Source organism: Cervus canadensis, chromosome 1, assembly GCF_019320065.1.
Source record: "Cervus canadensis isolate Bull #8, Minnesota chromosome 1, ASM1932006v1, whole genome shotgun sequence".
In the NCBI taxonomy this organism is placed as follows: domain Eukaryota; kingdom Metazoa; phylum Chordata; class Mammalia; order Artiodactyla; family Cervidae; genus Cervus; species Cervus canadensis.
The window spans coordinates 36408977-36480274 of record NC_057386.1 but is presented as its reverse complement, the minus strand read 5'-3'; the positions used below and the strand labels follow the sequence as shown (position 1 = coordinate 36480274).

General features: G+C 41.4%; 7 protein-coding genes and 1 non-coding gene across 8 annotated transcripts; 3 read left to right on the top strand and 5 right to left on the bottom strand.

Annotated features, from left to right (window-relative positions):
* Positions 1 to 8598: 8598 nt before the first annotated feature.
* On the bottom strand, positions 8599 to 17097 carry LOC122427101 (olfactory receptor 1G1-like). The gene is given in 3 exon segments (XM_043446711.1): positions 8599 to 8984; positions 9102 to 9272; positions 17025 to 17097. Coding segments are annotated over 3 exon segments (630 nt in total).
* A 4307-nt stretch (positions 17098 to 21404) lies between these two features.
* LOC122448032 (olfactory receptor 1A1) lies at positions 21405 to 22343 on the bottom strand. The gene has a single exon (XM_043478949.1). It carries the CDS (start codon positions 22341 to 22343, stop codon positions 21405 to 21407), a length of 939 nt encoding a protein of 312 aa, XP_043334884.1.
* Positions 22344 to 28897: 6554 nt separating this feature from the next.
* On the bottom strand, positions 28898 to 29836 carry LOC122447976 (olfactory receptor 1A1-like). Its single transcript, XM_043478822.1, has one exon. The coding sequence runs from the start codon at positions 29834 to 29836 to the stop codon at positions 28898 to 28900; it is 939 nt and encodes a 312-aa protein (XP_043334757.1).
* A 6185-nt stretch (positions 29837 to 36021) lies between these two features.
* Positions 36022 to 36960, bottom strand: LOC122447911 (olfactory receptor 1A1-like). Its single transcript, XM_043478708.1, has one exon. It carries the CDS (start codon positions 36958 to 36960, stop codon positions 36022 to 36024), a length of 939 nt encoding a protein of 312 aa, XP_043334643.1.
* Positions 36961 to 46075: 9115 nt separating this feature from the next.
* LOC122447861 (olfactory receptor 1A1-like) lies at positions 46076 to 47005 on the bottom strand. The gene has a single exon (XM_043478614.1). The coding sequence runs from the start codon at positions 47003 to 47005 to the stop codon at positions 46076 to 46078; it is 930 nt and encodes a 309-aa protein (XP_043334549.1).
* Positions 47006 to 62803: 15798 nt separating this feature from the next.
* Positions 62804 to 62910, top strand: LOC122425177. The gene has a single exon (XR_006264734.1). It is a non-coding gene; the product is annotated as a U6 spliceosomal RNA (small nuclear RNA).
* A 2299-nt stretch (positions 62911 to 65209) lies between these two features.
* LOC122447820 (olfactory receptor 1P1-like) lies at positions 65210 to 66166 on the top strand. The gene has a single exon (XM_043478491.1). It carries the CDS (start codon positions 65216 to 65218, stop codon positions 66164 to 66166), a length of 951 nt encoding a protein of 316 aa, XP_043334426.1. The 5' UTR covers positions 65210 to 65215.
* A 2551-nt stretch (positions 66167 to 68717) lies between these two features.
* On the top strand, positions 68718 to 70461 carry LOC122447346 (neugrin-like). Its single transcript, XM_043477916.1, has 2 exons — positions 68718 to 68918; positions 69292 to 70461. Exons 1-2 carry the CDS (start codon positions 68755 to 68757, stop codon positions 69989 to 69991), a joined length of 864 nt encoding a protein of 287 aa, XP_043333851.1. The 5' UTR covers positions 68718 to 68754; the 3' UTR covers positions 69992 to 70461.
* The last annotated feature ends 837 nt before the right edge of the window (positions 70462 to 71298 follow it).

The following is a 71298-nucleotide window of genomic DNA, read 5'->3' as shown; positions in this document are numbered from 1 at the left end:
CAAAACAACAAAAAAAACCATATCGGCTTCCCAGGTGGCACTAGTGGTAAATCTGCCTGCCAGTGCAAGAGACGCAAGTGACTAGGGTTCGATCCCTGGGTTAGGAAGATACCCTGGAGTAAGGAATGGCAACCCACTCCAGTATTCTTGCTTGTAAAATTCCATGGACACAGGAGCCTGGCAGGCTACAGTCCATGGGTTTGCAAAGAGTCAGACACGACTGAGCACATACACACATACACACACACACAGAAACCATATCAAGAGTTGACAGAAGCAATTCTCCAACCCAAATGGGGATGATCATTAAACGAGTCATTTTGTTAACTATTTTCTCAAATTTCTGATTATCTCCTATGTCTTCCTGTTAAAAAACTATACTCTCAAGATAAAGAGGCATCAGTGGCTCCAGTCTCCACAATTCTGGACCTGGTTCTGCCCCCTACATAGATAGGAGCTGCCTCACCCTACCTGTGTCTGCAGGGAATGGTCCTGATGGAGACTCTTTGTGACTGGCACCTTAGTGATATCTACAAGGGGAGACACAGAGTGAGGGAGTGTATTAATGCAGGTTTCCTGTATGCAAGGATAGGATTTGTTCAAGTCAGGACCCAGGTAGTAAAAGATGATCTGGGCTCTCTTCCAGAAGACTTAAGCTAACAAGGAGGGTTGGTGTGGGTGTAAATTTCTCATCACAGAGGCATTCGAACATGATCCCACGGGCTGAGTGATTGTTTCAGAGCTGATTCAAGCTTCTGTTGGAAGTGGGTGATGGTTAAACTCTCTTTCAACATTAAGAATCCAAACTCGAAGACTAATCTTGTGGTAGTAACATTTGAGTGAAAATGGGCCCAACTCTCATCACAGGCTCCAGAGACTTTTGTGTATGTACAGCTTCCTTCATCTGTTGTTACTATAAAATTCATCTATGGTTCTATACCAAAAATGAGCTCATTTATTTCTCCTAGTGATTAAAGGAAGGTTTTAGCTTGAGATCTGTCCCCAAGGTCACCAAGTGATACCGTGGCAGAGATGAAACTTTGACCAGGAGAGTTCCAAGCTAGGTGTATGCACTTTATGTTAGTCTGGAGCTGGAAAGACATAGAAAACCTGGAAACTTGAGGCTAGCAAAACGAAAGCTGCCCACCCCCTTAGAAAAACAGAATTGACTACTCCAAGACCCACAGACTAGCCTAAGAAGGAAAAACTGACTCCCTGAGTGATCCCTAACCCTGAGCATACCTGGCCGCTACCTGTTTCTGCCATGGAGACCAAGGTTTTCCACCTCCTTAGACCTCATCAGAAAACTGCTTACTTTCACAGCCTATTGTTGGAAGTTCAGGACCCTATGGGGGCATCTGCCTGATGGGAGGGAGGGTGGGAGGCAAGTATGAGCGCTGGGAAAAGTCAGAGGACACCCAGAGAAATTAGTATCTTTGCTTTTGCCCTCAAGGGTAAGTGTCTCCCACACTTTAGCATACACTGGAATCACCAGTGATGCTTTAAAACAAAAAGCTTGTTTTCTCATCTCTTTGTTTCTCCTTCCTTGAAATACTGGTTCTTTTCTGAGAACTAAGTCCTTTTTAAGCAATAAGCTGGTGATTCTGATCATTCACGTAGCGGAACCACTGCTCTGCCTCTGTATAAGTCAGTGGTTTCTGAACACTGGTGTGGTCAGATAGCCTTAGAGACACAAACTCCGCTGGAGTGTGGCTGGGTGGAGAGGGGAGAATATGAGGTGGTATGGGAAAATATTCCATGCTTGATGTTGGAATACTAGTCTTTTGAATCTCTTGTGTCACCCCCTAGCTGCATGACCTTGAGGAGGGCATACATCTTCCCAGAGCCACCTCATCTCGTCCATAAAGACTTTCTTGCAAGTTTGAGAAGCAGGTGCAGCAAGTCATGTGACAGCATTTTATAGCATGCTATAAGAATTAGATGACATTTTATATTATCTTTAAATACTAAGGAATTGGATTGTATGAGTGTTCTTTCAATATTTGTGATTGTGTTTTTGAGACAGAGAAACTGGGGAAGAGAGAAGATAGGGAAAGGAGAAAAAAGACAACTTGAGCTTGTGATGGTCATACCTTACTCTCTGTTAATGTGGCTCTCAGAGTCACTTGGTTCTGCTGCCTCCAGTTTCCTCCTATATAGGATAAAAGTTCAGTCAGGACACAGAGGACCCTAAGACATTGCTTTGTCAATAGGACTTAGTGATTTGTCCTACTGGCTAAAGATGGGAAGAAGGTATTAGTGCCTGGATCTTCTGTCCCTGTGAGAGAGGAGACAGAATGGAAGGCTGTGGGTGTCCTGATGAGGATGAGGAATCTGAGAAATGATGTTTCAGTCTCATATTCATAAAGAAAAAGGAGTGTTCTAGGGGCACGCCTACTATCAGTTTTGACAAGGCCTTGGGGAAGCAATCCCATGACAGTTTGTTGAGATGAACCTGGATAATTGCTCCAGTGTTAATATCTATAAGAAAAGGTCTTGGGAAATGAATTTTATTTACAAGGAATAAACGAGCTCCATATGGGGAAGTCTTCCTTTTAGGAAACCTTCTTAAAAGGGTTCCTTGAAGTTTAAGAGTACACCAGAGTTAAAGAAGACATCAAGCGTGTGCTCCTGCCTGGCTTTGAGTCCCCAGGGGAATGGAAAGTCTCGAGTATGAAATTTGGATTGGGGTGAGCCCATATTTCCTGGTGGCTCAGCTAGTAAAGAATTCGCCTGCAATGTAGGCAGCCTGGATTCGATCCTTGGGTTGGGAAGATCCCTTGGAGGCAGGCATGGCAACCCATTCCAGTATTCTTGCCTGGGAAATCCCATGGACAGAGGAGCCTGGCGGGCTTCAGTCCATAGCATCACAAATAGTCAGACGTGACTGAGCACACACTCACAAGCCCACATTGCTAGTGACTCCAAATACTAAGTAAAAGTAACTGAAAAAAAAACCATGTTTAGAGGAAAATAAAGTCACCCTAGCCTTCACATTATTTCTCTGAATAATTTTTTCAAACACAGTATCAAGCATAAGACCAAAGAGAAGCAGATACACAAGGAAATGAGGTATCAAAAATAAGAACCAGCAGATGAAAGACATAAAAGGACTCCAGGTAGTATAATAGTCAGACATAGTAAACACTGACGTTTGCAAAGTTTATGAAATGAAACCAAATCTGAAAATTTTGGCAGGAATATTTACAAACTGGAAAAAAAAAAAATGAGTAACCAGTCCTCACATAACAAACACATTTTCCACACTCTGTAATTCCCCTCATATTATCTTATCATTGTTCCTGCAAGAGTAATCACTCCTAGCAGTATAATTTAATTTTACCCATTTTTATACTTTATAGCAATGAATGTATGTTGTTTATACTCTTTTGTCTGTCATATATCTGATTTTAGTAGACAGTTCTAGACAGTTTCCCCAAGTTCTTGAGCTGGTTTTCCTCCCCTTTCACAGCACGTGAGAGTTCCAGTTGTTCCTAATTATTTTACATTTTCCCATCCTTTTCATTTAAGCTGTTTTGGTCTGTGTGTAGTGTTACTATGTTTTAAATTTGCATTTCCTTGATGACTACTGAAGCTATATGTATATTTTGTTGTGTCAATTCTCTTTCCAGGCCTTTAGCCCATTTTTCTATTGATATTTTCAGGTTGATTTGTAATTATATGTTGCAACTATGAATTCATGAGATGTTGTAGTAAGAATACAACTGGTTTTTACTCAATTAATGATGGAGAGAGAAGATTTTAATGTCAGTATGGGTCAATTTATCATTTTATCATTATTCCCTTTTGTATCTTTTCTAAGAAATCTTTGCTTAGTCTTTGATAATGGTCTCCTATATTTTATTTCTGAACTATTTATTGCTTTCCCTTTAACCTTTAGATCTATTATTAATCTAGTGTTGATTATGATATTGGGTGAGGTAGAGATCAAGAAGATATGTTTCCCCCCACAAATATTGATATCTAACTGATCCAGTCCCATTTATTGAAATGACCATCTTTTTCCCGCTGTATTTCCCATTAGTCAGATGACTGCACCTCCGTGAATCTGTTTCTGGACTCTATTCTGTTTCATTTCTCAGTTGTTGATCCTTGCGTCAATACTCCACTCATTAATTACTGTATCTTTTAATGGCATTGTTACATGGTTTAAATTCTTTAGTTTTCTTTAGTATTTCTTTGCCTATTTTTGACCCTCAATTTCCATTTCCATTTTGGCTGGTTAATTTCTCGAAAAAAAAAAAAAAGACTGGCTAGGATTTTGAATTGTATTGCATTGAAACTAGATTAACTTGGAAGAGAATGAGTTTCTTTGCAATATCGAGTCCTCTAAGTCTTCTACATGGTGTATTTCTCCACTTTTTTGTTATTTATCTAAATAACACTTTGCATTCTTCTGAGTAAATATCTCCCAAATCTTTTGCTAGATTTATTTTTGTGTATTCATTGCCTTTTATTAAATTTAAATTGTATATATTTAAAGTGTATAACATGATGTTTTGATATACATGTATATACTGAAATGATTACTACAATCAAGCTAATTAAGATATCCATCTCCAGCATTTTCTTTCATGATGAGAGCACTTGAGGTCTACTCTCTTAGCAAAGTTCCAGTGTATAATACAGTATTATTAACTATGCTATAATTAAACCTCTAGACCTCACTAATCCTACATAACTGCAACTTTGGGCTCTTTGAAAACATCTCCCCTTACCCTCATCTCCCCACCCTGGTAGCAATGATTCTGCTTTCTACTTCTATGAATTTAACTTTTTTAGAGTCTAAATGTAAGTGAGATCATGCAGTATTTTTATTTCTGTGTCTGGCTTATTTCATCTAACATAATATCCTTCAGGTTGATCCATGTTTTATCACAATGGCAGGAGCTCCTTTTTTAAAGCCAATACTTTGGCCATCTGATGTGAAGAGCTGACTCATTTGAAAAGACCCTGATGCTGGGAAAGATTGAGGGCAGGAGGAAAAGGGGACGACAGAGGATGAGATGGTTGGATGGCATCACCAACTCAATGGACATGGGTTTGGGTGGACTCCGGGAGTTGGTGATGGACGAGGAGGCCTGGCATGCTGCGGTTCATGGGGTTGCAAAGAGTCGGACACGACTGAGCAACTGAACTGAACTGAATATTCCTTTGTGTTTTTATTCCACAATATCTTAATCCATTCATGCATCAACAGACACAGGTTGTTTTCATAGCTTACTGAACCAGATTCGTTTGCCTGATTTACGGCAAGCCAAATCCTGTGATTCCATGGTTTGCAGCAGAGAAAGGGTTTATACATGAGGCAGCCAAGTGAGAAGAACAAATCTCAAATCCGTATCCCCTAAGGCTAAAGGCTTGGGGTATTTACGTGATAAAGCTGAGGCATGGGGAGCATGGGAAAAGGTAATAGGAGAAGAGAAAAAAGTAAGGTAATCATTGTTCTGTGCAAACATGACTAAGCTACATGCTTCTCCATGGGACACAAATTCAGAAAATGGCCCTGAACTTTTGTGGCATCAAAAGGAACCATATGCTTCATTTATAAGTGTCTACTTATTAAATATATTGGTGGGTAAGAAGTAACAATACAGAAGATTTGCTGTAATCATAGATGATAGAAATAATTTTCCATTTCAATAACTCTACCAGTAATTTTATTTTGCTATAAGAGAAAGGGATAACAGAGGATGAGATGATTGGATAGCATCACCAACTCAATGGGTGTGAGTTTAAGCAAACTCAGGGAGATGGTGACGGACAGGGAAGCCTGGAGCGCTGCAGTGTGTGGGGTCACAAAGAATCTGATATGACTTAGCGACTGAACAACAACAATATTTATTAAGCTAGTAAAATGAATAACGATAGTGAAGCAGTATTGGTGAGATCTTGCAGAAACAGTTTTATTTGATAGCAGTTTGACAGTGTAGAATATGAGCTTTAAAACAAGCGATAAGTATATGTGGATGTATTTATTTTTAGGACTCTAGGCTAGGAGAATAAACCACACAATAAAGTAATGTTTGTTGAAATGATCTTTTTTTCATATTCAAAGATGTGAGTTAATCTTCAAACAGCACAATAAAACAATCTTTGACAAAACTATGGCGTAAGGCTGTATTGACACACCTCAAAAAGTATAATTATGACAAACATGAAAACTGTGTTGTTACACAAAAATTCATATACAAAACATCAGTGTGAAAGAGTAACACATAATTTAAGTTAAAAGGTAGAATTAAAAATACTGGTGATTGTTAAACAGTGAAAGACGCACAACTGTCAATGAATTGGGAGGGAATATGGGATGTTGCAAACCTGTGTATTTAAGTAGGTAAAATTGCACCTTAAATTCAAGCACCCTGAGTGGGTAGCCATTCTCTTCTCCAGGGGATCTTCCCGACCCAGGGACTGAACCTAGTTCTCCTGCATTGCAGGCAAATTCTTAACCCTCTGAACCACCAGGACAAACATGATTTCACAGGTAGACAGAAATCTTCCCTGCATGTGAATCCCAGTAAGTGAGAAATCCTGCATTTAAATCCCAGAATGTTCTCCAAAAGAATGATTTAAGACAGGATGCCTTCTAGGTTCACAGTGCAGGCCATAGGCAATCCTTAGCAGCAGTGCTTGAGAGTGAATTCACATAATCTGATGCTTGCTCACCTTTCATTTTAACAAGAACTGTTACTGCAATAGCTAACATTTATTGAAAATATACTATATTCTATTTTTTTTATATATTCTAGGAAGTACATGCTTACGTTTATATCTAATTCGTTACAAACTATGCTTTACAGACATAACCACATTCAAACTTCCTGACAACACAATGAGGTAAGTTATGCTTGCTCTGAAAGGTTAAAGAATTTCCAAGGGTCACACAGCTTACAGGTGGCAAAACCAAGATTTGAACTTGCTAGTGCTGTTACCACTTTGCCATACTATATTTTATTGACAGAAGATAGTGTGTGAACTCTCAGGTGAATAGGGAGTAGGTGAGCTGTCATCGGGGGCTTCCCAGGTGGTGCTAGAACCTGCCTGCCAATGCAGGAGAAGTAAGGGACACAGGTTCAATCCTTGGGTCAGGAAGATTCCCTGGAGAAGGGAATGGCTACCCACTTCAGTATTCTTGCCTGGAGAATCCCATGGACAGAGGAGCCAGTCAGGCTACAGTCCGTAGGGTCACAAGGAGTCGGACATGACTGAAGTGATTTAGCATGCATGCACAAGCTATCAACAACTGATTTCCACTGGAAAAGATATTATCAACAGAAATCACAATCTATGTTATCGAAGCTTACAACCAGGTACCTAAAGAGAATGAAAAATATCACCCTGTCATAACTTTTCATTTTCCTATAGCATCTAATTGGTCTTGGGGCACCTTATTGTATGTCTGTTTGCTCCAATGTTTACTGACTTAGCTTTTTGGTAACCATCAGTAATAATCAGCATAATGCAGATATTGGCTTGAGTTGATCTTGGGAGAAATACAGAACACTGTGGGCTCTCTGTGGGTCTTATAAGTTATGAACTGGTGATGGTAGACCTAATGCTTGGGTAAATCGTTTGAACTTTATTCTGCAGGCAGCATAAAACCATTTGAGTTTTCCGATAGGGTTGTGATGATATAATCACATTCTATGAAGATTCATCTGACTGTAGTGTACAGAATGGATGGAATGAGGAGAAACTGGGGCCTAGAGAATATCTAGGAGGGGTTTCAATCATTCAGGTGAGAAATTTGAAATAGTCATAAAATCATTCTTTCCTGATCCCTAACGTTATGATTGCAACCATGCCAGTGGGATTTAACACGTCTTAATGGTGCCAGACATTATGCCAAGTGATGCAGGGTGAAATTGACTTGCAAAATTTTTCCCAAAGATAAAAATGAAGTTGTCAAGTGAAATTTAAGGTGTTAGGAGGGATGGGGATTTGGATGCCTGGTAAAATATCATAGTAGGTCTAGCTGAAGATTCCATCCGATCAAACCCTTCCCAGTCCCAGTGTCTGTTCTTTCAGCCTAGGGGTGTCACAGACATGGAGAGTCTCAGAGTTAAAATGCTATTGGTATGGGTCCAAGTCACCAAGGTCCCAGTGATGGCAGGAAAAAGTTATTTTTTCCTGGAGTTTATTCTTGGCTACATGCAGTAGCACAACCAAATATTCCCTTATTTTGGCATGGTTTCGTGTGGTTTCAGAAGATTCAAGCACATCCTTTACGATATTATACAACTGGGTGGCTATAATTCTAGAACATTATGATTGTAAGAACTTAAGCTGATGATATTGCCCTGATAATGGGTTTGTCCTAATGTGTCCTGTAACTTAGGCATGAATATTTCAAGTTCAGATCACAGGTCTTAGAAGTGAGATTCCCAACTTTTTCTCCCTTTGTCATTCTTCCCTGCTTAATTGTGGTGAATGTAATTGGGTAGGGACCCCTATATTAGATGTGAAGTCATTCCCACTGAGGGGAATGACTTTTCCTAGCCCACATTAGCTTTTTCAGGAAAGACTTGATGTCTCTGTTCCTCCAACTATAGATAAAGGGATTTAGCATCGGGTTTACCACCGTGTAAGCACTGATGCAACTGCACCCTTCTGTGCCAAGTGGTTAGAAAGGGGGCTGAAGTAAACACAAAAGGAACTCCCAAAGTGTAGACAGACCACAGAGAGGTGAGAGCTGCAAGTGGAAAAGGCTTTCTACTTCCCCTGAGCTGAGGGGATCTTCAGCATTATCGAGAAAATGTATGCATAAGAGATAACCAGGCAAAGCACACAAACCAGACCCATAAGACCCCTTACAGTGAAGATCACCAGTTCATTGATGAAGGGGTCTGTGCAGGAAAGACTCAGAAGGGGGTTGATGTCACAGAAGAAGTGTGTAATCTCTTGGTCTGCACAGAAGGACAGTCTGCTCATCAGGAGTGTGTGTAGGAGGGTGATGAAGGGGTCTGTGCAGGACAGACTCAGAAGGGGGTTGATGTCACAGAAGAAGTGTGCAATCTCTTGGTCTGCACAGAAGGACAGTCTGCTCATCAAGAGTGTGTGTAGGAGGGAGTGGAGGGCGTTCATGACCCAGGATGCAGACACTAGGAGGACACAGAGGCCAGGTCTCATGACCATGATGTAAGGGAGTGGGTAGCATATGGCCATGTAGCGGTCATAGGCCATGACAGCCAAGAGGAATGCCTCCACCATCCCAAACATCAAGAAAAAATACAGTTGTGATAGACACCCTGTGTAGGAGATGACCTGATTTTTGGGCCCATATATTTGCCAGCATCTTGGAGACTGTGGTAGAAATGAAGCAGGTATCAGTGAGGGAGAGGTTGGCCAGGAAGAAGAACATGGGAGTATGGAGTTGAGCATCAGCAATGATGGCCAGAATGATGAGGAGGTTGCCCATCACTGTGACCAAGTACATGGACAGGAATAGACCAAAGAGGGGCCACTGCTTCTCTGGCTGTTGGGAGAGTCCCAGAAGGAAAAATTCTGAGACACTGGTCAGGTTTTCCCATTCCATGTGTCTGTAAGCAGAAAGTAGAGTTAATTGAATGAGATTGGTAAGCCCTGGATTGTGAACTCTGAAAACTATGAGGTATTCCAGTGTTGATATTCTAAGGTGGGGTTGAATCATTTAAAATCTCCAATATTTAATTGCTTGTTGGTCAATCACCAAGTTGTATCTGACTCTGTGCTACCCCATGGACTGTAGCCCACCAGGCCTCCCTGTCCCTCACCATCTCCCGGAGTTTGCCCAAGTTCATGTCCATTGAATTGGTGATGCCACCTGCAGAAATGTCAGTTTCATCTGGTTCAGCTGACTGTTTGCAAATGCTTGCGCTTGGTGCCATGGAAAACTGAAGATTTGTTTGCAATGGGAGAAGAGGTTTTTGAAAAAACTTTATTATATAAGTGTTAATCCAATATGGGTTTTCCTGGTGGCTCAGACGGTAAAGAATCTGCCCACAGTGCAGGAGACCCTAGTTCGATCCATGGGTCGAGAAGATCCTTTGGAGAAGGGCATGGCAATCCAATCCTGTATTCTTGCCTGGAGAATTCCATGGACAGAGGAACCTGGCGGGCTACAGTCCATGGGTTTGCAAAGTTGGACATGACTGAACCACTAACACTTTCACTTTTCAATCCAGTACATATATCTGGGGGAGTAGGCTGGACATGTTTGTTTGCTTAACTCTTATGGTATTCATGTGGACATTATGATAATCCATCCTGAGGTTTCACGAGTCAGAAAAGTATTTTTAACATATTTTCCCAATGCTTCAAAAGAATAGCTGCTGGAGAAGGAGCTTGGGATTTGGTAAAAAAACACGTCTAATACTGAAAGTGACACAACAACAACAACACTGAAATCATTATCACTGCTGTCTACACAGCTCATCTGACCAGAGACCTGGGTGTCATTACTGACCCATTTTCCTTCCTCCCTGTCTGCATTCAAGTACCATCAAATCGTGGTAATTTTATTTTCTCAACATAGCTGAAATTTGCCTATTTATCTCTATTTACACACTTCCCTCAGGCTTGGCAATTGTTCTCCTTGCCTCCAGGCACACCCACCTGCCATCTGTTCTCACAACAGAGAGAATGGGCTTTCCACACATCATATCTAATTTTATTGCTCAAGCTGAGAAATCCTTCAGGGGCTCCTCTTTACTTTCAGGAAAGACTCTAAACTTCTTAACATGGCCTGAAGACCCTTGACCCTACTGGGATTTATTATAGATGTTTCCCGTTCTCATGAACCTCCCTCCTGCACTCCACACCTTGTGTACCAGTTATACTTTGAATCATTTAAAAGATCCAGATACAGTCTCACTTTGAACTTTTGCCCATCTTATTTTCTTGGGCTGGAATAGTCTTCTCACTCTCATTCAGCAGACATGCCAAACTTCAGATCTTGGCTTAAATGTCAATTCTGCTAGGAAGCTATCCTCCCTTGGGTTGGTGTAGTTGCTAAGTTGTGTCTGACTCTTTCGATCCCATGGACTGTAGCCTGCCAGGCTCCTCTGTCCATGGAATTTTCCAGGCAAAAATACTGGAGTGGGTTGCCATTTCTTTCTCCAGGGGCTCTTCTCAACCCAGGGATCAAGCTTGCATCTCCTGCATTGCAGGCAGATTCTTTACCGATTGAGCCACCAGGGAATCTTCCCTCCCTGAAATGAAGTGACGTGAAGTCGCTCAGTTGTGTCCGACTCTTTGCGACCCCGTGGACTGTGGCCTACCAGGCTCCCCCATCCATGGGATTCTCCAGGCAAGAATACTGGAGTGGGTTGCCATTTCCTTCTCCAGGGGATCTTCCCGACCCAGGGATCGGACCTGGCTCTCCCGCATTGCGGGCAGATGCTTTAACCTCTGAGCCACCAGGGAAGCCCCTTCCCCTCACACAAAAACCTCAGGTTCACATCTCTCCCGTGTCACTCTGGATTGTGACCATCTATTTACCTCTCTCTGTCTTTCATTCTACGTGAGCACCATTGAGAGCAGGCAGAGATGTCTATCCTGTTCCTCTCTGGACTCTAACATTAGTCCTGAGTCTAGTACAACATAGGTACTTAGTAAGTATCCATCATGTGAATACATAAACCCCAAAGAGTAGAAAGAATGAAAAGGGAGATTTTAGAGAGGTAATATCAGTCATAGGGAACAGTCTGAACCTTTCTGTTACTGGTTTCATCCTTAACTTTGACTAAATAAAGTCCTGGCCATAGGAATATGTAGGAAACATTATGGTTACAGAGACATAAAGATGTCAAACAAAGCAAAGGCACTCTTGGTGAATTTAACTTGAGTGCCTTCTGGACTCAGGTTCAAATTTGAGAACGAAAATGAAATTTAAAGAGTCCAGGTTTCCCATTGATAAGGAAAGAAATATCCGGGGAGGACTTCCTTGGTGGTCCAGTGGTTAGAAATCACTTGCTGGTACAGGGGACATGGGTTCCAACCTTAGTGTGGGAAGCAGCTAAGCCCACACAACACAGCTACTGAGCCCGCACACCCTGGAGCCCATACTCCCCAGCAAGAGAAGCCCCTGTAATGAGAAGTCCACGCAGCGCAACTAGAGAAAGCCCATGTGCAGCAAAGAAGACTCAGAGCAGTCAAAAATAAATAATAAAAAATTTAAAAAATATATATAAAAAAGAGAAGCATCCCGGGAGGAATGGAGTAAAAGCTATAAGGTTAAAAACTGAGAGAATTGGGTGGTGGTGGTGGTGGGGGGACTGGAGTGATTAGGACACACCTCAAACTCATTCTCATTGTGGTTCCAAATATTTTCATCCCACTTCTAGAAATAATATGTAAACAGGTAATAAATAAGTAGTAGTAAATGGTTGACTAATATGTTCATTAAAAGTCTCTAGAAGAATAAACAAAACACCAGTAAGAGTAATTACTTGCTGGAGGTATGGGAATTGCATGAATAAGACATAGGGGAGGGAGGGTTTCATGTGTATGTGTGTTAGTCACTCAGTCGTGTCTGACTCTTTGCAACCCCATGGATTGTAGCCCTCCAGGCTCCTCTGTCCAGGGGGTTCTCCAGGCAAGAACACTGGAGTGGGTTGCCATTCCCTTCTCCAGGGATCTTCCTGACTCAGGGATTGAACCTGGGTCTCCTGCATTGCAGGTGGAGTCTTTACCATCTGAGCCACCAGGGAAACCCTTTCATGTGTACATTTTAGCATATTTTGAGGTTTGAACCACTCAGTGACCATACCACTTACTGAATATTTAATTACTTAATTAAAATTAATTAACTGAAAATAAATAAATTAATAAATTAATTTCCCTTAAAGCAAACCATAAAAATCTATAAAATAGAGACAATGCAGTATAATGCAGCCACTCTTTGATGGAGATTCCTTGAATAGCAGAGAAACTTGGTTTACTGAGCCATGTCCTTTTAATGCCTTAATGTGGTGTGTGAGCATGAGTGTGTATGTTTGTGTGTTTGTGCATATGTGGTGTGGGTACATGTGTGTCTCCTGCAGAGGTTGGAGGTTAACGGGATCATCTTGAATTATTATTATTGTGGAGAGAAGTTGCCATTGATTCCTGTGCTTTATTCTTATAGCATGATGACTTTCAACTTGTAAGATTAAGGACCCAGGCATCTGCCCCTTTTGTCCACTAAAGGAGCACATCCTTGTTGTTTCAGGACTGTTTGTGAGAGATAGGTTCCCAAATGACCATAGGGTAGGACAGACAGAGGAGAAAGGGGGAGAAAAAAGAAGCAACATGGAGTCATGTAGCTTCCTTTTCTAATCCTTACCTGGCTGTTCTTGCCAATCACTGAGGGTATCACTGGCAGACTTCTGTCTGCTTCACGCACATCTCTCCTACAGTGGACCATCAGAAGATGACAGAAACTGCTTTTAAAGGCACAGAAGGAAATTTGCTTCATGCTCTGGGTGTGTTAAATAATGATTGTTGCTATTGCTTCATCTGCTCAAATTTTCTCTTTGGTCTCAGAGTATTAGAGAACTTTTAATTTTTGTCCATTCTTAGAATGAAAGACAATAGCTCCAGGTTGAGGTTATAATCATACCAGTATATGACATCCCAGAAAGCTGCATTCACAGAATACCACATAGAGCCTAACAACCACATAGCATCATAGCATCCCTTTTCTATTTATTTTAGAATTTTCTGCTCATGTTTGCCCCTTTTAGTTGTTCATAGAACCCATGAGAAATGTGTTCTTGCAATTTCATACTCCAGGGATGATGATGAAATTGCAAGAACACATTTCTTATGGTCTGTGGGCTTCCCTTGTGGCTCAGCTGGTAAAGAATCCACCTGCAATGTGAGAGACCTGGGTTTGATCCCTGGGTTGGGAAGATACCCTGGAGAAGGGAAAGGCTACCTACTCCAGTATTCTGGCCTGGAGAATTCCATGGACTGTATAGTCCATGGGGTTGCAAAGAGTCGGACACGACTGAGCAACTTTCACGTTCAATTCTTAGGTTGGATTGATTAGGTTGGATAGCTTAGGTTGGACTGAGCGACTTTCACATTCAATTCTTAGGTTGGATTGACCTCAAGATCTGTTAAACTGAAGATAATTAATTCTGTGTGGTACTGAGAAGCCAAGAGAATTGAGAACCCACTGATGTGTCCCTGCAGTATACTGGTCCAAGAGAGGCTAAGGCAGGAATTCCCTGGTGGCCCAGTGGTTAAGATGCCAAGCTTCTAACACAGGGGCCGTGGGTTCCATCTCATCCCTGGTTGGGGAACTGGGACCCCATGTGCTGTGTGGTCCAGGCAGAATAAAAAAAAGAGAGAAAGGGGGCTAAAGCATGAGGGACCTGTCTGTGATACCTCTGTGGGCCCAACAGGATCCTATCATTCCTTTCACTAGCAAAGAAACCAAGTATGTTTAGTGCTGTGATTTTTTTCTGTAACCTTTCTTGGAGGTGCCGACAGAGGCCTCTGTACCATGAAAAAGGCCAGATGAGTTGAACCACTCTTGACTCAGAGTACCTTATTGTCTGGTCTTCTAGACTCGATCATCCTAGTCCAGGTGAGGCTAAGTTGGTGTCGACCCACTTGTCCTGTTTATCCCTCCTTTGTGCTGGAGAGACCAGGGGTGAGGAGCTGCGATTCCTTATCATGGCAGGTAACCAGCAGCCTGTTCATGCATAAGTTGCATAAACAGATCTATGGGGAATGTGGAAGCTGAAATGACATCCAGCAAATGACTCTCTTCTTTCTTTCAGAAATGGTCACTTAATAGTCTTCTCCAAGTTCACCTAATTAAGGACACAGAGAAGAAAGCAACACCGAATATGGGTGACCCGGGAGTATGGGTTATTCTTGGAGTCTCTTTAGAAAGTGGAGCTTTCCTGGTGGTTCAGATGGTGAAGAATCTGCCTGCAATACAGGAGACTCGGGTTTGATCCCTGAGTTGGGAAGATCCCCTGGAGAAGGGAATGGCAGCCCACTCCAGTATTCTTGCCTGGAGAATCCCATGGACAGAGGAGCCGAGTGGGCTATAGTCCATGGGTTGCAAAAAGTCAGACATGAACAAGTGACTAACTTAACTGGAGTCTCTTTAGAAAAGTGGACAACAAGTTCATGTGTGTGCTAGAAGTGCTGGCATGATACACCCTTAAATCAGCAATTTAATGGTTTAAACACATTATTCCATTGTATTAAATAAAAGAACCACATAATTCTATGCTGAAGAATCTGCTTTAATTTTTTTTCTACCATGGGCAAAAGTTAATTAGTAAACTGATCCTTTAAGAAGGGATGAAATATGATTTGGAACATGTGGTCTTTGGTGCTCAGACTCCATTGACCACGAAGGAATGGCAACTAGCTGAGTGGACAGAAGCTAGGAAGACAGAGATGTAGGTGGTTCTCTGCTGGTTTCTGCCTTTTCCCCTGGTGTGGGTGCTTCGGATATAGTGATATTGAGTGGAGGGGTTGGAGCAGCACTGAGGTGTCTCTGCTCCATCCCTGATGCATGCATGCATGTGCATTATTGTTATGGTGGTTTTCACCCTTACTCAAGGATTGGTCAGGACCTGGGCTGGTTCTTCTTCTTATGGATGAGCATGTGCATGCTAACAACTGTGGTCTCCATGCTGGCTAGTGGCAGGGACTTGCTGAACCATCTCCACTTTTTCCACGGTGCAGCATGCACTGGCAGTTGCAGTCTCTGTCTGGTTAGAGGCAGGGCTGGGTCCTGACCTGGCTCTGTGCCTTCCCTGGGGAATGCTCACGTGCATGGGTAGTGGTAGCCTCCTTTTTAGTGGGGAGCGGTGCTGGAGCAGGAGGCTGGTGTGGGCTGAGGGATGTGCTGGAGTCTTCCTGGCAGGTTGGCCAGAGCACCAAGAGGTTTCCTATCTGCTGCCTCCTCACTGGGATTGAGAATATCCAAATTTGTGCACAAGCTTTTTAAGAGCAGAGTCTCAGTTTCTCATGGCCCTCTGATAAGCCCCTCTTGTCTTTCAAGCCATATATGGGGGCTTGTCTTCCTGGTGTTGGATCCTAGGTCTGGGTTGTTTAATATGTGGCTTGAACCCCTCCATCCCCATGGAAGATCACTGAGCCCGTGTGCCCCGCTTCTCTGGTTCACCCGTTATGGGTGTGAGTCCTGACTAGATTGCTTCCCTTCCACTCCTACCAGACTCTGTGTGGTTTTCTTTACAACCTTGGTTGTAGAAGAGCCATTTTGCTAGTCTTCAGGTCATTATCAGTAAGAGTTATTCTATATGTATTTGTAGTTTTGATGTGTTTTTGGGGGGGAGGTGTGCTCAGGGTCTTCCTACTTTGCCATTTTGATTCCACCTCAGCACATAAGGATTTTAAAGCAGCTATTATAACTATGTTCCATGAGGCAAAGCAAAATAGGCAACCAATAAATGCAATTATAATCTCAGCAGAAAAATTAAAACAAAACAAAAAAGAAATAGACATTCTTGAACTGCTGATGGCTGATTCACATTGTTGTATGGCAGAAACCAACACAAAATTGTAAAGCAATTTTCCTCCAATTAAAATTAAATTTAAAAAAAAAGAAACTCTAGAGCTGAAAATTGCAGTTATTTGAAATAAAAACACACATTGCTGTTTTAATTTACACAGCTTGGTGACATCCTGTATGAAAACCCCATAGCACAGCATAGGACCTAATAGACTGCAAAAAAAAAAATATATATATATATATATATATATATATATATATATATATTAGTTAAGTGGAATTAATCATAAACCTGTCCTCTGGAGCTACACAGGATAAATGTAATACCTTTGATATTAGAAAGATTCTAGATATTAAAAATCACAACCATCAGTTATTCTGTCTAAGAGGAGTATTTTATATCTCCTCTGTGGGTTAGCTGTAAAGTCTAAAGAAGAGCATTAGGCATGAGGAAACTGGAGTCAGATTCTAGAGCAACATCGTACTAATTAAAAGGTATTTAGGGCTTCCTGTGGTCCAGTGGATAAGAACTCACCTGCCAATACAGGAGAAGGAGTTCCATCGCTGATCTGGGGAGATCCCACTGGCTGCAGAGCTGCTAAGCCCATGTGCCACAACTACTGAGCCTGTGCTTTAGAGCCTGAAAACTGCAACTACTGAAGCCTGGGTGACCTATAGCCCTTGCTCCACAACTAGAGAAGCCTCCACAATGAGAGGGCCATGCTCCACAACTAGAGAGTATCCCCCACTGGGGGCAGCTGGAGAAAAGGCTGCACATCAACAAAGACCCAGCACAGTCAAAAATAAACAATAACATTTAGTAAATAAGTCATTTCACTTTTCAGACATACGACTTTTCTGTCTGTAAAGGGGGACTATTTCCCTCTATGTCCTAGGGCTATTTTGAAAATTAAGAGACCATACTACATGTAATGTAGTAAATACACATGACTGTATACATATGCATATTCAATACTTAATAAAATATGTACTTTCTCTAAACCTGCATGGCACGTTTTGCATTTCCTTTGTAGATCTTACCATTTTCTACCTTGTGTTGGCTATTTTTTTTTTTTTAAAGTCCCACAGGAACCCTTGAAAATACACCCAAAATGGAACTGATTTTTCTTAAATTGCTCCCTTGTTAATTATTTTCATTAAAGGCATCATTTTCCTTTTAGTGGCTCAACCCCAAAGTCTTGAAGACATCTGCTTACTTACTAGTTTCATAAGAATCATGCATTTTGCCTTTATTTCCACATGACCTTTATATCTAGACCCTTTATCTTTGGCTTTACTGTCTCTCCTCTAGATTACTCTGTGTGCATGCTAAGTCGCTTTAGTCATGTCTGACTCTGTGACCCGGTGGGCTTTAGCCCACCTCGGGCTACTCTGTCCACAAGATTCTCCAGGCAAGAATACCGGAGTGGGTTGCCATGCCCTCCTCCAGGGGATCTTTCTGACTCAGGTATTGAATTTGCATCTCCTGCGGCTCCTGCATTGTGGGCAGATTCTTTACCACTGAGTCACCGAAGAAGCCCCTAGGTTGCTCTAGGAGCTGCCTAGTTAAACTTTGGTCTCACCACTCCTCCCTGCTTTCTTACTGTTATCCATTCAGTCTTAGTTAAACGAAAACATTCACCATTGCTTCATGCAGAGATTTTGTTATCCATCTATCTAGCATTGTAAATCTTCTAGGACCACCTGGCAACTGAAGAGTTTGGACTTCAGTAGTAACTTCCATCTAATAACGTGGTACTCCCAGTTGCATTCTCCTGACTCTCCCCTCTTGAATTTCCTCCCATCTTGAATCCTATGCTCATCTTTGCCTTGCTTTTGTTTTTAATATACTTTTATTGCATATATGTCTATTCCCAGAAAGTTTATTGTTTGATTTCTTTAACTGTTTATAATCTTACAGAAGGATATCAATAGTAATCTTTGGGGGATACACATTTTAAAATATTACTAAGATCCATCCAAACTGTAGCATGTCTCTGTGGGTCATCTAGAAAAGAAGAGATTTCTCTACTGGCTGGAGTGACTAATCCAATTACCAAGGACATTGTGTTGCTGCTACAATTTGTCTAGAATTCTGTATGGAATGCCTTTTGTATTTACATACCCAGTAGCAGAGACTACTAGCAGCTGTGTCAACCAAAAAAGCAAAGAGCAGTTCTGTTGAGGACTCAGACCCCTTAGGAACCAAAGTTCCAGTCACCTCATCAGGTGAGGACCAAGTGGTAGCTGTTCAGTACCTCCACTAGATATCCAAGCATCAGATATGTGGTCATTCCATCCTGTGTGCGCCTGGGTTCTGATAGCATTACCTTCCCCTTCTGTTCCCCTAGCCTTATGAGAGTTAACTTCCTGAGTTAATAATTTCTCGCTTACCTTGGCATCCATCTTTTTTCTCCTCTAGTCTCTTTCAAGATATACCTGTGTATTTAATGCCTTGTTTTAAATCTTCTTGGTTCAAAAATATCTAATGTGACTTTTGTTTTCTGAATGGACCCTAATTTTCCTGAATTGCCATATCTACTATGCAGTCTTTTCCGGACAATCTCAAGACATTGGTACTTGAAGTAATTTAAACTGCAATGTTAATGTTACCCCAGGAAAGCATGTTTGACAGAATCAAAGGGAGATGGGCAGGACAGTGACTAGACATGTTGATGCAATGATTTTTATTTGCATTTAAAATTACAAACATACATATAGATTCTTATGATTGTTGTAGGGAATTTAGTAGAGGAGATCAACTTGCCTTATCTAAATTCAAACAGAAGAATAACATGGGAAGGATGGGGCAATTAAGTGGTATGGGATTCTCCTAAGAGTCTACATCCATTTACCTGTAACAGCAAAATTATGCAGTCATCAAAATTGTTGCATTCTTTATTTAAACATAATATTGCAGTAATTATTTATTTAATATAAATTTATTAAGTAGTTACTGTATGTCTGCCCTAAGTGTTGAAGATACAAATCTTCACATTAGTGTGGGAATAACAGGTAAAAAGATTATGTAACATTTTTACTGACCAATCTTGAAAATTCTCTACATTAAATACCTTCATTCCCTCCATGATTTGGTCATTCATTCACACAGATTCATATGCATTTGTAATCAAATCTTTTTTGATTAAAAAGAAGATAATTGGGATAAATCTCATCCTTGGTGTTTTAGAGACCCAGAAAGCATTGAAAGGTGAATAACGTCATTATCCAACGCCCATGGTCAAATTCTTGGCGATCTGAATGATCTACAGAAGATAATAATTTTATATTTTTATTGCCAGTTAATATAGTAGATACAAAACAACTTGCACATTGTTCCAAGATACACTCAATCTAACTATTCAAAACATTCTATGTGGACATACTATATTTGAGGACAATCATTTGTATGTTATTAATATTTTTAAAAAGTTTTATAATTATATCATGAACAGAATCAAATCATAAACAGTAGAGTTCCTTAGTGGTACTTAATTACCTTCTGGATTAACTATCTGTTTTTGAGGAATATTACTTACATGATGAGAGCTGGTCATCCAGAATGAAAGCCTCATCCTTCCCAAGCCATGCTGGAAAAACATGGTTGCATCGTTTTCAATACTGCTCTCTTTTTTTTTTTTCGTTTATTATTTGGCACTCAATTTTCTTGCCACTGTAACTTTGTTTCATGCTATAATTAAATCACCATTTTATTATATTAATTAAACCAGAATATTTATTACCTTTAGGTGCAATGACTCTATTGATGAGTGTCATTTTAGTAAGATTTTAGAGAGAATCTTATACTCTTTTGAAGCAGTCTAGTTTAATTAACAATACAGAAAGAACAAAAGTATCCACTCAAGTAATTTCCTTTAAAGATTTCAAGGTTGGGTAAATATTGTCTCTGGTGGCTCAGTGGTAAAGAATTTGCCTGCCAGTGCAGGAGATGTGGGTTCATTCCCTAGGTTGGGAAGATCCTCTGGAGAGGGAAATGGCAACCCTCTCCAATATTCTTGCCTGGAAAATCCCACGGACAGAGGAGTCTGGCGGGCTACAGTCCCTAGGCTGCTAAAGGTTCAGACATGACTGAGCAACTAAACAACAACAACAGATAGTATCTAGTCTGATTATGTCTGTCATTGCGTGCATACTTGCTAAGGCTCTTCAGTCATGTCTGACTCCTTGTGACCCTACCCTATAGACTGTAGTCCACCAGACTTCCCTGTCCGTGGGATCCTCCAGGCAAGAATACTGGAGTGTATTGCCATTCCCTCCTCCAGGGAGTCTTCCTCACCCAAGGATTGAACTGGCATCTCTTATGTCTCCTGCATTGGCAGGCAGGTTCTTTACCACAAGTGCCATCTGGGAAGCCCCATGTCTGTCATTATTAGATTACAATTCTGAGACTGATATTTTCATTTGTTCATCCTACTTTTTACCAAGAATTATTGGATACACTTTATATAACTGAGGTTGTAAAAGGTACAGTGATATAACAGCTCCTGCCTCAGAGATTTGCAAGCATAGTAGGGCTGATTAACATCATAGTCCAATTAAAATTGACATTCAAATAGTGATTTATATCCTTCAAACCATGGACTTCTGTGATCCTCACACCTGTGACAGTGGTGGGACAGGTATTATTATTCCTAATATGTAGATGTAGAAGCTGAGCTTCAAACCTTCTCAAATTTACTCTGATAATCAGTATCTTTGCTGGGATAAGAACCTAATATTCCTGGGCTTCCACTCTGCTAAATGGACAATGATGAGTACAGAATGATCTATCATAAATTGATTTCTGAGAAGAGGACTTTCTAGCTGGAAAGAGCAAAGACAGCTTCTTTGAGAGGAATGATGGATTTCCAAATGCACTCTAAATTCTAAGGGCAGTCTCGAATGTAGGATGACCTCACATTGATTGTGAGAAGATTCTCCTGCTGAAGAGTTTCCCCAGGGCAGCCTTCATGTCCCGATTCCTCAGACTATAGATGAAAGGATTTAACATTGGGGTCACCGCCATGTACATCACAGTTATCACAGCGTCCTTTAGGCTATAACTAGTCAGAGGGCGGAAATACATGCCCATGACTGTCCCATAATACAGAGAAACAACTGTGAGGTGGGAACCACAGGTGGATAAGGCTTTGAGCACACCTTTAGTAGAGGGAACCAGTAAGACTGTGGAAAAGACCCTAACATAGGAGATGAAAATGCACAGTAATGGCACAGAGAAAATACCAACTCCCAGGTACATCATCTTCACGTTAAAGTGGATGTCAGAACAGGACAGCTTGAGCAAAGGGGTAATGTCACAGTAGAAGTTGGCCACTTCCTGGTTTCCACAGAAGGACAGGCTAGCTGTGAGCACAGTGTGGGGGAGGGCATTGGCGTTTCCAACCACCCAAGACCCGATGACTAGCAGGACACAGGTCCATGGGCTCATAATTGTTGTGTAATGAAGTGGGCAGGTGATGGCCACAGCTCGATCATAGGCCATTGCAGCCAGGATGTAACTATCTGTGTTACCCAAGGCAATCATGAAATACATCTGTGTTAGGCATCCTCCAAAGGAGATGGCTTTGGTGCCCAGGAGGTGGTTGGCCAGTGCCTTAGGGATGGTTACAGAGGAGAAGAAGATGTCAACAAAGGAGAGGTTGGCAAGGAGAAAATACATGGGGTTGTGGAGGCGAATGTCAGAGCGAATGGCCAAGATGATGAGCAGGTTTCCAATCAATGTGATGGGGTAAATGAACAGAAAAAGTAAGAAGAAGAAGTCTTCCTGTTTTTGCTGGCCAGTAACTCCCAGGAGGATGAAATTGAAGGTAGAGGACTGGTTGTCTTCTCTCATGGATCCTTCAGCAGGAAAGGGGAGAGGAATCCAGAATTATTAGTGTGGTGACTGTGTGTAATGATCTTTCTTATCCACCGTTTTTGACTCACATGACCAACCACCTCTACAACTTAGTTAACTAAATCTGGAGATAACCAATATTTTGGGGGAAATATCTTTATTGATTAGTAGGACTAATCAAGAATTACCCCTGGACAGTCATGAATAAAAACTGAACAGTCTGTGAATCAGAGGTGCCCATCCTCCTCCACCCCAGAACCGTCCTCACCCAACATCTAGGATTTAATCAGTTAATAAATACTGATTTTTACATTGCATGTGCTACTTTGTTAGACATGTGGAAAAATTGCAAAATGTATAAGAATTTCATCCATGTATTCAATATAAAAGACTGACTTAGATGCTAAGGTGCCATCGCAGATCACAGAGAGAGATGATTTCTGCTGAAATCTTGAAGGGAGAAGTAAAAGAACCATATGTCCCCAGGAGAGGAGCCAGGAGATGCATCAGCATGAACGCTATGAACAGAGACCCTGAGTCAGAGTTCCAGGAAATGCTGGGCTGCTGAAATCCATTTTCCTGGAAAGTGTTTATGTTCTAAGATACTTGTCTCATGAGTGTGAAGATGCTGAAGGCAGTTTTTCAGAAGAAGCCAAATTCTTCCCTGTGGCATCAAGGATAGTAGTTCAGGTGAAAGAAATGCCCTCTTAAGTGCTTTGATCTCTTGTTGCTTTGTCAGAGAAATAACTTATTTTTCTTAAGGGGTCTGTTAACATGCACTGTTGAATATGGGAGTGCAAGGTTTGTAGCTTCTCTCTGAGGCAACAGGCTTTTGTGAGTTCATTTGCATGCATGCATGTGTACGCACACAGAGTATTATTTCTGGAAGTAGCTGAGGAATGGCATAACCAATCCAAAACTACCCCTTCCTCACCCAGTTTTCATGGATAAGGGCCCAAGCATAACCATTGTCAGAAGGGGAGTGTCTCTCTCCCTCTCTCCTCTCTGTCCCCCCTCTTTCCTCTCTCCTCCCTTCTCTTTTTCTGTTTATTCGATCAGGAGACCTTGGGTTCTGAATTCAGGCCAAGGTTTGGGTCCTTGTTTTGTCTCTACATCTGTGAAGACAATTCAATTCACCCATCTTTTTCATTTAGTAAAATGACCATAATTCTGCTTACCTCTCCTGGTGTTGTGAGGGTCAAAGGAGATTATGCATGTAGTGCAGTTACTGGCTATTTAATCCCCTAGTATCCCAGGGACGGCGGAGCCTGCTGGGCTGCCGTCTATGGGGTTGCACAGTGTCAGACACGACTGAAGCGACTTAGCAGCAGCAGCGGCATTCCTGTTGTAAAAAGTTTCTTCTCCAACATCCACAGCTTCTACCTGGGGAGTCAGCTCAGATGCTTCCAAAAGGGACTTAGTCCTGTGGCCTTCACTCCTCTTCCATGAATGGAGAGTTTACAGGCAGCCGGTCCAGTCAGTACCTGTTAGCTTTCCTTTCTGGAGGCAGGCATGCTGGAGAATGTGTTAGCAGTAGTCCTAGAGGATGGTCTCTGGTCCTGTGTTTCTGAGGCAGAAGACACAGGACTGGAATGATTTGGAAAGAGGAGCCCTGAGTTTTCCCGCTGTGGAGCAGAAGAGCCAGAAGGAGTTGGCCTGGATGAGGGCTAAATATGACGACTCTAGTTTTCTCCTCAAGGAAGCAGGATGGGTCATATGATAGAGAAAACTGTGAGTGGTTCACTAGGTTATAAAGTCTCTTGAAACATGACTCTCCTATGTCTTAATTCGGGCCAAAGTCAGAGTAATTGTTGAGACTCATTACATGCTGTGCCTTGAGGGGATACAGTCGTTCTCATGAGTAATTTTGTCAGAGTTCTTTTCTAGAAGGAATGATGGGCAACAGTTTCCCAGAGAGTGTGTCTCCAGGGTCCAGGCCTTGAGCTCACCTATTCTGACCTCTGTTGAAATATGGACCCTTGTCCTCTGCTTTAGCACAAACTGGAACCATCCCTTGGGATACAAGAAATGTGGTGAAATTGAACTCCCGGGCTTTATCCTAGGCTATACTGAAGCCTTTCTGGTGTTAAATGTGCAAAGAAGAGTAATTATATTTCACCTTTTATCTGTGATTTGTCTTAGGGGAGGCTATGAGGGAAATTAAACTTTCTTTTTTCTTGTGCTTTGATAGTAAGTCTCTGAATGTTTTAGATTCTTAGAGAAGAAAAGATTCCAGATGTTATCTAGTCCACCTCATGTATGTCTCACCTTTTTAACAGCCCTGATTAGTGGTCATTATGCTATGATTTAGCCCCTTCTGTAGTAGTGAGTGGTCTGTAGAGGACCATGGTGAAGGCTGTGAGCTCTGACTGGGTTTCAGTCCAGGCTCTGCCTCTTTCGGGCTATAAGTAACTTTGCATAGTTATTAAATGTACTTATTCATTTCTGTGGGGCTTCCCAAGTGGCACTGTGGTAAAGAATCTGCCTGACAATACAGGAGATATAAGAGACATGGGTTTGATCCCTGAGTTGGGAAGATCTAGAGAAGGGCATGGCAACCCACTCCAGTATTCTTGCCTAAAGAATCCCATGAACAGAGGAACCTGGAGGGCTACAGTCCATGGGGTTGCAAAGAGTCGGATGCAACTGAAACGACTTAGCACGCATGCACTCATCTGTATAATTGGAATAACAAAGCAGCAGCAACAACATTCTCAGAAATTTGTTATGAGGATCACATGAACTGATATCTGAAAAGTCCTTAAACCAGAGCCTGGTATATAGTTAGCACTTAGCAAATTTTAGCTGTTATTTTATTATCTCTGTGCCACTTTTTTCCTCCTGTAATACCACCTATCAACTACCTCTTTTACTACTAGCCATGTAACTGTTGGATGACTCTCCAAAATCTTCAGATTCTACCGATCTTGAAACATATGCTGAATTACATTTTCCCTTGGAGTTGTTTCAGGTTACACCATTATATTTGCTGTGTTATTACTGTTACTCAGATCACAGTCCACTGTCTAGGACTTGGGCTTCACAGACGTGGATAATATAACATCTCATAATATAACATTTCATCCTCGTAATCACACTTTTTCTTTTTATGTCTTTTTCAAAATATCTTACTAATTCCACTTTTTATTTTCTGAGGGCTCACTGTGGGCAAGGAATTGTGTAATGGCATCAGAGAGAACTATGAAGAAAACCATGTTTTAACCTCAAACATTCAACTGTTTCTATGTAAAGTGGCTGCAATTTTCCTTAGCTTATAAAAGGATCTCTTACCTCCCATGTGCTAAAGAGAAAATCCTGTGGATTGTTGCAGAGGCTAAAATGTACTGTCTGTTATAAAATACCAAGCTTTGTTAAATCTCTTCTAAAGATACTAAAGAATGATCTATGCAATATATTTGCAGAATAACAGAAGAGGAAAAACACCTTAAGTACTTGGATGAAAAATTGTATTAGAAAGTTCTTTAAAGAAGGGAACAAAAAAAAAGGATTTTTTAAATTTTAAAATATTTTTAAGACCTTTAAAATAAGAGAGTATGAGACAAATAAATTTCGATGAAAATGAAATTGACATAGAAACAGCAAACAAGTGAATAAGGAACACTGCATGATTGTACTTGGCATTTTAGGCAGAATTGACAACATTTCAGAAAATAAATGAGCAGTATTCAGGACAATCCAGAAATTGTCTTAATCTCTCCAGGCGAATTATTTGACAGCTCTCCTTGGAGATATGAACATTAGATATGTGGTCTTCCTTCTTCTGAGCTCCAATGTTCTGGTTACACCACCTTTTGCCTTTTGCTCCCTTGAGATATTGTAACTTCTTGCAGTTTTTACTCTGGGTTAGCTCAGCATTTTCTTTTTTCATCTTTAGTCTCTTTTAGGATATACTAATATATTAATACTATATATCTAATTGCAGTAGTCATGTACGGATGTGACAGTTGGACCATAAAGAAGGCTGAGTGCCAGAGAATTGATGCTTTTGGACTGTGGCATTGGAGAAGACTCTCGAGAGTCCCTTGGACTGCAAAGAGATCAAACCAGTCAATCCTAAAGGAAATTAACCCTGAATACTCATTGGAAGGACTAATGCTGAAGCAGAAGCTCCAATATCTTGGTCACCTGATGCAAACAGCCAACTCATGGGGAAAGACTTTAATGCTGGGAAAGATTGAGGGCAAAAGGAGAAGAGGGCAGCAGAAGATGAGATGGTTGGATAGGATCACTGACTAAATGGAAATGCTGCTGCTGCTGCTAAGTCGCTTCAGTCGTGTCCGACTCTGTGTGACCCCATAGACGGCAGCCCACCAGGCTCCCCCGTCCCTGGAATTCTCCAGGCAAGAATACTGGAGTGGGTTGCCATTTCTTTCTCCAGTGCATGAAAGTGAAAAGTAAATGGAAATGAACTTGGGAAAACTCCAGGAGATAACGAGGGACAGGGAGGACTGGTGTGCTGCAGTTTATGGGGTTGCAAAGAATCAGACACGACTTAGTAACTGAACAACAACAATCTAATTCCCTGTGTTAAATCTTCTTTTTTATTTTATTTTATTTTTTTTATGAATCATGTTAATTTCCAAACCACTTTTAAAAAAATTTTTATTAGTTGAAGGCTAATTACTTTACAATATTGTAGTGGTTTTTGCCATACATTGACATGAATCAGCCATGGATTTACATGTGTTCCCCATCCTGAACGCCCCCCCACCTCCCTCCCCATCCCATCCCTCTGGGTCATCCCAGTGCACCAGCCCCGAGCACTTGTCTCATGCATCCAACCTGGACTGGCGATCTGTTTCACACTGGATAATATACATGTTTTGATGCTGTTCTCTCAGATCATCCCACCCTCGCCTTCTCCCATAGAGTCCAAAAGTCTGTTCTATACATCTGTGTCTCTTTTTCTGTCTTTCATATAGGGTTATCCTTACCACCTTTCTAAATTCCATATATATGTGTTAGTATACTGTATTGGTAAACTTGCCATTCATTTTTTTTTTTTTAATTTTTTTATTAGTTGGAGGCTAATTGCTTCACAACATTTCAGTGGGTTTTGTCATACATTGATATGAATCAGCCATAGATTTACACTTATTCCCCATCCCGATCCCCCCTCCCATCTCCCTCTCCACCCGATTCCTCTGGGTCTTCCCAGGCCATTCATTTTTAATTTAACTTTTTATTGGAGTATAGTTGACATTTACAACACTTAAAATGTTGTATTAGTTTCAGCAAAATACATACTCTTTTTTTTTTTTTAAGATTCTTTTTCTATATAGGCCATTACAGAGTACTGACTAGAGTTCACTGTGCTATACAATAGGTTCTTCATAGTTAGCTGTTTTTTTAAAAAATTATTTCCTTGATTGTGCTGGGTCTTTTGTTTCTGTGAGGGATTTGTTCTGGTTGCAGCGCATGTAATGCTCCAGTTTCGGTGTGTGGGCTTCTCATTGCAGTGGCTTCTCTTGTTGCAGAACTCTAGAGCACTCAGTCTTCTGTAGTTGTGTTGTGTGGGCTCAATAGTTGTGGCTTCCGGGCCCTAGAGCACAGGCTCAATAGTTATGGCATACTGGTTTAGCTGTGAGATCTTCCTGGGTCAGGGATTAAACCCATATCTCCTGCATTGGCAAGTGGATTCTTTACCACTGAACCACAGGGGAGCCCCTGGTTATCTATTGTATATGTGGTAGTATGTATATGCCAGTCCAATCTCCCAGTTTATCCCTCCTTCCTTATCCTCTGTTAACCATGTTTGTTTTCTACATCCCTGAATCTAGTTCTGTTTTGTAAATAAGTTTATTTGTATGATTTTTTTAGATTCCACATCGAAGTGATATCAACCATTTTGTGGCAGGTAAATCTTCTTATTTAAACATACCTGTTATGATTTCTATCCCCAGAGTGAGTCCTTTTTGACACTCGAGGTACATAATGGATGCAATATCCACTATGATTACATATAATCCTGATTATATTACAGTTTAGAGACCAATGCTTCATATATTTTGTTTTCCACCAGTATTCATTGGATGCACTTTATATGACCAAGAATGTGAAAGGTATGGTGGTACATTAAGACAGCTCCTGCCTTAAGAGGCTTGCAAACTGTAGAGGTGATTAGATGTAGTAATCTAATAATTAGCATAATTATATAAAAAATCTAATGACATTTGAATAGTGATTTATAGCCTTCATAGTCTGAACCATAGTGATCCTTGCAGCTTATGACAGTGACTGGGCAGGTATTATTATTCTTTACATGTGGATGTAGAGGCTGAACCTCAGTCTTTCTCACTTTTCCTCTCATGGTCAGTTGTTTAATTGGGACATGAACCCAATATTCCTGCCAAAGCAAAATGAAATATACAAAGTGGTGATTTGAGTAACGTGGCTCATAGCTGTTACAAGATTTCTGAGGGGAGGAATTTCCAGAAGGAAAGATCTAGGCAGCTTTTTGGAGGGGATGACGTTGGGGATGGGTCTCCAGATATACCCTAACTGGTGACTGCAGTCTTCAGTGTATGAGCTCATGTTGGATGTGAGGGTGTTCTCTTGCTGAAGAGTTTCCCCAGGGCAGCTTTCATGACCCTATTTCTCAGAGTATAGATGAAAGGATTTAACATTGGGGTCACTGCGATATACATGACGGTTATCACAGCATCCTTTAGGCTGTAGTTAGTCAGAGGGCGGAAATACATGCCCATGACTGTCCCATAATACAGAGAAACAACTGTGAGGTGGGAACCACAGGTGGAGAAGGCTTTGAGCACACCTTTGGTGGATGGAACCCGTAAGACTGTGGAAAAGACCCAAACATAAGAGATGACAATACATAGTAATGGCATAGAGAAGACACCAACTCCCAGGTACATCATCTTCACGTTAAAGTGGATGTCAGAACAGGACAGCTTGAGCAAAGACGTAATGTCACAGTAGAAGTTGGCCACTTCCTGGTTTCCACAGAAGGACAGGCTAGCTGTGAGCACAGTGTGGGGGAGGGCATTGCCATTTCCAATCACCCAAGACCCAGTGACTAGCAGGACACAGGTCCGTGGGTTCATAATTGTTGTGTAATGAAGTGGGCGGGTGATGGCCACAGTGCGATCATAGGCCATAGCAGCCAGGATGTAGCTATCTGTGTTAGCCAAGGCAATCATGAAATACATCTGTGTTAGGCATCCTCCAAAGGAGATGGCTTTGGTGCCCAGGAGGTGGTTGGCCAGTGCCTTAGGGATGGTTACAGAGGAGAAGAAGATGTCAACAAAGGAGAGGTTGGCAAGGAGAAAATACATGGGGTTGTGGAGGCGAATGTCAGAGTGAATGGCCAAGATGATGAGCAGGTTTCCAATCAATGTGATGGGGTAAATGAACAAGAAAAGAACGAAGAAGAAGTCTTCTTGTTCCTGATGACTGCTAACTCCTAGGAGGAAGAAATCCAGGGCAGAGGATTGATTTTCTTCTCTCATAGCTCCTTTGTTAGCAAGGGAAGAAAAGAAACCAGAATTTTTAGTGAAGTACTGTGTCTAATATATTCTTTATTCACCACATTGGATTGCCTGTTGTTATACTTGGGTATGCTAAATTCAGAGATAATTAATATTTGGGGAAAATGATCCCTTTTCATTAATCTAATTGTCAGAGAGCCTTTGACACATGCTAAGAAGATCAGTGATGCCCATCTGCCTGATTCAAAACCTTTGATTTAATCATTTAACAATTGAATTTCAATTTGTGTGTGCTAGATACTTTGTAAGGCCTTGTGGAAAAACCATGAGCATGTCAAAAATATGGTTGTTTATTTACTCGACATATATAACATAGTCTCTGCTCTTAGGGACCTTATAACTTCATGGAGAATCCTAAATGTCACAGGATTATTGTACATGAGAGGAAAAGGACAGTGTTTTAGAGTATTTGAAGAAAGAACTTCAGTACAAAGAATGTGTTGTACATGGAGCATCCTGGATAATTAGAAACTGTACTACTGACTGATCCCAGAGCCCAGGTGGTATCAGGTGTCTGCCCTGGTGTTAGAAGGTTGTAAATCAAAAGATGGGCTTCCCAGGTGACTCAGTGGTAAAGAATTCACCTGCCGATGCAGGAGATGCAGGAGACACAGTTTCAATTCCTGGGTGGAGAAGATCCCCTGGAGTAGGAAATGGCAACCCACTCCAATATTCTTGCCTGGAGAATTCCATGGACAGAGGCGCCTGGTGGACTGCAGTTCATGGGGTTGCAAACAGTCAGACGCGACTGAACGACTGAGCACACATATGCAGATCAGAAAGACAACTGGGAATAGGTCCTAGCAAAGCAAGCCTAGTAAAATCCCTCCTCAGGTGTTCCATTTTTGAAGTGTATGTTTTCTACTACCTCTTGGTAGGTTTTACCTCTTTTCCAAACCTTTAATTATATATAAGCGCAACACTTTGTTTTGCCTCCCTTTTGTTATTTCTTTTGGTGACTCATTCAACCCCATTGTGGCTTCAGCTACTGCTTAGTAGACTGTCTGATCAACATCTGTACACTTGATCTCTCTTTCCTTTATTTCCACATTTGTTTTACTGTGACATGTCTAAGAATCCCTACACACTGCATATACAACCTAAATAGTTTGCAAGGTTTTTTGAAAAGGAAAGCCTTCTTTATTTTTATCTCTTCCAGAGAGACACTTGTGGAATAGTGTTCATTTTGTGTACCTATAAGTTTACACTCAGTATTTCTTGAATTATACCCAGGTTTATTATATGGGCTTCCCACATGTGGTGTACTCCTGGGCATACTCATCCAGTTTTCCCTTAACCTCTACATCCGATCTTGTTGATTTAATTTCAAATAATTGGTCTATAACCCAACTTTTCTATTTATTGTCTCTGTGCTTTAGTTTTTTTAAATTAATTTTTAACTGGGGTATAATTGCTTTAGAATGTTTTAGGTTCTTCTGTACATCAAAGTCAATCAGTTATACGATACATATATTGCCTCTTTTTTTAGATTTCCTTCCCATTTCGATTGCCAAGGAGCATTGAGTAGATTTCCCTCTGCTGTATAGTAGGTTCTCATTAATTACCTATTTTATACACAGTATTGTGTATATATCAATCCTAGTCTCCCAGTTTACCCCATCTCTGCTTCCCCCATTGGTATCCATTGTTTGTTCTTTATATAGTGTAATATCGCTTATATGTGGAATCTAGAAAAATAGTACAGATGAACTTATTTGCAGAGCAGACATAGAGACTCAGTGCTTTAGTTTTGACAACCATCATTTTCTATCTGATACATTATAATTTATAAGTATAAATTCTGAATGGGAGTATATTATCAACTCTAGAATTACAGTTATTGCTGGAATGATAAGGAGAAAATTGAGATTTGAGATGGAAATAAATAGAGTTTTGAATGTATCTAATATTTATTTCTTTAAAGAATTTGAAGCCAGCTGGATCGCTTTGCAGTACACCTGAAGTTAGCACAATACTGTAAATCAACTATATTCCAAAAAAATATGGAGCAAATTTGACCAAATCTTATTTTTGTTAAATCTAGATGATAAGTTTTTTTGATGTTATACTCTGTCATTATGATGTTTTAATAACTTTACAATAAGTAAATTTAACTTAAAATATAGATTTCATAGGTTGGATGATCATTGGGTCTAGAGTATAGTCTAGAAGTTGGTGGGGTGGTTCAAATCTATTTTTCAGTGAAAGTAGGAGATAGAATGTTCCTTGTGAAGAGGTTAAAAATAAATGGAAGTTATTTACACTGGGAATGGGGACCCAGGGCCAAATACAATGCTCATCTAGGCTTATTTATAGAGAAGCTGCTTATTGAACTCACAATTATATTATAAAATAGAAGTGTGATTGTGTCTATCTCTTTAAAACCATCATTTTCTACATATCACCTAATAGATGAAGTCTAAGTTTCTTATCATGGAAAAAATCTCAAGGACAAGTTGTTTAGACAGTGAAGGGTACCTTCAGGCAGAACCACATGTTGTATATCTTTATCAGAAGCTGAGAGTTCAGGCAGGGGAATAAGAAGAATTCAATCAGGAAAAGAAATTTGGGGTTATACTGTGGGGAGTTTTGACCAACACAGGTGATTTGTACTTTATTCATTATATACAAAGATAATATAGTGGATATAAGGAGCCTGTGCTCAGGCTCCTCAGTAAAATTAACCTTTTCTGATAATACAGTTATGCAACCTTTTATTTAATATAAACAGAGAAATTTGGACATGTATTTTAATTGACTGATTCATAAGGCAGTGTTTTGAATGCTTATCTTGTGCAAGAACAACCACAAGGCAATAAAAAAGGTAAATAATGAAAGAATGTAAGACTAGCACCAGAAAAGAAGAGGTTGGTATAATCAACACAGGAACCAAAGAAATGGAACAAGAGCAGAGAGATTCCTGAGCACAGGGATGGATGATAGAGATCCTTAGTGGTGGATGTCAGTGTCTTCATGGGGAGAAATGATTTCTGCAGAAACCCGAGAGAAAGAGGTAAAAAAGCATATGCCCCCGCAGAGAGGAGCCGGGGATGGGAGAAAGGGGGCAGGTAGGGATCAGCATGAAGCTACAGGCGGAGTAAGAACCTCGAGTTCCCTGGAGTTAAGCCAGAGTCCCAGGAAATGCTGCCTGCTAAAATCCACTTTCAGGGAAAGTGTTGAGGCTCTGTGGTATCCGTGGCATGAGTGTGGTGATGCTGAGGATAGAGGAAGCCAAATGCTTCCCCTTGTCGTATGAGGTAGGAAACATACCCAAAGGCATCCTCTGAGTGCTCTGAGACTCCCCGATAGGTTGGTGCATCAGTGCTTTGACATAAATAACACAACTTCCTGGATGGAGCTCTTAGCGTGCACCATTGAAGTGGGGTGAAAGGAAGTGCCGTCCTTAGTGGCTTTTCTAAATAATGCACTGTGTGACTACTAGTAATTGCACACCAAACAAATACTTTAAGAAAGTGGAGCAGTTTCAAGACTGAGACAACCAATAGAGCTACTCCATCTCGTCCTGTTTTTTTTTTTTTTTTTAGAGAAAGCCCAAGGAGAAGTATTATCAGAAGGGAAGCATGTTCTCTCTGTCTGTCTGTCTGTCTCTCTCACACACACCCATCAAATCTTGAGGACTTTGGTTCTTGAGCCCTAGTTTTGCTACCATCTCTATTTGACTTTAGGCAATTCAGTTAATTATTGTTTTCATCTGATAAAAGCATATAATAATTCTACTTACCTCTTGAGGGTTTTATGAGACTCAAAGGAGATAATACATGTAGTGCAGTTGCAGGTTATCTATCTCATGCTGTCACTGTGATAGAGAGTCACTTTTCCAATAGCCAAAGCCCCTACCTGGGACGTCAGCTCAGATAATGTTCAAAAAGGGTCCTGGTCTTGTGGCCTTCTGGCCTCTTCCACAAAAGGGAATTTTACAGCCACCAGTTCTAGCAGATTCCTCCTGGGGAGTAGCTGTGCTGGAGAAAGTGCTGATAGAAGCTTGGCAGAGTTGGTCCTCTCTTTCTGTGGGAAAGGAGATAGGACTGGGATGGTTTGGAAAGAAGGACCCCAAGTTTCCTAATTGTAGAGCAGAAGGGGTGGGAAGAGCTGTCTTGGATGGATACTGGAGATGAGGATTCTAGCTTCCTCTGTAAGGGAGCAAGGTGGTCACAGCAATGAGAACGTTTGGAATTATGCAGCAGGTTATAAAGTCTCCTGAAACATGATTTGCTCAGACCTTCATTCCAACCAGTCAGAGTAATTGTGGAGACTCCTTGCGTGCTCCTACAACTGTGCCCTAATGGGACACAGAGGTTCTCAGGAGTAACTGATCTCAGAGTTCTTCCCTAGAAAAAAAGGATGGGCTACATCTTCCCAGAGTATGTCTCCAGGGTCAAAGCTCTGGGTTGACCTATTCTGGCCTCTTTGTTGGAAAGTGGGCCCCTGTTCTCTGCCTCAACAGAAAATGGAACAGCCCTTGGGAGCGGTAAAGATTATGGTACAATTACTTTTTTTTTTTTTATTAGTTGGAGGCTAATTACTTTACAATATTGAAGTGGTTTTTGCCATACATTGACATGAATCAGCCATGGATTTACATGTGTTCCCCATCCTGAACCCCCCTCCCACCTCACTCCCCATCCCATCCCTCCGGGTCATCCCAGTGCACCAGCCCCGAGCACTTGTCTCATGCATCCAACCTGGACTTTCATATAGGGTTATCGTTACCATCTTTCTAAATTCCATATATATGCATTAGTATACTGTATTGGTAAACTTGCTATTCATTTTTAATTTAACTTTTTATTGGAGTATAGTTGATTTACAATGTTGTATTAGTTTCAGCAAAATACATACTCTTTTTTTTTTTTTTTTAAGATTCTTTTTCCATATAGGCCATTACAGAGTACTGACTAGAGGTCACTGTGCTATACAATAGGTTTTTCATAGTTAGCTGTTTTTTAAAAAAATTATTTCCTTGATTGTGCTGGGTCTTTTGTTTCTGTGAGGGATTTGTTCTGGTTGCAGCGCATGTAATGCTCCAGTTTCGGTGTGTGGGCTTCTCATTGCAGTGGCTTCTCTTGTTGCAGAACTCTAGAGCACTCAGTCTTCTGTAGTTGTGTTGTGTGGGCTCAATAGTTGTGGCTTCCGGGCCCTAGAGCACAGGCTCAATAGTTACGGCATTCTGGTTTAGCTGTGAGATCTTCCTGAGTCAGGGATTAAACCCATATCTCCTGCATTGGCAAGTGGATTCTTTACCACTGAACCACAGGGGAGCCCCTGGTTATCTATTGTATATGTGGTAGTATGTATATGCCAGTCCAATCTCCCAGTTTATCCCTCCTTCCTTATCCTCTGTTAACCATGTTTGTTTTCTACATCCCTGACTCTAGTTCTGTTTTGTAAATAAGTTCATTTGTATGATTTTTTTAGATTCCACAACAAAGTGATATCAACCATTTTGTGGCAGGTAAATCTTCTTATTTAAACAAACCTGTTATGATTTCTATCCCCAGAGTGAGTCCTTTTTGACACTCGAGGTACATAATGGATGCAATATCCACTATGATTACATATAATCCTGATTATATTACAGTTTAGAGACCAATGCTTCATATATTTTGTTTTCCACCAGTATTCATTGGATGCACTTTATATGACCAAGACTGTGAAAGGTATGGTGGTACATTAAGACAGCTCCTGCCTTAAGAGGCTTGCAAACTGTAGAGGTGATTAGATGTAGTAATCTAATAATTAGCATAATTATATAAAAAATCTAATGACATTTGAATAGTGATTTATAGCCTTCATAGTCTGAACCATAGTGATCCTTGCAGCTTATGACAGTGACTGGGCAGGTATTATTATTCTTTACATGTGGATGTAGAGGCTGAACCTCAGTCTTTCTCACTTTTCCTCTCACGGTCAGTTGTTTAATTGGGACATGAACCCAATATTCCTGCCAAAGCAAAATGAAATATGCAAAGTGGTGATTTGAGTAACGTGGCTCATAGCTGTTACAAGATTTCTGAGGGGAGGAATTTCCAGAAGGAAAGATCTAGGCAGCTTTTTGGAGGGGATGATGTTGGGGATGGGTCTCCAGGTATACCCTAACTGGTGACTGCAGTCTTCAGTGTATGAGCTCATGTTGGATGTGAGGGCGTTCCCTTGCTGAAGAGTTTCCCCAGGGCAGCTTTCATGACCCTATTTCTCAGAGTATAGATGAAAGGATTTAACATTGGGGTCACTGCGATATACATCACGGTTATCACAGCATCCTTTAGGCTGTAACTAGTCAGAGGGCGGAAATACATGCCCATGACTGTCCCATAATACAGAGAAACAACTGTGAGGTGGGAACCACAGGTGGAGAAGGCTTTGAGCACACCTTTGGTGGATGGAACCCGTAAGACTGTGGAAAAGACCCAAACATAAGAGATGACAATACATAGTAATGGCATAGAGAAGACACCAACTCCCAGGTACATCATCTTCACGTTAAAGTGGACGTCAGAACAGGACAGCTTGAGCAAAGAGGCAATGTCACAGTAGAAGTTGGCCACTTCCTGGTTTCCACAGAAGGACAGGCTAGCTGTGAGCACAGTGTGGGGGAGGGCATTGCCATTTCCAATCACCCAAGACCCAGTGACTAGCAGGACACAAGTCCGTGGGTTCATAATTGTTGTGTAATGAAGTGGGCGGGTGATGGCCACAGCTCGATCATAGGCCATAGCAGCCAGGATGTAGCTATCTGTGTTAGCCAAGGCAATCATGAAATACATCTGTGTTAGGCATCCTCCAAAGGAGATGGCTTTGGTGCCCAGGAGGTGGTTGGCCAGCATCTTAGGGATGGTTACAGAGGAGAAGAAGATGTCAACAAAGGAGAGGTTGGCAAGGAGAAAATACATGGGATTGTGGAGGCGAATGTCAGAGCGAATGGCCAAGATGATGAGCAGGTTTCCAATCAGTGTGATGGGGTAAATGAACAAGAAAAGAACGAAGAAGAAGTCTTCTTGTTCCTGATGACTACTAACTCCTAGGAGGAAGAAATCCAGAACAGAGGAATGGTTTTCTTCTCTCATAGCTCCTTTGTTAGCAAGGGAAGAGAAGAAACCAGAATTTTTAGTGAAGTACTGTGTCTAATATATTCTTTATTCACCACATTGGATTGCCTGTTTTTATACTTGGGTATGCTAAATTCAGAGATAATTAATATTTGGGGAAAATGATCCCTTTTCATTAATCTAATTGTCAGAGAGCCTTTGACACATGCTAAGAAGATCAGTGATGCCCATCTGCCTGATTCAAAACCTTTGATTTAATCATTTAACAATTAAATTTCAATTTGTATGTGTTAGATACTTTGTAAGGCCTTGTGGAAAAACCATGAGCATGTCAAAAATATGGTTGTTTATTTACTCGACATATATAACATAGTGTCTGCTCTTAGGGACCTTATAACTTCATGGAGAATCCTAAATGTCACAGGATTATTGTACATGAGAGGAAAAGGACAGCGTTTTAGAGTATTTGAAGAAAGAACTTCAGTACAAAGAATGTGTTGTACATGGAGCATCCTGGATAATTAGAAACTATTCCATTGACTGATCCCAGAGCCCAGGTGGTATCAGGTGTCTGCCCTGGTGTTAGAAGGTTGTAAATCAAAAGATGGGCTTCCCAGGTGACTCAGTGGTAAAGAATTCACCTGCCGATGCAGGAGATGCAGGAGACACAGTTTCAATTCCTGGGTGGAGAAGATCCCCTGGAGTAGGAAATGGCAACCCACTCCAATATTCTTGCCTGGAGAATTCCATGGACAGAGGTGCCTGGTGGACTGCAGTTCATGGGGTTGCAAACAGTCAGACGCGACTGAACAACTGAGCACACATATGCAGATCAGAAAGACAACTGGGAATAGGTCCTAGCAAAGCAAGCCTAGTAAAATCCCTCCTCAGGTGTTCCATTTCTGAAGTGTATGTTTTCTACTACCTCTTGGTAGGTTTTACCTCTTTTCCAAACCTTTAATTATATATAAGCACAACACTTTGTTTTGCCTCCCTTTTGTTATTTCTTTTGGTGACTCATTCAACCCCATTGTGGCTTCAGCTACTGCTTAGTAGACTGTCTGATCAACATCTGTACACTTGATCTCTCTTTCCTTTATTTCCACATTTGTTTTGCTGTGACATGTCTAAGAATCCCTACAGACTGCATATACAACCTAAATAGTTTGCAAGGTGTTTTGAAAAGGAAAGCCTTCTTTATTTTTATCTCTTCCAGAGAGACACTTGTGGAATAGTGTTCATTTTGTGTACCTATAAGTTTACACTCAGTATTTCTTGAATTATACCCAGGTTTATTATATGGGCTTCCCACATGTGGTGTACTCCTGGGCATACTCATCCAGTTTTCCCTTACCTCTACATCCGATCTTGTTGATTTAATTTCAAATAATTGGTCTATAACCCAACTTTTCTATTTATTGTCTCTGTGCTTTAGTTTTTTTAAATTAATTTTGAATTGGGGTATAATTGCTTTACAATGTTGTGTTAGGTTCTTCTGTACATCAGTCAATCAGTTATACAATACATATATCACCTCTTTTTTTAGATTTCCTTCCCAATTAGGATGCCAAGGAGCATTGAGTAGATTTCCCTGTGCTGTAGAGCAGGTTCTCATTAATTATCTATTTTATACATAGTAGTGTGTATATGTAAATCCTAGTCTCCCAGTTTACCCCATCTCTCCTTCCCCCATTGGTGTCCATAGTTTGTTCTTTATATAGTGTAATATCGCTTATATGTGGAATCTAGAAAAATAATACAGATGAACTTATTTGCAAAGCAGAAATAGAGACTCAGTGCTTTAGTTTTTTATAAGTATAAATTCTGAATGGGAGTATATTATCAACTCTAGAATTACAGTTATTGCTGGAATGATAAGGAGAAAATTGAGGTTTGAGATGGAAATAAATAGAGTTTTGAATGTATCTAATATTTATTTCTTTAAAAAATCTGAAGCAAGCTGGATCACTTTGCAGTATACCTGAAACTAACACAACACTGTAAATCAACTATATTCCAAAAAAATTTGTAGCAAATTTGACCAAATCTTATTTTTGTTAAATCTAGATTATATGTTTTTTGATGTTATGCTCTGTCATTATGATGTTTTAATAACTTTATAATAAGTAAATTTAACTTAAAATATAGATTTCATAGGTTGGATGATCATTGGGTCTAGAGTGTAGTCATGAAGTTGGGTGGTTCAAATCTATTTTTCAGTGAAAGTAGGAGATAGAATGTTCCTTGTGAAGAGGTTAAAAATAAATGGAAGTTATTTACACTGGGAATGGGGACCCAGGGACCAAATACAATGCTCATCTAGGCTTATTTATAGAGATGGCTGCTTATTGAACTCACAATTATATTATAAAATATAAATGTGATTGTGTCTATCTCTTTAAAACTATCATTTTCTACATATCACCTAATAGATGAAGTCTAAGTTTCTTATCATGGAAAAAATCTCAAGGACAAGTTGTTTAGACAGTGAAGGGTACCTTCAGGCAGAACCACATGTTGTATATCTTTATCAGAAGCTGAGAGTTCAGGCAGGGGAATAAGAAGAATTCAATCAGGAAAAGAAATTTGGGGTTATACTGTGGGGAGTTTTGACCAACACAGGTGATTTGTACTTTATTCATTATATACAAAGATAATATAGTGGATATAAGGAGCCTGTGCTCAGGCTCCTCAGTAAAATTAACCTTTTCTGATAATACAGTTATGCAACCTTTTATTTAATGTAAACAGAGAAATTTGGACATGTATTTTAATTGACTGATTCATAAGGCAGTGTTTTGAATGCTTATCTTGTGCAAGAACAACCACAAGGCAATAAAAAAGGTAAATAATGAAAGAATGTAAGACTAGCACCAGAAAAGAAGAGGTTGGTATAATCAACACAGGAACCAAAGAAATGGAACAAGAGCAGAGAGATTCCTGAGCACAGGGATGGATGATAGAGATCCTTAGTGGTGGATGTCAGTGTCTTCATGGGGAGAAATCATTTCTGCAGAAACCCGAGAGAAAGAGGTAAAAAAGCATATGCCCCCGCAGAGAGGAGCTGGGGATGGGAGAAAGGGGGCAGGTAGGGATCAGCATGAAGCTACAGGCGGAGTAAGAACCTCGAGTTCCCTGGAGTTAAGCCAGAGTCCCAGGAAATGCTGCCTGCTAAAATCCACTTTCAGGGAAAGTGTTGAGGCTCTGTGGTATCCGTGGCATGAGTGTGGTGATGCTGAGGATAGAGGAAGCCAAATGCTTCCCCTTGTCGTATGAGGTAGGAAACATACCCAAAGGCATCCTCTGAGTGCTCTGAGACTCCCCGATAGGTTGGTGCATCAGTGCTTTGACAATAAAATAACACAACTTCCTGGAGGAGCTTCTTAGCGTGCACCATTGAATGTGGGGGTGAAAGGAGTGCCGTCCTTAGTGCTTTTCTAAAATAACGCACTTGTGTGACTACTAGTATGTGCACACACAAACAATATTACTTTAGAAAGTGGACAGTTCAAGACTGAGACAACCAAATCAGAGCTACTCCATCTCGTCCTGTTTTGTTTTTTTTTTTTTTTAGAGAAAGCCCAAGGAGAAGTATTATCAGAAGGGAAGCATGTTCTCTCTGTCTGTCTGTCTGTCTGTCTCTCTCACACACACCCATCAAATCTTGAGGACTTTGGTTTTTGAGTCCTAGTTTTGCTACCATCTCTATTTGACTTTAGGCAATTCAGTTAGTTATTGTTTTCATCTGATAAAAGCATATAATAATTCTACTTACCTCTTGAGGGTTTTATGAGACTCAAAGGAGATAATACATGTAGTGCAGTTGCAGGTTATCTATCTCATGCTGTCACTGTGATAGAGAGTCACTTCTCCAATAGCCAAAGCCCCTACCTGGGACGTCAGCTCAGATAATGTTCAAAAAGGGTCCTGGTCTTGTGGCCTTCTGGCCTCTTCCACAAAAGGGAATTTTACAGCCACCAGTTCTAGCAGATTCCTCCTGGGGAGTAGCTGTGCTGGAGAAAGTGCTGATAGAAGCTTGGCAGAGTTGGTCCTCTCTTTCTGTGGGAAAGGAGATAGGACTGGGATGGTTTGGAAAGAAGGACCCCAAGTTTCCTAATTGTAGAGCAGAAGGGGTGGGAAGAGCTGTCTTGGATGGATACTGGAGATGAGGATTCTAGCTTCCTCTGTAAGGGAGCAAGGTGGTCACAGCAATGAGAACGTTTGGAATTATGCAGCAGGTTATAAAGTCTCCTGAAACATGATTTGCTCAGACCTTCATTCCAACCAGTCAGAGTAATTGTGGAGACTCCTTGCGTGCTCCTACAACTGTGCCCTAATGGGACACAGAGGTTCTCAGGAGTAATTGATCTCAGAGTTCTTCCCTAGAAAAAGGATGGGCTACATCTTCCCAGAGTATGTCTCCAGGGTCAAAGCCCTGGGTTGACCTATTCTGGCCTCTTTGTTGGAAAGTGGGCCCCTGTTCTCTGCCTCAACACAAAATGGAACCAGCCCTTGGGAGCGGTAAAGATTATGGTACAATCACTTTTTTTTTTTTAATTAGTTGGAGGCTAATTACAATATTGAAATGGTTTTTGCCATACATTGACATGAATCAGCCATGGATTTACATGTGTTCCCCATCCTGAACCCCCCTCCCACCTCACTCCCCATCCCATCCCTCATCATCCCAGTGCACCAGCCCTGAGCACTTGTCTCATGCATCCTACCTGGACTGGCGATCTGTTTCACACTTGATAAAAAAAATAAGATACGGACGTCCAAAGGAAAAAAAAAAGTAATTAGTAGCAAAAAAAAAAAGATTATGGTACAATTACACTCCTGTCTTACTTCTAGCCTACACAGAAATCTTTCTGGTGTTAAGTGTGAAACATAATATAATTCTATTTCATCTTTCTCTAGAACTCTATCTGAGAAAAGAGTAGAAATTTGTATTTTAAAAAAGCCTTCTTCCCATGTAGAATGGTGGTGGTGGTTTAGTCACTAAGTCGTGTCTGACTCTTTGTGACCCCATGGACTATATAGCCTGCCAGGCTCCTTTGTCCATGGGATTTTCCAGGCAAGAATACTGGATTGGTTTGCCATTTCCTCCTTATTTTAGGGGATCTTCCCCACCCAGGGATCAAACCTGGGTCTCCTGCATTGCAGGTGGATTCTTTACCAACTGAGCCCCCAGGGAAGCCCCCAGGGTAATCTAAACATGCCTTAAACTGCTGCTTTTTCACTGTGCCCTGGGACAGGTGAGTCTGTGCTCAGGCTCCTCAGTAACATCCCTCCCTCCTGTAGGTGTTGCATAGAGGTTGGGGTTCCTGTGGATACCACGTCTCCATCTTTCCTACCCATTTCTTTATTTTTAAAAGATTTATGTATTTTGTTTTTTGGCTGTGCAGAATCTATTGCTGCTCACAGGCTTTCACTAGTTGCGGCATGCAGGGGTTACTCTTTGTTGCAGTCTGCGGGCTTCTCATGGCTTCTCTTGTTGCAGAGCACAGGCTCTAGGGTGCGTGGGCTTCAGTAGTTGTGACAGGTGGGCTCAGAGGTTGTGGCTCTCAGACTCTAGAGCGCATGCTCAGTGGTTGTGACACATGGGTTCAGTTGTCCCAGGACATGTGGAATCTTCCCAGGCCAGAGATCGAACCCTTGTCCCCGGCATTGGCAGGTGGATTCTTAACCACTGGACCACCAGGGAAGCTCCCCATTTCTTTATCTTTTAAGATTTTTTTTTGAAATGGACCATTTAAAAAGTCTCTATTGAATTTGCTGTAGTATTGCTTCTGTTCTATGCTTTTTTTTTTTTTGGTTGTGGGCCATGTGGTCTTTAGCTCCCTGACCAGGGGTGGAACCCGAACTCCCTGCATTGGAAGGCGAAGTCCTAACTAATGGGCTGCCAGGGAAGTCCCTTTCCTACCCGTTGCTGGGTGGTCCTTCTGTGTGCAAAAGCCGCTCAATCAGCCCTCATCTCTTCGGAAGGAATTGCTCTGTTTGTATTAATAGGTATACATTTGGTGTGTCTGTGAGTGATACCATCTTGGTCCCCTTCTCTTTAAGGAAAGTGTGATTTTAGAGAAGAAATACTTCTTCTACTTTTATTTTTTTACCCCTGTCCATGGCCCAGTGTCACATCCCTGAACAATTTACATGACTTCCTGGGAAGCCAGAGATATAAATGCGTGTGACAGCTGTGTTTTATGTTACTGGCGTTCTCTCCTTGTGGATTTCCTTGGCATCCTCTTCAGTGACACCAGATACATTTAGATGGACTGAGCAATGGTGTAAGGATAGTCACTGAGACTAGAAGAATCACTTTGCTGCTTTAAAGTTCGTAACTTCTATGTGAGCCCATATTTCCCATTTCTGTCCTATTGTTCAACTAGCGCTGTGTCCGGAGTGCCCTCTCTAATTGTAAAAATTCTAGCCAAGTCTTCTGCCAGTGCACACATTCTGACTTGCTTATATATCTATCCTTATTATTTTATGTCTCCTCTGCGGGTCAACTTAGCCAGGGGAATGTACTGGTCATGAGGAAAACTGAATTTGAATCCTTATCTGCCTGTTGGTTATTGTTCGGTTGCTAAGTCATGCCTGACTCTTTGCGAGTCTGTAGACTGTAGCCCACCAGGCTTCTCTGTCCATGGGATTTCTCAGGCAAGAATACTGCAGTGGGTTGTCATTTTTTCCCCCCGGGGCTTCCTGACCTGGGTATGGAACCTAGGTCTCCTGCATTGTAGGCAGATTCTTTACCACTGAGCCACCATCCTCTTGAAACACATCAATGAAGTCATTTCACCTTTGGGAGGTTTGGTGTTCTTGTCTGTGTAAGAGGGCTACAATTTTGTGCTGCAGGGCTTTTTGAAAATTTAAAGAGACAATAATGTATGTGATATAGTAAGAGAACATCACACGCACACATGTATTGGGTTGGCCAAAAATTTCATTCAGGTTTTTCTATAAGATCTTAATCAAGAACTCTTAAAAATTAATTTTTCTTGGAGTACAGTTGTTTACAATGTTGTGTTAGTTTCCACTGTATAGCAGAATGAATCAGCCATACATATACATATATCCCCTTCCTTTTGGACTTTCTTCCCATGCAGGTCACCGCAGTGTTAAGTAGAGTTCCCTGTGCTATATAGTATCTTCTCACTAGTTACCTATTTTATGCATAGTATCAATAATGTATGTGTGTCAAGGAGTTTTTTTTGCCAACCCAATATATTTGATCTTTAAAGAAATGTCTACTTTTTCTGAAACTGTATGGCACATTTGGAACTTCTTTTGTAGCACTCATCACTGTTTTCCTTGTGTTGGCTATTGTTTCATCTTTTTTTCCAAAACAAGCATTTGCATGCCCACTTGACGTTTTTATGACAACACAATGAAAATACACTGTGCAGTGTGCTTTGATGAATAGAAAATCGAGAGACATAGCTTGACTCATAGGAACATCAAGTCAAACTTGTACAAGTTTCCTTTCCCCCCACCAGAATCCTCATTCTCCATTATGCCCCCTTTTTCTAGAAATTTAGTCATCCTACAGGGGCTTTTAGATAATTTTATCTATTCCCAAACTTTACTTATCAGTGCCACTCTGATTCATGCTCTGTTAATTTTGCTGCAAAGCTTCATATCTTCACTGTATGGTTTATCGAACATTTCCCTGAGTGTGTTCCTCAGGAACCTTTAAAGTCTGCCCCAAATAGACCTGGTTTTCTTAAAATTATTCTCTTGTTATTTTCAATAAAAGCATCATTTTCTAGGGGCTTCCCAGGTGACTCAGTGGTAAAGAATCTGCCTGCAATTCAGGAGACACACTGGGTCAGGAAGATCCCCTGGAGGAGGACATGGCAACTCACTCCAGTATTCTGCCTGGAGAGTCCCATGGATAGAGGAGCCTGGTGGCTACAATCCATGGGATCACAAAGAGTTGGACACGACTGAAATGACTTAGCACACACTCATGAGGATTCAGAACCGCAGGAATGAACATTTGCATCACCTCCGCAGGTGAGGACCAAGTAAAAGCAGCTTGGCAGCTCCTCTCAGAGATGTGAGCTTCAGGCATGTGGTCATCCCTCTGCTGAACTCTTAGGTTCTGGTAACACCATGTACCCCTTCCTTTCCCCCAGTTCTAGTGAAAACAGCTTCTTCTTGCAGTTAGTAACTTTTGGATTATATCAGTATTCATCTTTTATCTTGTTTTAGTCACTTTCAGAATGCATCTATGTAAGTAATTCCTTGTGTTAAGTCTTTATAATTTCTGCTTCCTGAATGGCTCCAAAATTACTTTATAACATACCCAGTATAGGATAGATGGCAAATAATGTCAAATGTATTCATGTCTAATCATTATCAGATTAAATTTATTCACTTACATTCACCCATTCTACCTTCACAAACAATTATTGATCGCAATGACCAACATTTGTAGAAATAGAGCAAAGTGTTAAGACAACTCTTGTCCTCAAGGTTTTCAAGCAAAGTAGGGGTGATATAACCTAATAATTCTCCAAACTGATGTTTAAATAATAACTTGTAGACTCCAAAGCATGAAATACTGCAATACTTACCTTCTAAGACAGAGACAAGGCAGATCTTTTCTGTTTATATTATGTACACCTTAAACCATGACTGAGATGTTCTCAAGGCTTCCTAGGTGGCTCAGTGGTAAAGAATCCACCTGCCAAGCAAGAGATGCAGGTTCAGTCTCTGGGTCAGGAAGATCCCCTAGAGAAGCAAATGGCAACTCACTCCAGTATGCTTGCCTGGGAAATCCCATGGACAGAGGAGCCTGGAGGGCTGTGGTCCATGGGGTCCCGAAAGAGTTAGACAGGACTTAGCAATTAAAACAACAACAACAGACATTCTCAGCTTTACTCTGCCAGTCAGTAGCCTCATTGGAACAGGATCTAATAACTTTCCTGCCACTCTGCCAAAAGGAGCAATTACATGTATAAATGGATAATAGCATGTCTCATCAAACTGTTACCAGATTTCTGAGAAAAGAAATTTAATGTCTCTACAGAATAAGGTGACTTGGAGGGGGAGAATATTAAGGCTGACTTTTCAAGTATATTTTAATTGGTTTAGTGCAGTCTCTAACATTATCTCACATTGGTTATGAGAAGATTCTGCTGCTGAAAAGTTTCCTCAGGGCAGTCTTCATGTCCCGATTCCTCAGACTATAGATGAAAGGATTTAACATTGGGGTCACTGCGATGTACATGACGGTTATCACAGCATCCTTTAGGCTGTAACTAGTCAGAGGGCGGAAATACATGCCCATGACTGTCCCATAATACAGAGAAACAACTGTGAGGTGGGAACCACAGGTGGATAAAGCCTTGAGCACACCTTTAGTAGAGGGAACCCATAAGACTGTGGAAAAGACCCGAACATAGGAGATGACGATACATAGTAATGGCACAGAGAAAACAGCAGCCCCCAGGTACATCATCTTCACGTTAAAGTGGATATCAGAACAGGACAGCTTGAGCAAAAAGGCAATGTCACAGTAGAAGTTGGCCACTTCCTGGTTTCCACAGAAGGACAGGCTAGCTGTGAGCAGAGTGTGTGGGAAGGCATTGGCATTTCCAACCACCCAAGACCCGATGACTAGCAGGACACAGGTCCGTGGGCTCATAATTGTTGTGTAATGAAGTGGGCGGGTGATGGCCACAGCTCGATCATAGGCCATAGCAGCCAGGATGTAACTATCTGTGTTACCCAGAGCTAACATGAAACACATCTGTGTTAGGCATCCTCCAAAGGAGATGGCTGTGGTGCCCAGGAGGTGGTTGGCCAGTGCCTTAGGGATGGTTACAGAGGAGAAGAAGATGTCAATGAAGGAGAGGCTGGCAAGGAGAAAATACATGGGGTTGTGGAGGTGAACATCGAAGCGAATGGCCAAGATGATGAGCAGGTTTCCAATCAATGTGATGGGGTAAATGAACAGAAAGAGGATGAAGAAGACATCTTCCTCTTCCTGCTGACCGCTAACTCCCAGGAGGATGAAATTGAAGGTAGAGGATTGGTTGTCTTCTCTCATGGATCCTTCAGCAGGAAAGGGGAGAGGAATCCAGAATTAATAGTGAAATGCTGTGTATAATGTTCTTTTTAAGCCACTACTTTTGACTCCTGTAGTTGCTGTGTCAATACCTGGGTTTACCAAATCCAGAGATAGGCGGTGCATTGCAGGTAAAACATCCCTTTTGGTCCGTGGGGCTAGCTGACAATGAGCCCTGGACACTCATTCTAAGAAGTAAGTCATCTATGAAGTGCCCATCCTCTCCAGTCCCAGCACCATACCCAAACACCTAGGGTTTAACTATTTAACAGGCAATTAAGTTCATATTTGATGTGCTAGAAACTGTGTTAGTTCTTGAGGCAAAAGCATAAATATGGGAAAAGTGCAACTTACCCATTTTTATTCATATATGGCAAAGACTGCTTCAAGGACCTTAGAACTTAATGGAGAAGCCAGAATCGTACGATAATCTTATCACACATGAAAAGCAAAGGACAATATTTTGGAGTCTTTGAGAAAGCATTCCAGTGCAAAGAATGGCTAGTACAAGAAGAACCCTAAACAATTGGAAAGTGTTCCACTGACTAAACCGAGAATGAGCCCCAGAGTCCAGAACATCACAACTGCCTACATTGGCATCAGAAAATTGCAGATCATAAAGACCATCTGGGTTAGGTTATAGCAAAGTGAGATCAGTGAATTTACTTCTTGGGCATCTCATTTTTAAGGTAAACATTCACATTTGATATGTTTCTTCTATACTCCAAACTCTTAAATATATGTGATCATAATGTTTTTCTCTTTGATCTGCCTTATCTTTTTATTATTATTATTACCTCCTTTGGTGACTCATCCAATTTCATGGTGACTTTCAACTACTACTTAGTAGAAATGGATAGAAAGAACAAAGTAGATAGAATTCAGAGTTGTTTTCAAGGAAAATTCAAGAGAAACTCTAGATATACTAAAAGATTTAGGCAATATTAAAATATCAATATTGTCTTATGCTTCTGTTGTTAGTCATTCAGTCATGTCCCATTCTTTGTGATCCTGTGGACTGTAGCCTGCTAGGCTCCTCCATCCATGGGATTCTCCAGGCAAGAATACTGGAGTGGGTTGCTATTTCCTTCTCCAGGTGATCTTCCTGATCCAGGGACCTCTGGTCTATTCCCCTTAGCAGCACTTACCTGGGCCACTTGTCTTATACATTCAAAATTATAATTTTTAAAAATTATTCCCATTCATGACAGCAAGAGAAATTTTAAGAAATAGAGAAATAATTCTTTAAAAAAGAGGAGGTCCAGACTGGCTGGGAAAAGCTACAAAACTTTACCAAACAACAAGAAACAAATAATAAAAAAAAAGAGGGAGATAAATATTATTAACAGAAGTTTCAATGTTGTATAACTGAAATGTCAGTTTACCTCCAATTAATTTATGAGTTCGCCACAATCCCAATCAAAATACCATAGGTTACTTTAAAAGATGATATTTACCAAACTGATCCAAAAATGTAGTCTGAGAATAAAGACCCAGGAGAACTAAGAGAGTTTGAGGCATGAGAATAAGGAGAAAGAAACTGACCTGTCAGTTATCAAGATGATTTACTCTGGTAATTCAGACAGTGGAGTGGAACTGGCATAGGAATAGACAAACAGATCTATGTAATATGTTAAAGAGTTAGAAACGGATCCAACTCTTGTTAGAAATTGATACTAAACACAGTTGGTTTAGTACTAGGCAGGAAAAGGATAGACTGTACATTTGGTAAAGAGTGCTGGGACAGTTGGATATCTGTAAGACATGTATGCACTGCTGTATTTAAAATGGATAACCAACAAGGACTTACTGTATAGCACAGGGAACTCTGCAATGTTATGTAACAACCTAAATGGGAAAAGAATTTGAAAAAGAATAGATAAATATGTATATGTATAACTGAATCACTTTGTTGTACATCTGAAACTAACACAACATTGTCAGTCACCTATGAAAGTGAAAGTCACTCAGTCCTGTCCGACTCTTTGTGACCCCATGGAATAGTCCATGGAGTTCCCCAGGCCAGATTACTGGAGTGGGTACCTGTTCCCTTCTCCAGGGGATCTTCCCAACCCAGGGATTGAATCCAGGTCTCCTGCTTTGCAGGAGGATTCTTTACCAGCTGAGCCACCAAGGAAGCCCAGAATCAACTATACTACAACATAAAAAAATTGTTTCCTGAAAAAAGAAAATACAGAAAAATATTTTTTAAAGAATTAGTTCCAAAAAGCAAAGTTAAGAAAATTTAGAGAGAGATTATGAAATCAGGCTTCCTCTACACTCTTTTTCCTTGTGCTGGCTGGCTGGAAATGTCCAAGAGGCTGAATGGGACGATGGAGTCACATGGTGGAATGAGCCTGTGTCCCTTGGAGAACCATCATCCACCAAGGACACCCAGTGGGATTGTTACATAAGGAAAAAAACTTCATACTGTTAAAACCATTGCATTTGTCATGTATTTGTTACTGTAGTCTGGAATATCCCAAGTAATTCACTAAATTTTACAAAAAGACTTATAATCAATGATTGCTTCAATCTGTAATAAATTTATGCACTTATTCTGAATGTCTCTTATAGTACATATCAGGTTTATAGTACACACATAGGCACAGGGAATGCAGATAAAATTATCTTTCCCCCGAATATGATGTACTTTTTCATCTCTGCACCTAAGTGAATTTGATTTTCTCTCTTGAATGCCTTTCCCTATATTCACATGAAATCATAATATCTCACAGTTGAGAGGGTTAGTAAAACTGGAAGGTTCAGAGACTATGGTTAGCTCATATGGCAAAGAAGGGTAATGCTTCGAGCTGAGGCTCTTGGCAACGTGGCAGACTTAGCCAATGTCAGCGGGTTCCATTCCAATGAAAACACATAGAAATTATAAATAAGTTTAATAAGTAATTGGTGGTGTTTGAGGTGGGCCATGGGGTTTCTTGATGGCTAAGTGGTAAAGAATCTACCTGCCAGTGCAGGAGATGCAGAGATGGGGGTTCAATCTCTGGGTCAGGAAGATCCCCTGGAGTAGGAAATGGCAACCCACTCCAATATTCTTGCCTGAGAATTCCCATGGACAGAGGAGCCTGGTGGGCTATAGTCCTTAGAGTCGCAAAGGTGTTGGACATGACTAAGTGGCTGAACAACAACAACGACAATAAAACATAGGTGTCACATCCCTCTTCACTGAGAAACTTAAACCCTTAAGGAAATATTCCCTCAATATTTGCCCTAGAACATAATTTCCATACACATGCTTCCATTCTGTTCTTTCTCTTCAGAAACTTAGAAGAAAAGTGTAAATGCATCCGTATGTTCACACCTTTCTTCTCTTCGGCTTCCTTAGCTATATAACTCCACCATTCTTTCAGCTGTGGTATTTTCTTTCTCCAGTTTCTGCCTTTATATCAGCTCTTTCCCATTGACTGGTAAATATCATATCCTCTTTCGTCATTCAACAAATGTTCCTCAGTCTTACAACTCTTTCTATCTGCTATCCCATTTTAAACCTATGTTGTTCTTTTTTCAGACAGGCTTCTTTATAGAGATGTCTGCCTACTGGATCCAAAAATGTATTTTAACCTGCTTGTGATTGTGTCTGTCTCTTTAAATCACTCACTGTCCACTTATCACCTAACAGATGAAGTCCAAGTTTAATTTCATGGAGAAAACTCAAGGACAAAGAATTCATACAATGGAAAAATACATTAGGCAGAAATGGATTATGTATCTCTTTTTTGACTGTTCTGGGTGACCGTTGCAGTGCGTGGGCTCTAGAGTGCACGGACTTAGTTGCCCCATGGCATGTGGTATCTTAGTTCCCCAACCAGAGATCGAACCCCTGCATTGGAAGGTTGATTCTTAACCTCTGGACCACCAGGGAAGTTCCAGATTATGTATCTTTAATAGGGGCACAGGGTACAGTGGGAAAATCAGTCTGGAAAGGAAGTTTAGATTCTTTATTGTCTGAGCCCTCAGGATTCCAGGCAATTCAGTTCACCATTTTTCCATGTGATAAAATGACAATAATTCTACTTACTGTCGGGACCTGCCCAACAACAAACTGACCCGAAGGAGCGGTGCCACAGAAGAATAAAGAAAAAGAAGACTCAGAAATAAAGTGGGGATCAGGGGGCTGATGCCATTTGCAGGCAAAAGCCCAGATCCTAATCCTTGCATGCCTTTTATTGTTAACTTCTACTTCCTTACTTGTGCTCTAGAGATATATGTTCTTTACAATCTCAAACTGGGGATAAAGATATACAATGCACAGTCCTCAATGTCAAACCTTCAGGCCTTTCATGACTCTGTTTAGCTCTTCAGCTAGTGAAGACCTTTCTCAGCAACTTCCTCAAGGCTCCGGGCATGAGAACAGTCACTAATGGTTTTCCATCAGTCACATCAGTACTTCAACATCTTGTTTCAAGATGTCTTTCCATGATGTACTTTTTACTGCTCCCAGCCCTTTGCCTGGGGGTAATGAGAAAGTCATTCTTAGTTTTCAAAGAAGCCCCGTTAATTATAGTACAGGCCTGTGCATAGCATATTCCCTTCACTCACCTCTTGGAAGTTTAGCAAGAGTCAAAAGAGATAATGCATGCAGTGCAGTTGCTGGCTATCTATCCCTTGCTGTGTCTATCATAGAGTCTCTTCTCCAGTATCTGCTGCTCCTACTGGGCAATCAGCTCAGATGCTGCCAAAAAGGCTACTGGTCCCGTGGCCTTCCCTTCTCTCTCATGAATGAGAAGCTTGCAGTAGCTGGTTTCGCACTGTTAGCATTCCTTCTGGGGGGCAGGCACACTGGGGAAAGTGCTAGTCAGTCATGAGCCTAGAGATCAGGTTTTTAGCCCCCTGTCCCTGAAGAAAAGGAGACAGGACTAGGGTGGTTTGGAAAGAAGAGACTCAGGTTTCCCAGCCTTAGAGTGGAAAAGATAGATGAATCTGTCCTGAATGGAGCCTCCAGATGAGAACTCTGGCTTCATGGAAGCAGAGTGTGTTATAGCATAGAGAAAATCGTGACTCATTCACCACGTTATAAAGTCCTGAAACAGGACTCCTGAGGATCCTCTTCAGGCCGAATGAAGTCAGACCATTGGTGAGATCTGTTGATGTACTCCTATAGCTATGCCCTGAGGGGACAGAGCGGCCCTTAAGAGTAATTATCCTAGAGTTCTCCTTGAAGGAAGGATGAGCGAGATGGCTTCCCAGTGAGTGTCTCTAGCATCCAAGCACTGGGCTGACATATTCTATCCTATTCAGCACAAATTGGAGCTACCCCTTGGGAGCAACAAGGACTGTGATACAACTGAGCTCTTGGTTTTACTTCCAGTCTACACTGAAGCCTTTCTGGTGTGAAGTGGGGCAGAGAAAAATGATTCTATTTTATCTTTCCTCTACCATTTGATTGGGGCGGGGTAGTCATGGTGGAAATTATACTTTAGCATGCTGATGGTGGGTCTCCTACTTCTTTAGATTCTTAAATCTGGAAAGGGCCTGATGTTATCTAGTCCATTTCATGTATGTGTTACCTTTATAACAGCCCTTGATTAGTGGTTATAGTTATCCTGTGACCAAGTGTCTGTGGCAGAGAGGTCACTGAGTTTCTGTAGGGGAGCATGGTGAAGACAGTGAGCTCTGGCTGGTTTCAATCCTGGCTCTGCCTCTTACTGGAGCTCCCCAGGTGGAACTAGTGGTGAAGAACCCACCTGCCAATGCAGGAGACATAAAAGATGCAGGTTCAATTCCTGGGTCGGGAAGATCCCCTGGAGAAGGAAATGGCAACCCACTCTGGTATTCTTACCTGAAAAATCTCATGGACAGAGGAGCCTGGCAGGCTGCCCTCGATAGGTTCACAAAGAGTCAGACAGGACTGAAGTGACTGAGCATGCATGCATGCCTCTTACTGGCTGTGACTGACTTCGGATATTTAATGTACTGACATTTCTGTAACTAGAATAACAATGAAGCAGCAACAACAACTACATCCTCATAAAGTTGTTATAAGGATCAAATGGGTTAATATCTGAAAAGTCTTTAATAAAACAAAGCCTAGCACAGAGTTGTAGTATAGTCACTAAGTCTTGTCCGACACTTTTGCTACCCCCATGGACTGTAAGCCTGCCAGGTTCCTCTGTCCATAGGATTTCTCAGACAAGAATACTGGAGTAGGTTGCCATTTCCTTCTCCAGGGGATCTTCCCAACCCAGGGTTCAAACCCACATCACTTGCTGAGCCAGCTGGAAAGCACATAGTTAGCAGTTAGTAAAGATTAACTGTTATTTTACTATTTATTTTTCTGCTTTCTTCATGTAATTGTATAACTCTCCAAAATCTTTCATTAGAGGCTACACATGGTAGTCATTGGAAACTTTAATTACATTTTCTTGTAGACAAGGTTCAGGTTATATTTCCTGTTGCTCTGTTGTTACTTGCCCTGGGTTCAGATCATGTTTTAAAGTCCATACCATGACGTCCCACGGTATACTTTCTTCTTAGGAATAACATTTTGCTCTTGGTATCATTCTCAGAATCTCTTGTGATTTCAAACTTTATTTACTGGGGTACCCATTAGGGTCAAGGAATTGCGGAATAATATATAAGAGAACTATGAAGAAAATAATGCTTTAACACTCAAATATTTGCAAATATTATCTGTGGGCAGTGATTACAGCTTCATTAACGTATCAAGGAATATCTGACCATTCCTTTCCTCCCAAAGAGAAATGAATCTCTGAATAGAGAAAGAGGCTAAACTGAACTGTTTGTTGGCAAATTTCAGGCTTGATTAAATCACTTCTCCTTTAAAGCTGTCTTTTAAAAGTAGAAATGATATAGGAAATATACTTGTAGAGTAAGAGAAAGGAAGTAACACCCTAAGTGCTTGGAAGAAAAAACTATCCTTGCAAACAGTTTAAGAAAGTGAAGAGAATAATTTTTTATATAAATTATTTTTCATGTTCCTAAGATATTTTAAGAAGATAGAGCATAAGTCAGACAAAAATTTAGAAGACAATGAGACTGCTCTGGAGACAGCAGACAGAAATGAAAAAGGCCAAAAACAGAGATTTTAATTGACATTTTAGGTGAAATTAACATCAGAAAAATAATTTTTTAAGAAAACAAGAGGGAAAAAAAACTTCTAAAAGAGAGCTCCTATAAGGCTATCAGAAGATTTCTCAGCAGAGATCTTGCAGATCTGCAGAAAGTAAGATAATATATTCAAGGCCTGAATGAAAAAAACTGCCAACCAAGAATAATTTACTCAGAAAAGTTGTTCTTCAGGAACAAATGTGAGAGAAAGACTTTTTCTAACCAATAGAAGCTGAGAAATTCCATCGTCATCAGACTTGTTTTACAAGAAATGCTGAAGGGAGTTCTTCAACCTGAAATGAAAGGTCACTAATTATGTGAAGTAATTAGCCTCCAACTAATAAAAATAAATAAATAAACAAGAAAAAAAAAAGTGTTGTTAATTGGCTATACCCCAATATAAAATGTTTTTGGTGTTAAAAAAAATTAAAAATAAAATTTAAAAAAAGGGAAAAAAAAAAAAAAGAAAGGTCACTAATTAGTAACATGAAAACATATGAAAATATCCAGCACACTAGTAAAGATAAACACAGAGTCAGATTCAGATTCTATAATGGAGTGGTGTGGTAACCATTTAATGCTAGTTAAAAGACAAAAGTATTAAAATAGCTATAGGCAAATACACCATTTAAAAAGAAGGAAATTATAATATCAAATATATAAAGACAGAGAGTAAAAGAGCAAGACTTTTGTTTGTGATTTAAGTTAAGTTGTTATCAGTGTAAAATAGACATTTACATCTATATGATGTTTTATGTAGGCCTCTTGGTAATCGCATGGTAAAAATCTACAGTAGATTCACAAAAGATAGAGAAGCAGGAATAAAAGCATATTACTATTGAAAAGCATCAATTGACAAAGGAAAGCAGCAAGAGTGAAAGAAAGGAACAGGACAACGACAAAACAACCAAAAGCCAATCAATAAGATGGCACCAGTAAATCCTTGTTCTTGTTGTTGTTTAGTTGCTGAGCCTTGTCTGACTCTTCTGTGATTCCATGGACTGTAGCCCACCAGGCTCCTCTGTCCATGGGATTTCCCAGGCAAGGATACTGGACTGGGTTGCCATTTCCTTCCTTACGGGATCTTCCCAACCCAGGGATCGAACCCTTGTCTCTTGCATCTCTTGCATTGGCAGGCAGATTTTTTTTAATCACTGAGTCACCTGGGAAGCTTATGACTCAGAGCTTAAAGCAACAGAAGAGATGGATACACAATGTCAAGCTTCTTCTACAAACAAGAGACAGTTAGGGGACATGTGGGGTCTGCCCCTGGGGGGACCCCACAGGGTTCTGCTCAGTTACAGAGATGCAGAGCAAAAGATACTGTCTCTTAGCACAGATATACCAGGTGTGTGAAAAGGTGAAGCCATGTGTTGCTGACACCATGCCTACTTTTGGACATGATAGAATCTAATGGAACCTAGCAGACCTGAATGACCTTGCCCTGAGAGATCAATATGGCTTCTGGGAAGGGGGAGGACATTGGCGAATGGATTTTAAAATGACTGCAGCCTCCAATACGTCCTCACATTGGTTATGAGGAAATGCTCTTGTTGAAGAGTTTCCCTGGGGCAGCTTTCATAGCTTGGTTTCTCAGACTGTAGATGAAAGGATTTAACATTGGGGTCACAGCCATGTACATCACGATTATCACTGTATCCTTCGGTCTGGTTGCTTAAGTTCAGGCTCATTCTAAAAGCTCTCAAAGCACTTAGTTCCCTCACCATGTTTTATGCTTTTGGAGTCATATTTTACATTTCAAAATTTTATGTATCACTTTAATGATTTTAGATTCAGATGATTTTTACTACTTTTGTCTTTTAACCTTCATACTAACTTTATAGATGATTGACCCACTAGCTTTATTGTGTGTTTGCCTTTACTGGTAAGAGTCTTTCTTTCATAATTTTCTTGTTTCTAGTTACAGCCTTTTCTTTGCTATTTAAAGCAGCTCCTTTAACATTTCATGTAAGGCTGGTTTAATGGTACACAAATGAGCTCCTTTAGATTTTGCTTATCTGAGAAGTCTTTATCAACTTTGAATTATAACCTTGCCAGGTAGAGTATTCTACGTTGTAAGTTTTTTCCTTTCAGTACTATAGTAAGTCCCCTACATACGAATGAGTTCCATTCCAAGAGTGCTTTTGTATGTCCAATTTGTTCTTAAGTCCAGCAAAGTTAGCCTAGGTACCCAACTCACAATCCGATATATAGTTGGAGCATGCTGCGTGCATGCTAAGATTCAGTCGTATCCGACTCTTTGAGATCCCATGGACTGTAGCCTGCCAGGCTCCTCTGTCCATGGGATTCTCCAGGCAAGAATGCTGGAGTGGGTTGCCATGCTGTCCTCCAGGGGATCTTCTCAACCCGGGAATCGAGCCTACATCTCTTACAACACCTTCATTGGCAAATGAGTTCTCTACCACTAGTGCCACTTGGAAAGCCCATACAGTACTGTACTCTAAAAGGTTTCTAATACCTTTCACACAAATAATACATAAAAAACAAACACAAAAAATAAAACATTTTTAATCCTATAGTACCGTACCTTGAAAAGTACAGTAGTACAGTATAAAGCTGGCATACAGGGACTGGCACCAAGTGAACAGGCAGGATGAGTTAATGACTGGAGGAGGGAAAAGGGCTGGGAGATGGAAGAGCTAAAGGATCGTCAGCAATAGCAGATGGAAGGCAAGCTGCATCTTCACTCACGCCCGATGCTGATGACACAGCTTCTGGTTCCTTGCTGGATTCAATTCTACCTACTAACTTATGTGACTGAACATGAAAACACATATTCACATCTTCGAAAGTTCGAAACTTAAAGGTTTGTATGTAGGGGACATACCGTATCATGCTAGTCCCTTCTGGCCTATAAAGTTTCTGATGGAAAATCAGCTGATAGTCTTATGGGGTTCCCTTGTACATAACTAGTTGTTTCTTACTGCTTTTAAGACTCTCTCTATATCTTTAACTTCTGGCATTTCAGTTATAATGTGCCATCCCGTGGGTCTCTTTGGTCATCCTGTTTGGGGCATTCTGTGTTTCTTGGACTTGGATGTCGGTTTCCTTCACCAGGTGAGGGAAGTTTTAAATTTATTTTTGGCTGTGCTAGGGCTTTGTTTCTGCATGCAGGCTTTCTCTCGCTGTGGTGAGCGGGAGCTACTCTCCAGTTGCAATGTGACGGCTTCTCATTGTGGTGGCTTCTCTTGTGGTCGCGTGGGGCTCTAGAGCTTGCAGGCTTCAGTAGTTGTGGCACGGGGGCTTAGTTGCCCTGCAGCATGTGGAATCTTTCCAGACTAGGGATTGAACCTGTGTTCCCTGCATTGGCAGGTGGATTCGTATCCACTGGACTACCAGGCAAGTTCCTAGGGAAGGTTTTAATCAGCCCAGGTGACAGGCAGTTAGTAACTTTTCTGAAAGGAAATCCCAGTGCTGTTGGACCACTTCCTTCCTCCTTTTCAGCAATGCTCCTGAGGTGATGTAAAGGGCATGGGGCAATTACTAAGCTTCAAACTCCCACAGGACCCCTGAGAGGGCTCACACTGAGGCTACCTGGGAAATACATAAATAGCACAAGTGCCCTTATAGCCCAGAGCTGGAGACCCTAGGGTTACTCTGGAGGTCCTGGTGTTAGTGAACAGAACACCCCCATCTGCAGGCCTGTCCCGGAAGCAGGCAACCTGGACACAAGCCTGTTATTACCTTCATTGCTCCACACAGGAACAGCCTCTGAGTACTCAAGCAGATTTTTCATGTGAATTTCCAATGATGTAGACCATGGAAGAAGAGGCCGACCTACACTGAAGAAGTAGGTCATCCTTGATGAACATGGGCAGGAAGGTAAGCTCCCTCCACAGCTGGGGTGGAACACAAGCCCCAGTACAGCCCCCATGCACAATAGCAAACACTGCCCAAGCTGTCCTGGTGCAGTGAGGACTGTGAAGGTAGATAAAGCATTCGCTCCATCTCTGAGATGTCAGGTCAAGAAGGGAGGAAAAGACCTAAGCATTTGTTAATAAAAGCATAACAAAATCGTGACACTTGCTTAGTTTGGGAGGAAGGATGCTGTAAACCTAAAAGTCTTTTCCACCAGAAGACAAGAGATGCCCCAGGCAGTTTATGGGAGCTGCCTAAAATGAGGGGCACAGTAAATAGGTGATGGGGAAAACCAGGCAAAGTAGTTTCTCTGCAGGCTGGTATGCCCAGAAGGGCTCCACAGAGACAGCAGGGGGATTTATTATTTATTGATTTATTTATGGCTGTCCTGGTCTTTGTTTTCTCTAGTTGCGGCGAGCAGGGGCTACCCACTAGTTGCGGTGCTTGGGCTTCTCACTGCAGTGGCTTCTCTGGTTGCAGAGCGCAGGCTCTGGGGCGAGCAGCCTTCAGTAGTCCCTGCATGTGCCTTGTAGATGCAGCTCCTGAGTTCTAGAGCACAAGCTCAGTAGTTGTGGTGCACAGGCTTAGCAGCTCTGCCATGCGTGGGGTCTTCCCGGATCAGGGATAGAACCCGTGTCTCCTGCATTGGCAGGCAGATTCTTAACCACTGAGCCACAACAGGAAAGCCAGGGAAGCCTAGCAGGGGAATTTAGAACCAGCCCCCTGCCTCCTGGACAGTGTGAAGGACAGTTTCTTTTACACACAGAAAAGTCCAAGGCAAATCTTCTAGGATGGCTGAGGATTTCATATTTTATCAACAGCCCCTGCAGGGAAACTCAGAAAGCTGGGCACTCTGAAAAAGGGAGTCTGTGTTTTGACTGAGAAATTCCTTCCCATGAGACTGATTCTTGGTATTGGATGGCCCAAGCTTGGATGGGAATTGGGAATGTGCACCCTCTGTCAAGGCAAGGCGGAAGCTGGTCTGCTGTCAGTGCAAGCTTCTGGACTCCTTGAATGTAGGTTCCATGGGTATTGTACCCCTCCTTCTATCCACACAGGAATTCAGGGAAGCTGCCTCTGCTTCTCTTGTGTTTGTGGAACTCAGTTTTCTGAAGAAAAAATGGAGGCATTGAATTCTGCCTCCTCCAGTGTCCATGCCTTCATATGCTCACACATGGTTGATTTCTTGAACATTTCTTTGGTGCCAGGCGTTATCTTAGACACTGAGGAAGCACATGGTGAACAGAATACACAGGGACCCTCAATTCCCAAAGGTTTCATTCTGGTGTTGAAGCCTGGACTTAATGAAATAGGTATTGTAAATTATAGTGGTGTTGAAAGAGGGATGTGAAGGTTGACATCGGAACACCCAGCAAGATGCAGGAAGCTGGAGATGTCCTCCTAGGGATGTTTGTGCTGGAATCTCAGGGATGAGCAGGACTTGATGCAGGAACAGGCTGGGGAGAAGTGGTGCTGGAGAGTGTTCCAGGCAGAAGAAAGGATAACTGAGAACATCCAGTGGTGAGGACTGGGGGAAGGGTGATGTTGAGGGGATCTTGTGTGTTTAGGAAGCTGATAAATATCATATTTGGTGCTAACAGAGCAGACAGTGTCAGATGGTAGTGTTGATTGGACAGGTCACAGGGAGATAGTCAGGATCAAGCAGGCACCAATGGAGGGAACTCGGGGCACCCAGGATGGCGTCTGTTGGCCATCAGAGGATGAGCATCAGGGTGAACAGCTGGTTGGCCAGTAGGATGCTATTCAGACCCAACTGTCAGCTCTTCCTGGCCTTTCTCCCTTCTAAAGTACAGTATACCAGTGGCAGTAGGAGTCACAAGAGTAAAGAGCAGATCCAGATTCTGCTCCTGATCAGAGTATGACCTTGGGGCACCTCACTCAGCATCTTTGAACCTCAGTTTCCCCTTAGCCAAGGATGACAGCAGTGTCTGCTTCCAGTGGCCCTGGGAATTTAGGATGTTCTCGGGTCAGGGCTTCTGGTCAGTTCGGTTGCTTAGTCATATCCAACTCTTTGCGACCCCATGGTATGCAGCACACCAGGCTTCCCTGTCCATCACCAACTCCCGGAGCTTGCTCAAACTCACGTCCATCAAGTCGGTGATGCCATCCAGCCATCTCATCCTCTGTCGTCTCTTCTCCTCCCGCCTTCAATCTTTCCCAGCATCAGGGTCTTTTCCAATGAGTCAGTTCTTCGCATCAGGTGGCCAAAGGATTGGGCTTCTGGTAGGATGCACTGGATGGAGGTTCTGTTCCTTTAACACTGTCCCCCCTCCGCCCCCCTTCCCCAGTATCCTTCCCTTCCTCTGCAGGGAGGCTCCGGTAGGAACCTGCTCTGCTGTTTGACATTTTATTGCAGTGTAATTGCTTTACAATGTTGTGTTAGTTTGTGCTGTACAACAACATGAATCAGCTGTATTGCTCTTTGACTTTATGGGAGATGCTCTTTTCTTGGGAGGTCTTGCTCTGAGCCTGTGGAGTTAGACATGCAGCCTGGTGTGCTGCGACCTGCCCTGTCCAGATGAGAGATCACTCCTTCCTGGTGTGTCGGGCCCTCCTCTTTCTGGCCTCTCTAGGCATCACTTACCCTCCTCCCCTCTTCCTGCTTCTGTGTGTTGCTCTTGGGGACACGTTGCTGACAGACATGCTACATTGTACTTTTGATGTCAATTTATTTCTACTTTCTTCCTTTTTCGTGGAAGGTGGAAGAAAACTCCCCTGTTCTTTGTGTTACTTGCACTGCCTCCCTGTGGGAGGCTGTGGTTCTGCATCCTTCTGCTGTGTTTTTACCGATGAAGTTGGATCACTGTAATGTGTGCCAGTTCCAAGCAAAAACTTTAAGAATTGCTGTGATGGGACTTCTCTGGTGGTTTAGTGGCTAAGAATCCATGCTCACAATCCAGGGGGCCTGGGTCTGATCCCTGGTCAGGGAACTAGATTCCACATGCCACAACTGAAGATCCTACATGCCACAACAAAGACCCAGTGCTGCCAAGTAACTAAATATTAAAAAAAAAAAAAAATCACTGTGCATTTCCATAAGCTCCCTTGCTCTTTCCTTTTTTCCCTTATGAATGGCATGTCACAAAGATGGGCTGCTTCTTCAGCCTGGATCTCAAAATAAAGAAGATACACGAAGCAATGCTAGTCAGAGCCACACGCAACTTGCAGCTGACATGTAATGTACGTGCGTGCTCAATTGTGTCTGACTCTTTTGAGACCCCATGGACTGTAGCCCGCAAGGCTCCTCTGTCAGTGGAATTTCCCAGGCAAGATGACTGGAGTGGGTTGCCATTTCCTACTCCAGGAGATCTTCCCAACCCAGGGATTGAACCTGCGTCTCCTGTGTCTCCTGCATTGGCAGGTGGATTCTTTACCACTGAGCCATGTGGCAAACCCCGACATCCATCATAAGTGAGGAAATAAATCTTCATTTTTGTAAGCCACTGATATTTGAGGGCAGTTCCTCTTGTGGTATTACCACGAGAAAAATGATTACTACAGAATTTTTTTTTTCTTTCTGGAATGTTGTTGGCTTAGACTTTCCATCTCTACCAGGGTAATTTTTGGTACATTTCATTCTCCAAAGGAAAATGTGAGTTTACAGTGGAGGAATCATTTCATTTGGAATTACACATTTGTTTGCATGGCCTCTTGCTAAATAGTATAGTGACTTTAAATAATTTGCTTTTTCAGTTTATATCCCCCTTGTCATTTCTTGTTTTGTCTATTTGTGGTTTTTCTCCCTACCCTCTCATTTTTTCTTGAGTAAGTTAGAAAGTGGCTTATCTCTTTTATTAAGTTTTTTTGAAGAAGTTTAAAAGTTTAAGAGCTTTATTGATATGCAATTCAATAAATAATATATAATATATATAATATAATTCACTCATTCAAAATATACAGTTCAATGACTTTTTATGTTCAGTATCCACTGAACCGTGCAGTAATCACAACAACCAATTTTACAACGTTTTCATCACCCCTGAAATGAAGCCGTACATTCCTTAGCTACCCTGCCCCAACTCGCCCATCCCTCCCAGCCTTAGGCAGCCACTAATCTGCTTTCTGTCTCTACAGATTTGCCTGTTAAGATATTTCGTATAAACTGAATCACACAATACATTGTTCTTTGTGTCTGGCTCCTTGCGCTTAGTATAATGTTTTCAAGATCCATCCATGTTGTTAGCATGTATGCGTTCTTCACTTCTTTTTATTGACAAACACTGATTGGTTGTATGATATGCCACATTTTACTAATCCATTCACCAGTTCATGATCTTTTTCAGTTTTGGTCTATTATGAACGATGCTGTGATGAACATTTGTGTACACGTTTTTGTGTGGACATATGTTTTCATTCCTCTTGGGTATATACGTGAGAGTGATATTGCTGGGTCATATGAAAATTCTTCTTTTAGCCTTTTGAGAAACTTCCACACTGTTTTCCAAAGAGACAGAACTATTTTACATTCCCATGAACAGTTTTTAAGGATCCCAATTTCTCCATATCTTTGACAACACTTGTTATCTGATTTATTGATTCTAGTCATTCTAGAGGATGTGACGTGCTATCTTGTGATTTTGATGTGTATTAACTTGAAGCCCAGTAGTATTGAACATATTTTATATGCTTATTGCTCATTTGTATACCTTCTTTGGAGAAATGTCTATTAGGATCCTTTACTCATTTTAAATTTGGGTTAATTTTCTTTTTATTATTGAACTGTAATTGTTTTTTTGTATTCTAGATAAAAATCTCTGATCAAAAAATAAAAGAAAATAAAGTCTCTGATCAGTGCTCGCTTTGACAGCACATATACTAAAATTGGAATCATATGGAGAAGATTATCATGACCCCTGTGCAGGGATGACATACAAATTTGTGAAGTGTTTCATATTTTTAAAAAGATATCCATCCAGTAGGGCAAAATAAATTGAAAATTGGCATAGTGTATCTTTGGAAAATGAAATATTATAAAATATTTTTATTTATTCACTTATTCTTTAATTCCTAGATTATATGTTAAGCACCTACTGTTTATTCATTAATCCAATAAATGTTTATCAAGCCCACACACAAAAATCTCTGATCAGATATATGATTGGCAAGAATTTTCTCCCATTCTGTGGATTGTCTTCTCACATTCCTGATGGCATACAAATGCTTTAAGAGCTTATGTATATTTACATATGGAAGGAACTATCCTAAAGGCAATCAGTCCTGAATATTCATTGGGAAGACTGATGCTAAAGCTGAAACTCCAATACTTTGGCCACCTGATTCGAAGAACTGATTCGTTTGAAAAGACCCTGATGCTGGGAAAGATTAAAGGTGGCAGGAGGAAAGGGGGATGACAGAGGATGAGATGGTTGGATGGCATCACCAACTCAATGGACATGAGTTTGAGTAAACTCCGGGAGTTGGTGATGGACAGGGAGGCCTGGCGTGCTGCAGTCCGTGGGGTCGCAAAGAGTTGGACACGACTGAGTGATTAAACTGAACTGAACTGAACATATGGAAGAGTCCCATGATTGTCCAACTGAGCCTGTGAAAGGGGAAATAGATTTAATTTTGGAAGTATATTAAAAAGGTCACTTAGTGAACACAGCTAAGATAAAATCTGCAACCTAGTCTTTTTCAGTAACAAAGGTGATGTTTTCCCCTCCACCTGGTTGACCGACTCCTTGTCTGACCTTCAGTTGGTTTCACAGATGGGACAGGAGCAAGGTTTTCATGTACTGGACCTACTCAGGTACCGACATCACTTCCTACTCAAGTAGCTTTGTGTGCGTGCTTAGTCGCTCAGTCATGTCTGACTCTTTGTGACCCCATGGCCTGTAGCCCACCAGGCTTCTCGGTCCGTGGGATTCTCCAGGCAAGAATGCTGGAGTGGGTTGTCATGCCCTCCTCCAGGAAATCTTCCTGACCCAGGGATTGAACCCAGGTCTCCTGCATTGCAGGCAGATTCTTTACTGGCTGAGCCTTAGTGGCTCTTTATAACATCCAGAATTAAGTTCCAGATCCTTTACCTTCCAGTACAGATATTTCCTAATTTGGCCCTCAGCTCCCTTTCCAGCTTTTAACTCAGCCTGCAGTCCCTCTTCCACCTTATACTCAAACCTCCAGCTCCCTAGCCAGCTGACAAGATCCGAAAGTACATTTAGAGCCCAGAAAGCCTTCCTTTTCTGCCTCAGTCTGCTTTGTATTAGAGGGGGGTGTGTGTGTGTGTGTGTGTGAATACATCCAATCAGGTTTTGAGACTTTAGAAATTGGGGATTATGATTTCTTCTTTGTTGTTATAGATAACTGGAGTTATTGTAAATCTGTTCACTAAATAGCTGTTTGATTATTACATTGGTTTCTGGTGGAATAGATAATAGGGCTTCCCTGGTGACTCAAGTGGTAAAGAACTCGCCTGCCAATGCAAGAGATGTGGGTTTGATCCCTGGGTCGGGAAGATCCCCTGGAGGAAGAAATAGCAACCCACTCTAGTATTCTTGCGTGGAAAATTCTGTGGACAGAACAGCCTGGCAGGATATAATCTATAGCGTCACAAAGAGTCGGACACAACTAGGCGACTGAACGTGCGCACACTAGAATAGATACTAGACTGTGTCTTCAGAATGTTGACTTTTGGACGTGATAGACCAGGCCAGGTGAAGTCTGGTGTCTGAGAGTGATTTGAAGGCAGCTGAATGGTGATGGTAGGGGGGAGAACCCTGAATAAAAATTTTATAGAATTTTAAAAATAAGCAGTTATGTCTATCCCATTAAATTGAAATTTTTCTGAATTTAAGGATTATCATTGTCTTATTTATCTAGCACTCTACCAGGTCCAGAGTAAGCACCTAATATCTGTGGAATGAATGAATGAAGGATTCTAGGCTTTCCAATGAATACAGCTGAAGAAGAAACTGCAACTAAAGAAATTTGGGACAGAAAAGCATATAGAGAAATAAACCAAGAAATCTAGTTTAATTTCCTTAAATTGTGTTTCTTACACTTCCTAGAATATTGTATCTAGTAGATTTCATTAAAAATGTTTAGTCCACATAGTATGTGATCAATACAAGTAAATTAAGATCATTCTTGTTTTTCTTCTCTAGAACTAAGAGACTGGCACACTTATGGATCGTGTAGAGTGAAATATGCTTAGAGAGAGTTAATGGGTCTCATCCAAAGTTCCTTTCTCTGACTTCTGGGCTTATGGCAGGAGGGAACCAGAGCAGCGTCTTTGAGTTCCTCCTCTGGGGTCTCTCTGAGCGGCCAGAGCAGCAGCACAGGCTCTTCCTGCTATTCTTGTGGATGTACTTGGTCACGGTGGCTGGGAACCTACTCATCATCCTGGCCATTGGCACTGACACGCGTCTTCACACACCCATGTACTTCTTGCTCGCCAGCCTGTCCTGTGCAGACATCCTTTTCACCTCCACCACCGTCCCCAAGGCCCTGGTGAACATCCAGACCCAGAACAGGTCCATTTCTTATGTGGAGTGCCTGACTCAGCTCTACTTTTTCTTGACATTTGGTGACATGGACATATTTCTCCTGGCTACAATGGCCTATGACCGCTATGTGGCCATCTGCCACCCTCTCCACTACGCCATGGTCATGAGCCGCCGGTGTTGCATCATCCTGGTTACTGCCTGCTGGACCCTTACGAGTCTTGTTGCCATGACACACACATTCCTCATATTCCGACTTTCCTTCTGCTCTAAGAAGATCATTCCCAACTTCTTCTGTGATCTGGGACCCCTGATGAAGGTGTCTTGCTCTGACACTCAGGTCAATGAGCTTGTGCTCCTCTTCTTGGGGGGAGCAGTCATTTTAATCCCCTTTGGGCTCATTCTGGTCTCTTATATCCGCATTGTTTCAGCCATCCTCAGGGTCCCCTCTGCCCAAGGAAGGTACAAGGCCTTCTCTACCTGTGGATCCCACCTTGCTGTTGTTGCCTTGTTCTTTGGGACTGTGATCAGGGCTTATCTGTGTCCCTCCTCCTCTTCCCCCAATTCAATAGAAGAGGATACGGCAGCTGCTGTTATGTACACTGTGGTGACTCCTCTGCTAAACCCCTTCATTTACAGCCTGCGGAACAAGGACATGAAGGGGGCCCTGGGGAGACTTCTCAGGGGCAAAGTCTCCTCCTGTGGTCAGTGACCTTACAGAGAAACTGCAGGTGTCCTTTGTCCCCTCAGTGAGGAACATCACGGAAATTTCTACCTCAAGTGTCTCATTTCTAAATCCCACGTACATACCTTATTGAAACTCCCTTCCCCTGCCTCTCCACCATGGGTTTGATATTATTGAAGAAAATCAAGACTTTGCATCTTTCTTTAAAGTTAAGAGTTGCTTTTATCACTTATTTGCTTATAAAATGACTTTTCACAGGAGTGAATGTCTTTTGCAATGTTCATAATTCTAAAAGTTTGCATAACCACTTACATTAATTTATCAAAAGTTGACCATTCACTTTGCTGTACAACAGAAACTAACACAGCATTGTAAAGCAACTTATTCTCTGATTAAAAAAAGAAGATTGATCAGTGAAGTTATGAAAGTAGTTCATGATCTAAATATTAGCAAGTCAATATTGGGTGGCAAAGAGGTCAATATTGGGTGGCAAAGAGTTTACAACTTTCAGTGAACAGGTATATTTTTTCCTATAAAAAGAGGAAATTACACAAATATTACATGAAGGTTAAGAATAAAAAATCCTTGTGACCATTAAAACAGAGCTCTCAGCAATATAGGAATTATCTATGTTATTTTCAGTGAACAGGCTTATGAACAGTTTATCATGAGAAGATAAGGGAACCTTGTGTCCCCTCAAAGTTCTTTCTGTTGAAATGTGTGCCCTCTAGTCTCAACCAAGACTGAGTCAAAGACAGTTGGAACTTATGATTTTTATTTCTACAGCATAAAATTCACAAGTCCAGATGAAGACCAAGAGTGAGTGCAAAGGCATTGTCTAAAGTCAAGGCCATGGAACAAATTCATCACAGTTTCATAAGGAAAGTGAGTCCTGAGTGGTTCCCAGGAGACCCAGATCCTAACATAAGTACCTCCATTTATTTGTATAAGTCTAGTCTTCTCATCTGTGGAATGAAATTATTGATATTTTCCTGCCTACTTAACCAGAATTTTGTAGGGAAAATGATAATGGTTTGGCTATTATAAGAGAGAAGCTCTAAATAATTGTAGCTTTAAAAAAATTGAGCATTTATTTTCCTCTTGTGTACAAATAAACAGCCTCAGGATATGTTGACTACATAATCATCAAAGATCCAGGCTGCCTCTCTTGGTTCTCTGGCAATCTTAAGAAATGATTCCAGGGATTTCCATGGTGGTCCAGTGGCTAAGACTCTGCACTCCCAATGCAGGGAGCCTAGGTTGGATCCCTGGTCAGAGAACTAGATCCCACATGCCACATTTAAAAGGTCCTACATGCTGAAACTGAGACCCAACGCAGCCAAATAAATATTAAAAAAAAAGAAAAAGAATGACTCCATATTATGGTCCAAGGTGACTGTTAAACTTCTGATAATAAGTCTTTATTTTAGCCAATAAGAAAGAGGAAAGGTCACCTGAAGAATGCACACACCTCTTCCCTTTATATCCTGTTGGCCAGAACTTGATCACTTGGCCTCAACTGGCTGCAGTTGAGCCTGGGAAATGTATTCATTACACTTGGTGCCCCTATGCCCTGCTAACATTATGTTAGTATGGAAGAAGCAAAAACCTTGTATCAGGGGAAAATCAGTTACCTTTGCTACAATGGGGTGCCATGATGGCAGTTAAAAACCTTGCTAGCGTGAAGAGCTGATGAAAACAAGTGAGCACTCATTTGGCCACGCTTTAAATCTTTTAAGGCTTTTGAAATACAAACTAAGAAGATACTTTCTTCCTAGTGCTCATAGAAGTTTTCCCATGGAGTGGCAGAAATGAGAATGGCTGATAATTGTGTGGTGTCTGAGACATTATTTTCTTATCAAGAAAGAACTACAGTTGAAAACAAATGACCTAAGTATCCAGACTAATAAATTGGAGACAGAGCAACAAGAGTAATCTGAAAGAAACAAGGAAGAGAAAAAAAGACAGTGAAAGAAATCAGTAAAATAAAGAATTGCAAAACAGTATTCAACAAACTAAAAAGCTGTCTCTGGAAAGGTTGATAAACAGATTTCTAGCAAGACTGACCAAGAAAAAATAGGATAATACTGTGCACATTATTCCAATAAGTTACATAAAATGGGTCGATTCCCTGAAAGAAACATACTACAAAAGCTTACTCAGAAGAAAGCTATAGCCTGAACTTTAGTGCTATTAAAGAAATTGTGTTTGTATTTAAAACATTCTAATGAAGAACATCCAGGCTCAGGTGCTTTTGTTGGAGAATTAAAATGTTTAAGGAATAAATAATACAAATTCTATTCAGTCTTCTAGAAACAGAAAAGGAGAGACCATTTTACAGCTAAATTTATGAGGCAAACATTGTATTGAAACCAAAACCAGACAAAGCTATTTTTTTTTTTAAAGAATACTGGAAATGAATATCCCTCATGATTACAGACACAAAAATCTTAAGCAAAATATTATAAAGTAGAACTTAGCAAATTTACAATTTTACTTAAAAAAATTAATATATGCTGACCAAGTAGAGTTTATCCTCAGAATGTAAGGCACATTCAAAATTAAAAAGTCAGGGTGCTGCCACTCCGCGGGTCGTGAAGGTTTTTTTTGTAAACATGGCGTTTACCCTGAAGGTTTTCTGGGGCGGCCGTGTCCCTGCAGCTGTCGCTCGCTGTGGGTTTGCTACCCGGGGGGTGACCATCCCGGGCTATATCAGCCGAGAACCGGATCCCGATTTCGACTGGGAACCGGAGGAGCGAGAACTGCAGGAGGTGGAGAGGTACCGGCTCCTTCCTGGGCCCTCAGCTTGAAGCAGGGCCTTGGTCTGGGCGCCCTTGTCCGCGCCTGGTTGGCGCTGGGCGTCCTGCAGCAACCCTTCTCACCCGTTTTTAGGGGCGCAGGGGCAGGTGTTAGATCCTTTGCGACCAAAGGTCCTCACCAAGGACGTATTTCATCACCCGACTAAAGAATTCAGCAACAGCTTATGGGCTGTTCTTGGTGTTAGACTTATGGGGCGGTGTTCTGGCTGGCCGACATAGCCAGGTAGTGTTTCCAAAGTGAAGTGCGCTGGACGCTCTGTGACTGACCCCAAGGCTCTTAAACCACCCATCTAGCGTCTAGGCATGGTTTCTGCAATTGGTTCTCTCCCCCAGCACCCTGAAACGACAGAAAAAAGCCATTCGGTTCCAGAAAATTCGGAGGCAAATGGAGGCGTCAGGTGCCCCGCCCAGGACCCTGACGTGGGAAGCCATGGAGCAGATCCGGTATTTACACAGGGAATTTGCAGAGTCTTGGTCAGTTCCCAGATTGGTTGAAGGCTTTGATGTCAGCACTGATGTGATCCGAAGGGTTTTAAAAAGCAAGTTCGTACCCACATTGGAACAGAAACTAAAGCAGGATCAAAAAGTCCTTAAGAAAATTGGACTTGGCCGTTTGCTCCCAGAGCTCCCAGGCCCTGGAGATTCCTCCAAACCACTTTCTGCAGGCCTGTCTGTATCAGGTTCTTTGCTGATGCCTGGGGATGAAGCCTCATCCAAAGGCGATGGTCACAGCACAGCTTTGAAAGTGATTGAATTGAACACTCAGAGTACAAATATACCAACGAGACAGACGGAAAGGAATAAAGGAGTCCAGGGCCTGGAGGAGGAGAAGAACTTTGTGCCTGTTGCTGCAGGTCACCCTACCGGCACTTGTAGGGGCACCAGAGGAATTGACAGTGATGGATTACCCAGTGACAAGAAGCTGGAAGAGCTGAAGGCAGGGGAGGCAGGTGACCAGATCTTCAGCAACAGAGTCGTGCAGAGGGGACGAGAGTTCTTTGACAGTAATGGGAACTTCCTGTACAGAATCTGAGCCGGGGATGTGCCACGTGACACACAGCCGGGCGAGTATATTTGGTTCTGCCTGGATTTCTGTGTACAGATTTCCACCTTGGAAGTGAGGGGGAACGATGAGCCTGGAATGTGGGATGACAGGTTTGAACCTGACAAAGGGCAGATGACTTCACAGGGCAGATGTGTCTGGGAGCAGGGCAGTGATCCACCAGGTAGAGTGTAGCCTCCTGGAGCACAGCCCCTGCTCTGACCCACAGCCATCTGCAGATTTCACCCTTCTCCCTTGGGCTGTCTGTGTGTTGAAAAACCTGTATTGCATGTGTTGTTACAAGTCTCTGTGATACTTGCAGTATATTTGGGAAGAGATTAAGTTTGTCTTCTCACCTCATTTACTTCTTGATTAATGAACACTTAACAGTTCTGGAACTGCTTAGTCAATTGGTTGTCCTCATTATGTGCAAAATAAAGCAAAATGAAGCAAAAAAAAAAGTCAATAATTTAATTCACCATATTGTAAGATTTAAGAAGAAAAAATCCCATAGAATTATCTCAATAGAGGCAGAAAAAGTCTTTGACAAAATTTATCATTCATTCATTATAATAATTCTAGAAATAGGAGGGGATTTCTTGAACCTGATGAAGAGCATCTTAAAAATGGCATCTTTAAAAATCTAAAGTAATATATTTAATGGTGAAAGACCAAATGCTTTATCTCTAAGACTAGAAACAGACAACAATGTCATCTATCATCGTTTCTATCCAACATACTGGAAATCCTGGGCTGTGCAATAAGGCAAGAAAAAGGAAGTCGTATAATTGGAAAGCAAAAGTAAAACTGTCTCTTTTGGCAGATAATATGATTGTCCATGTAGAAAATCCCAAGGAAACTGTAAACAGCAGGTCTTGAGACAATTATTAAAATGCTGACACTTTGTTTAGTAGGTACAAACCTTTCTCAGGATGGTGAGGAAAAAAGGGAAGAAAGGCAAGGAAAAATGTGAAGAACTGTAGTGTGTGATCCATTAATGTACTGGTTGTTGCTTCACAACAAGCTGCAAAGAGAAATAGTAAGTCATTCCACTTATAAGTGAGTTTGGCACAGAGAATTTATTTAGAGGGTTTGCAACGGGAAACTGCACCGCAGAGTGATCCACAGGAGGGAGAAAGGAGAGGGAATTTTTCTGTCCAGAGTCCTCCTATCTTCTGTTTTCCACTGAAATTTCACCCGCATGATGCTCTGTTCCTCAAACTATAGAGCATGTTGTTTGGCCCCTCAGCACTTGAAGTTAGATTCTATGTCTGATTCTTGACATTTCATCCAAGTCT

Bases quoted from the DNA above. Each gene is read 5' to 3' on its own strand.
- LOC122448032 (XM_043478949.1), bottom strand. From the start codon at position 22,343: ATGAGAGAAGACAACCAGTCCTCTACCTTCAATTTCATCCTCCTGGGA.
- LOC122447976 (XM_043478822.1), bottom strand. From the start codon at position 29,836: ATGAGAGAAGAAAATCAATCCTCTGCCCTGGATTTCTTCCTCCTAGGA.
- LOC122447911 (XM_043478708.1), bottom strand. From the start codon at position 36,960: ATGAGAGAAGAAAACCATTCCTCTGTTCTGGATTTCTTCCTCCTAGGA.
- LOC122447861 (XM_043478614.1), bottom strand. From the start codon at position 47,005: ATGAGAGAAGACAACCAATCCTCTACCTTCAATTTCATCCTCCTGGGA.
- LOC122447820 (XM_043478491.1), top strand. From the start codon at position 65,216: ATGGCAGGAGGGAACCAGAGCAGCGTCTTTGAGTTCCTCCTCTGGGGT.
- LOC122447346 (XM_043477916.1), top strand. From the start codon at position 68,755: ATGGCGTTTACCCTGAAGGTTTTCTGGGGCGGCCGTGTCCCTGCAGCT. The intron at 68,919-69,291 runs GTACCGGCTCCT...TCTCTCCCCCAG, and splicing joins GAACTGCAGGAGGTGGAGAG to CACCCTGAAACGACAGAAAA.